The sequence below is a fragment of the Macaca thibetana genome, chromosome 10 (assembly GCF_024542745.1).
Source record: "Macaca thibetana thibetana isolate TM-01 chromosome 10, ASM2454274v1, whole genome shotgun sequence".
In the NCBI taxonomy this organism is placed as follows: domain Eukaryota; kingdom Metazoa; phylum Chordata; class Mammalia; order Primates; family Cercopithecidae; genus Macaca; species Macaca thibetana.
The window spans coordinates 15,600,391-15,672,479 of NC_065587.1; the positions used below are offsets into that span (position 1 = coordinate 15,600,391).

Sequence of the window (72,089 nt, forward strand, 5' to 3'; positions counted from 1 at the left end):
AGTGTTTCAATTTACTTTTTCAAGAGTTTTAGTAATATTAGTATCATGCCTTACTGAGGGTTAAAATGTTCAAATTTCTTAAGACTGACAGTCTGCATAAATGTAATCTATTAAATCCTTTAAGCGCTTACAGACAAAAATCAAGATACTTTGCCTTCAAAATTTAAAGACAATAGTATGACAAGAGTGAAAGCCAGCTAGATAGCTGAACAATGCAAAGATCTCAGATGGCATTCCTACAATCACATTTGCTCGGGACTTGAGATAATGGAAAGCCTTCTGATGAATTATATGCACGATTTAAATCTGAAAGTAGCTTGGGGTAGAAAAGAGCCTAGGGTTTGAGGTCACCTGTTCCACTGTTCTTATTCTGCCTTTGCCATTTACTAGCAGTATAAACCTTCCTGGGAAAAGTACATTTTCGCATCTATAAAGGGAGATAATGTTCATAAGGCTTTGTGGGGGGATGAGTGAGACCAGGTATGCAAATCACTCTCTCCAACAGTCAGTCAGTGATACAGTGGTCTCTTCCTTGCTGCCTTTCCGTAAGACATTAGCCTTTTAATTAATCATATTATTTCACTATTTATGACTTTTAACACCTTGTGTTTGCACTGAAATTTTTACCTTGAAAGGTCTTATCTCCATATATCCAATGTTCATATTATTAAAACATTCATGTCAGGCTGGCTGGCTGCAGGTCTAGAGACAGGGAAGTGACTTTAACACTGTTCTATAGATGGGACTTTGGAAGCCTATCAAGATTAAGTAACTTATCAATAGCATTACTGACTAAGCCAGGACAGTACTGAAACATATCATTTAGCACATGATTCAGATGCAACCCTTATATAAGATGAACGAACATTTTCTTGATTTAGGCCAACACCATAATGCACATAGTTTTGTTTGCCAATAAATGAAGGTGCCGTTATCAGATTCACTACATTTGCAGTTTGCAAAAGAGAAAATGAGAGCCTCTACAATGTTAAAATTAATAGAAACAGAGTAAGGAGTATATTAGGAAAATGGCTAAGATTAGAAATTTAATCTCCATTGTGGGTTTTCTTCTTAAGAAAATAATGGTAGAATAAAGTGAAAAACAGGTTTCATAATTTCATAGCAACTATGATTATCATGATTAGGGAAAAGACAGCTGAGACTGGACTACAAATATTAAAAATGTGATTTTTAATAATATAAGTACAAAATTTTATTTCTTTATACAACTGTAATGGGATTTGGATCAAACCACTAGAATTTATTTAAAAAACAAAATAAAACAATGATATAAAAACTGCAAGAAGGTCTGAATCCAAAGTTTTTCCTCTAATAGTACCAAATACCACAAGGTACAGATTATTATACAAATGTGTACAAATTTTAAATACAAATACAATAGGGCTGGGTTTCAAAGGAAAACAAACAAAAAGCAGGTCCTCATCAGGATTTCATTAATGTATATAAATGACAATGCTAGGATTAATGTCTTCCTGTACTATCCATGTCTTCTCCGCCCCTCCTAGATACCCTGTGTCAAACAGGAAACTTCCAGATGGAGAAGAGGCATGGTACAATGTTTTTTTTTTTTTTTTTTTTTTTGAGACGGAGTCTCACTGTGTCGTCCAGGCTGGAGTGCAGTGGCTGGATCTCAGCTCACTGCAAGCTCCGCCTCCCGGGTTCACGCCATTCTCCTGCCTCAGCCTCCTGAGTAGCTGGGACTACAGGCGCCCGCCACCACTCCCGGCTAGTTTTTTTTTTTGTATTTTTTAGTAGAGATGGGGTTTCACCGTGTTAGCCAGGATGGTCTCGATCTCCTGACCTCGTGATCCACCCGTCTCGGCCTCCCAAAGTGCTGGGATTACAGGCTTGAGCCACCGCGCCCGGCCCAATGTTCTAATACATGAAATCAAGTTAAGATTTCTGTTCCTCTTGATTTTGGTTCCCAAACAATCCTGTTTCTTTCTCTGTATTCCCAATTAAATCTCAAAACTGCTCTGAGCTGAGAAAGGGATTCAGCAGCCAGAATACCTTTAAGCAACATAGCCCTGTGACAACACTGGTGGGGAGAAGGGAAGAAATTAAATAGGATGCAGACGGGCTACACTGTCCCCGAAGATCTACTTTGATGCTGTAGTGCTGTCTAGGCCAGGAGAAGAAAGCACAGTTAGCTCAGAGCTTGGTGTTGGCAGAGAATCTCACAACAGATTTAAAAACCATCCTGAAGTGCTCAACTGTCTTCTTTCCAACTGGGAAGCAAAAGTCTGGTTCTCTGGAAATGAGGGCAGCTGGGGATGGTAACATTCCTCTTTATTTTACTTTCTAGACATTATTGAAGCCCATGAAGTTCTTTGTAAAGAATTAGAATCCTAACACAATGATTCATTTTTGAGGTAAAATACCTTAATATGTAGATGATTCAGAGTTTTTGGAACAGATCAGGAGGAAGGAAGGAAAGAGGGAAGGAAGGAAGGAAAGAAAGAATGAAAGAAGGAAGGAAGGGAGGGAAGGAAGGAGAAATGACAAATATGTATCTTCCACATGCTGTTGCTGGTGGAGGCTTTTGTTATTAAATTATATATACAGAAATTTACAGGATAAATTAAAATCTAAGAGATTTTAAAGAGTTAAATACACATAATTAAAATACACATTCACACACACATAAATAAACCTACAAGAGAGTGAGTTTTGTTCTGTTTTTGCAATTCACTTACATGTGGAATGCAGAACACTGTGTATCTGCCCACCAGGGGAACCGATAAGATGAATCCAAAAATCATGCTGGGCAAAGTTTATCCATAACCACCAAGTCACTAAGCAGCACGGCTTGTGAGGACTTGGTAGTTAACTTCATGCCACCAGTGAAAGACACTAGCTCTTAGTTCTGCAGACTAAATATTCTGGGTTAGCTCAGAATGTATGGAGGTCCAACTGAAAGACACTAGCTCTTAGTTCTGCAGACTAAATATTCTGGGTTAGCTCAGAATGTATGGAGGTCCAACTGATGGCACTGACAGCTTCACCCTCCAAGGTGTTTTATGCTGCCAGGGCTCACAGAACTCCTTGGCCTCTGTTGAGGCCGCCAATGGTACCAATGATTACAATAAATTTTGAGACATGGACACCTATACAGTAGGAATTGGAATGAACCCCCTACTCAATTCACCTAAGCCACCTTCCTAACTATAATGGGAACAAATTTTATCACCTCCCACCTAGGTCACTTCAAATTGAAAGGCTTTGAATTTTCAGTCAACTGGCATCTTCCCGTTATCTTTTCTATTACATATTTCAGACTAAGACAGGTAAGGCAAATGGTCAGTGATGGGTCTGGAGGTCCAACTGAGTTTGGAAAATAATCACATTTTAGCTGTCCATAAAGAGATGCGCTTGGCACCCAGAACAAGCCCCCAGCCCCCAAGTTACATTGATTTTTAAGGCAGATTTATCCACCGCAGGAGAAAAAAGAATCCCAAGCCTGTATTCATGCCAAAATTTCCTCTTGGCTAAACCTTTGCCATTTCATAAAATTATTAAAAGCAAAGTAGTTACAGTCCTATGTATATACTGTACATTATATATATATGTATATATGTATGTATAGATATAAAAATTTAAAACCTACACCCAGAGGCCAGTGAAGGAATCTGGAACAGTCATATATACACAAACCAGCAATGGTGTAGGATAAGGTTTCTGTCCCAGGATTCTTTGCTGTCACAGTCCAGGCATGATGTAAGCAATGTTGTCTAGTGTGTTTGACTGCAAAACAAAGAAAAATGTTCAACTGAAGAGTACTTTACCTTGGTTTCCTGACATGTTTCTTTGTTCAAGGAGAGAGAGAAAAAAAATCAAATGGAGTTAGAAAAACAGGTGAGAATGAAGATGGCATCCCGTTGTTTGTTATGCTAGGAACTTTTCTGCTGACTTCTCCCATTAATCCTAGTAAAAAAAGAGGGAGACAATTCCTGTACCGTCCTTGGGTGTAGAATAGCAAACAGGAAACACAGGAATCGCAGTACCTCGAAGGCTAGAATGCTTCTTTCTTAAGCACTATTTTGGTAAATGCCTTGTTTTCTAGTTTCAGTGAAAGCACAGCATGCATTTGATAATATAGCATCATGTTCCATGAGCTAACAGATAAAGGAAGCACTATGTGTCACAAAGCCTTATGAGCCTGTGTCTGACAGTGTTCATTAACGCAGGGCATCTCTGATGCCCAATGGGTCTGACCCTAAAAATCCAGGGAAAACTCACCAAGACTTGTTTGGGACAGCCATTCAATTCAGGTAGTTGTGTGGTGAGACATGCCAAGGGGCCAAGGGCACAGATAATGGAATCCAGAAGCACTGACAAACTGCCAGACACAGCCACCATACCCTGAAAAGGAGAGGAGGTTGTTGCTTGAGTCACACTCCTGATGCTCTCTCTGTGTTTCGGCTGACTTCCTCACACAGTACTTTAAATCCTAGGCAGTTCTAATCTTACAATTCGAAACTTTATAGCAGAAATGGAAAGTTTACTCTGATAACTCTGTAAGTTGTTTAGAAAGAAAACTTTTACAACACATTCCCAGGTTTCCTTTCTATAATCCTAGCCCATCTTACCTTCTGTGTGACCTTGGGGAGGTGAAATACTTAACTTCTGTCTCTTTAACAGGAATAGTAAAAAATGCTTTACTTACTCTGGAGAGCTGTTGGTAAGATTTGTGATTCTGTATGCAAAGTGTATCTGTTATAAACTCCACAAATATAGCTCAGATGTGATTACTATGAGAATCCTACAACCCTACATGTATGTAGCTTTTGATAGCTGATGATAGAATTTTTCTAGGTTGAGTTGTTCACTCTCAAAGAGAGGTGAATTTGGTTCAAATTTTAACATTTTATGTAATTCATAGTTATATATTTGTGATTCAAAGAGATAAGAAAGACTGTTGCTACTGCCCAGTTCTTGTATAATCTGCTTTAACTAGAAACACTGTGAGGATACGTCATGTTGGGAAGCAGCACAGCAGAGTCCTTAAGAAAATGAGCTCTGGATTCAAGACTGCCCGGGTCCAGATCCTGGCTCCACTACTCACTGTTTTGTACCTGGGCAAGTTGCTTACTATGCTGTGCCTATAAAATACTAACAGCATCTGCAGCAGATGGGATTGAGATAATAGATATACTATACTTGGGATGGTGCTTAATACATGGTTAAGTACTCAAAAAATATCAGTAATTATGACTATTATTATCAACATCTTGATCTTCAAAATTGCATTTCTGGCTGTCTTTTGGGTCTCTCCTTTTGGATATTTCTCCATCTCAACATGCTGTAAGGAATAACCTTCCCATCCAAATCTAGCCCTCCTTTTAGCATCCACTTCTCTGCCCGAGTCACCACCATTCACATAACTGCCCAGTTTCAAGGCCTAGCCATCAATGACTCTTCCTTTCCCTCATCCTCCTTGTCAACATCTCCCCTCTATACTTTCTGAGGGCAGCAGTGCAGTAAGAGGTTAAGAATCCGGACCTTGAGGTCACATTCCAAATTCAAGTCTCTGCTTTACCACTTAGGGGCTGAAGTCTAGAGAAAGTGACTTCACCTCTTCAAGTCTGTTTATTCTTCTGTAAAATAGGGGGAACAAAAATTCTGTCTTACAAAGCTGCAGTGTGAATTAAATGATGTAATTCATATTAAGCACTCTGAACCAAAGTTGGGTAAGCATTCAATAAAATGTTAATATATAGGGAAGATAATATCTAAAACCCCAAAAATGTAAGTAATTAGCAATATTATTCCATTACCTTTGCCCTATAGTTATTTATAGCTAATTTATCTTTGTCACATCTAGACTTGGATTGTTGTTATAACTTCTTCCCAATTCTGGTCTCTTTTCACTTCCAATCTAAAATAAAAGATATTCTCAGAGAAAAGTAAATGAGAGCTCTGATTTCATCCCTTTCCACTCTAAAAACCCCTGTAGTTCCCCAACAGTAAAGTACACACACTTCAGAATGTCTATGAAGTCCCTCTGCAATTTGGGTTCTAGCCTTAACTTTCTTAAGAGAGAGAGATATATATATATGTATTTTTTAATTTTAATTTTTTTTTGAGACAGGGTCTCACTCTGTTGCCCAGGCTGGATGGTGGATGGAGTGCAGTGGTGTGATCTCGGCTCACTGCAACCTCCACCTCCCAGTTGAAGCAATTCTCCTGCCTCAGCCTCACAAGTAGCTAGGATTACAGGTGTGCACCATCACGACTGGTGAATTTTTGTATTTTTAGTAGAGACAGCGTTCTGCCATGTTGGCCAGGCGGGTCTCAAAACTGTTGGCCTCAAGTGATCCTCTCATTCTGGCTCCTAAAGTGCTGGGATTACAGGAATGAGCCAGAGTGCTCAGCCTCTAGCCTTAATTATCTAACTTATGCATTGTATGTTCTAGTTTTACTGCTAAAATGATGAACATTAATTTACTGTTGAACATATTATTTTGATAATTATATGTCCATTATGATGTACATTAAAAAAATAGAATATAACCCTTGAGATGTCATGAATGTCATATAAAAGCACAGACAAGTTTATTTAAATAAAACTGTAAAGTAAATAATAGTGTAAGTGGTATGTGGAAATTGTAAAATTACGGGGATCTCTGCAAATGATTAAATTCAGGCCAAAAGTGGATTAGAGGGAGAATGGGGAAAAATTGCTAATGGGTACAGGGTTTCTTTTAGGGGTAGTAATATGTTTTGGAATGAAATAGTAGTGATTCACAATTCTGTGAATATACTAAAAATCACTAAATTCTGCACTTTAAAGGGGTGAACTTTGTGCTTACTAAACTGAATAGAAATATCTGGGAAAATTCAGAATATGCTTAAAATAAACCGTTTTTACTTCTTATGAAATTAAGAATGATTAAATATGAAAAATAAGTAAGGTCACAGAATATTTCTTCTGGAAATACCTACATCCATTCAGATATCAAGACTATGTGAAAGTGCTGAAGTTCTTTTGACTCTTGCTAAGTTTTTTAGAAACTAGCCAAAGAATTTAGATACAGCTTCAGCTCTTGTGGCCTTTGGCATTTTATTTGTTGAATAATTCAATTTCCACACTGAAGCAAGTGATTAGTTTTACATTCCTACACTAATTTCTTAGCTTAAAAATGGCTTTAGTAGCTTAGACTGGCTTCTTTGCTGAAATGTCTTACTATAACTTGGTAGAAAGCAGAACTACTGTACTACTGAGTTAGCTAAGGGGACAGTATAGTTAGAAATTGAATATGGTGATAGAAGCAAAACACGACAGCTGTGCAGGTTAAGTGATTTTGAAATCGAAACTTAAAAGGACAAAAATCTCCCTAGGGCACATAGCACTGTATAATTTAAGTGCAGAGTACTGGAGAGCTGGGTACTTAACTTCTCCATTTGCTACCTATTTTCAAAATAGAAGAACTCTTAATCTCCTATACAATTGAATCTATTCAAGACTTTGCTGGAAATGCACAGAAAAATGCAAAGTCTCTTAGAAGTAGATAGAAGTAATCAAAACTGCTATGGAATTTGTACTCATCGTTTTTCTTGCCTTTTTGTTTTTGTTTTTTTAAAAGAGATAGGGTCTTGCTCTGTCACTCAAGCTGGAATGCAGTGCAGCAATAATAGCTTACAGCCTTTGAGCTCCTGGGCTGAAGCAATCCATCTGCCTTAGCCTTCCGAGTAGCTGGGTCTACAGGTGTGCACCATTATACCTGGCTAATTTTTAAATTTTTTGTAGAAATGGGGTCTCGTTATGTTGCCCAGGCTGCTCTCCAACTCCTGGCCTCAAGCAATCCTCCTGCCTCAGTCTCCCAAATTGCTAGGATTACATACATGGGCCACTGTGCCCAGCCGCCACTGCATTTCTTCTTCTTTTTTTTTTTTTCTTTGTGATGGAGTCTCACTCTGTCGCCCAGGCTGGAATACAGTAGTGCGATCTCGACTCACTGCAACCTCCGCCTCCCAGGTTCAAGCGATTCTCCTGCCTCAGCCTCCCGAGTAGCTGGGACCACAGGTGCACACCACCATGCCTGGCTAATTTTTGTACTTTTAGTAGAGACAGGGTTTCACCATATTGGCCAAGCTGGTCTCGAACTCCTGACCTTGTGATCCGCCAGCCTCGGCCTCCCAAGGTGCTGGGATTACAGGCATGAGCCACCACGCCCGGCCCCATTTTTATTTCTTTTAAATTTTTTGAATATATGTATTTTTTGAGATGGAGTCTCACTATGCTTGCCAGCCTGGTCTCGAACTCCTGGGCCTTAAGCGATTCTCCCAGCTAGGCCTCCCAAATTAGGATTACAGGCGTGAGCCACTGCGCCCAGTCTCCACTGCATTTTAAAAAAATAAAAATAAGTTACAGGGTATTCCAATTTCTTTTTGTGCCATTGTTTCAATAGGATATCATTAGTGAAACTTTGAGAGCTAATAGGTAGATTGAATATCTCTATAGATATTTCTGTTATCATTATATCTTCTATATCACTGTATCCTGAGTATCTGGCATAATTTAGCATAAAGTAGATGCTCAATACATGTATGTAAAATGAGTGAATGAATCCAAATTATATGGGAAACTGTAGTCACACTGCTGATAGTTGTATTCACCTCAGTTTCCTGCAGACGGTGTCCAATGAGGCTTAGGGACTCTCCCAACAGCTGAAGATGAGCAGCAACATCAATGGGCTCTGTCTCAGGGGCTTTGGCTGGTGAGGCTGGTAAGAGCATGGTGGTGGGTGGGGATTTCTTCTGGGGTGACAGTACTCCTACAGAAGAGGCTGAGAACAGAGCAATGAGGCAGACAGGTAAAACTTGCCTACAGCCTTGAACAACACAAAATTGTTCTTCCTGATTTTCCCTTTTTATGAACTATACCAGGCATTAGCAAAATTGCGGCCTGTGGGCTAAATTCAGTCCTTGGTCTCCTTTTTGTTTTTACGGCCTGTGAGCTAAGAATAGTTTTACATTCTTAAAGGGTTATAGAAAAACAAAGAATATGTGACAGAGAATGTGAGAATGCATACAGCACACAAGGCCTATAATATTTACTCTCTGGACCTATTTTTTTTTGAGATGAAGTTTTGCTCTTGTTGCCCAGGCTGGAGTGCAATGGCACGATCTCAGCTCACCACAACCTCCACCTCCCGGGTTCAAGCAATTCCCCTGCTTTGGCCTCCCTGGTAGCTGGGATTACAGGTATGCGCCACCATACCTGGCTAATTTTGTATTTTCAGTAGAGACAGGGCTTTTCCATGTTGGTTAGGCTGGTCTCGAACTCCCAACCTTAGGTGATCCACCCACCTTGGCCTCCCAAAGTGCTGGGATTACAGGCATGAGCCACCGCGCCTGGTCTACTCTCTGGACCTTTAAAGCAAAAGTTTGCTGACTTCTGATTTACATTTTCAAAATTTGAACATCTCTTTTTGGTAGCCTGTAACATTCAGTAATAATACCTGGGAATCAAGGTCCACTTCTAATATTGCAAGCTTTTTTCCCAGTTTCTTAGCAAGGAAGCAAAATTCACATGCTTTAGAGAAAAGCAGGATGGGGATGTGGTCAATACCTTTGACTTTCATGGAACCTTCTGAGCTGGATGCTTTCCTTTTCACAGTTGTGGCTTCTGCTTTGTTCTGTTTGTGCTGCAGATACTGAGCTTTTTGCTTCCAAATCTGCAATCACATCAGTGAATATTAAATTAAAATAAATTTAAAAGGACAAAAAAGTAAAAGGAAAAGCAGTTATGAAAGAACAAAACGGAGAAAAGAAAGGCAATAGTAGGAGGCAGGCAGACAGAGGGTTAATGCTAACTTTTAAGCTGGGGGTCACTGAACTGACTTCAGACAGCTGACTACATTAATATCTTTTTTTTTTTTTTTGAGACGGAGTCTCGCTCTGTTGCCCGGGCTGGAGTGCAGTGGCTGGATCTCAGCTCACTGCAAGCTCCGCCTCCCGGGTTTACGCCATTCTCCTGCCTCAGCCTCCCGAGTAGCTGGGACTACAGGCGCCCGCCACCTCGCCCGGCTAGTTTTTGTTTTTGTATTTTTTAGTAGAGACGGGGTTTCACTGGGTTAGCCAGGATGGTCTCAATCTCCTGACCTTGTGATCCACCCGTCTCGGCCTCCCAAAGTGCTGGGATTACAGGCTTAAGCCACCGCGCCCGGCCTACATTAACATCTTAGTAGAGGACTATAAACATTCCTCAATGCTAATGGTCGAATCTTGGCACTGATTTTTAGATCACTGTAAGTTGAAATGTAAAATCACAGATTAAACATCTGGTTCAATATACTGTCTCTGTGGTTCTTCTAATCTGCTGGTTGGCAATACCAACACAACAGCAGGATAACAATAACATGGAAAACAAAAACTAAGGATAATCTATCTGGGTGAAAAATAGTTGTTCATCTAGATGACATATTGCTCCTATATGACCTTCATATCATAAGTCTCAGTGATTCAGATATGACTGATTTTTGTTTTTTTTTGAGATGGAGTTTTGTTCTTGTTGCCCAAGCTGGAGTACAATGGCGAGATCTTGGCTCACTGCAACCTCTGCCTCCGGGGTTCAAGCGATTCTCCTGCCTCAGCCTCGCAAGTAGCTGGAATTACAGGCATGCACCAGCAAGCCTGGCTAATTTTTTGTATTTTTAGTAGAAATGGGGTTTCGCCATGTTGGCCAGGCTAGTCTCGAACTCCTGACCTCAGGTGATCCACCTGCCTCAGGCTCCCAAAGTGCTGGAATTACAGGCGTGAGCCACCATGCCCAGTCCAGATATGACTGTTTATCAGTGTCTTACTAGCTTCTTGACAGTAGGGTACATTATTTGGTAATGGTTGATGAGGATAATGACCTTGAACCTGGTTACCTAGTAAGCACATTCTCATGTTTTTATTGTCTGCAGTGACTGCTAAGTGGATAACTTTCCTCAGTTCTCAGACCATGACTGATTACTAGGTGTTTTCAGTAAAGGGCTCTGATTTTATAATTTAACACTTTAGTTATGCCTCAACTTAGAACATCTTTTGGCTCAAATGTAACACTGTTGGAAAAAACTAGACCAGGTTAGAAAAGACAGCCTTGCTATAGCTAAATCCTCACGTACAGTGAACTGGCACTAACAGTGTTATGTCCTCTGCTAAACCATTTTCTATTGATTTGTAATTTTCTTCACGATTTTCAGTGCTGTCTGGCTGGCTGGTCTATGGAAGAATTAGGTATTTTGGAAGGCAAGAAGCACTGAAAAATACACTTGTAAGAAAGTGTACTTACCAGTTTGTCTTTTTCTGGCAATTGCTTCCACACTTCAGCCAGTTTTTTACTAAGTTCCCCAAAATCTGGCATAAAAGAGTAAAACACTCAATACAGTAAAGGGTTAGCCATTAACAAAACAGAAGATTGGTGAGAGCGAAAACTGTGAAAAGGGTTTTGAAGGTCAGATTTAAATACTGCAAGATTCTTTGAGAAAACCAACCCCAATCCCATGGCTTTTCTTTGATTTTTTTCTATAGGGAAGGGGATGTTTTGATGGTCACAAGACAGTCTCAACTCCTAACCCATCTATTCCCTAGGGATTTATTCCTTAAGCATCTTTCTAGTGTCTTTTTTTGAGACTGAGTCTGGCTCTGTTGCTCAGGTTGGAGGGCAGTGGTGTGATAATAGCTCACAGCAGCCTCAACCACCTGGGCTCAAACCACCCTCTCACCTCTACCCCCCCACGTAGCTGGGACTACAGGCACGGGCTACCTACCATACCTAGCTAATTTAAAAAAAAAATTTTTTTTTTTTTTTTTTTTTGAGATGGAGTCTCGCTGTGTCGCCCAGGCTGGAGTGAAATGGAGTGATCTTGACTCACTGCAACTTCTGCCTCCTGGGTTCAAGTGATTCTCCTGCCTCAGCCTCCGGAGTAGCTGGGATTACAGGTGTGCACCAAAATGCTAGGCTAATTTTTGTATTTTTAGTAGAGACAGGGTTTCACCATGTTGGCCAGGCTGGTCTTGAACTCCTGACCTCGTGTAATCCACCCACCTCGGCCTCCCAAAGTGTTGGGATTACAGGCATGAGTCACTGTGACTGGCTATTTTTTTAAATTATTATTTGTAGAGATGAGGTCTCATTATGTTGCCCAAGTTGGTCTCAAACTCCTGGGCTCCAGCAATTCTCCTACTTCAGCCTCCCGAAGTGCTGAGATTATAGGCATGAGCCACTGCATCCTCCCTCTGGTGTCTTTAATTTGATCCCACAATACAAGGCCTATCAACTTAGGTTAAAAAATATGTGTAGAATTTGAAAAAAGGTGTTAGGCTTTTACCAAATTTCTGAACAATTAGAACCAAAGAAGGATTTCCCTAGAGCAGCTCAGAAGCAATCCTCTAGATGTGTAATCTTACCCTTCCACTGTATAACAGTTTTATGCTTTATAAAGCATATTCATGTGTGCCTCACTGCGGCCTTTTGGAGTTGGTAGGGCAGCGATTTTACACATTAGGCAAAGGAAATCTGTAGCGGTTAAGTGACATGTGTCTCACCTCATTAACTTCTAATACAGAGACAAATACAGACAGTCCCTGACTTATGATGGTTTGACTTTTGATTTTTCAATATGTACTCAGTAAAAACTGTACTTCTAGTACCCATACAACCATTCTGTTTTTCACTTTCAGTACAGTATTCAATACATTACACAAGATATTCAACACTTTATTATAAAACAGGCTTTGTGTTAAATGACCTTGCTCAAGTGTAGGCAAATGTTAAGTGTCCTGAGCACATTTAAGGCCCACCTTAAATGTGTTCTGTAGGCTAGGTGTATTAAATGCATTTTTGACTTACAGTATTTTCAACTTTCAATGGGTTTATCGGGATGTAACACTATCGTAACTTGAAGAGCATCTTTACAACAATATAATACAAGACATCTCATTATAACTTTATATTCAAGGGCAGTTTAAGGAAAAGGCCAATTGTAGAATCTTGGAAATAAACAATTGTATATTTTTGTGCATTTTTTTTTTTTTGAGACGGAGTCTCGCTCTGTCGCCCAGGCTGGAGTGTAGTGGCCGGATCTCAGCTCACTGCAAGCTCCGCCTCCCGGGTTCGGGCCATTCTCCTGTCTCAGCCTCCTGAGTAGCTGGGACTACAGGCGCCCGCCACCTCGCCCGGCTAGTTTTTTGTATTTTTTAGTAGAGACGGGGTTTCACCGTGTTAGCCAGGATGGTCTCGATCTCCTGACCTAGTGATCCACCCGTCTCGGCCTCCCAAAGTGCTGGGATTACAGGCTTGAGCCACCGCGCCCGGCCTATTTTTGTGCATTTATGTATGTGCTTTATAACATTTATTTTTACGTAGTTTCCCACCTTATCAGTTTAAGAGATATGTATAGAAAGTTCATCTCTTTTACAGATGAGGTAAACTAAGGCAAAATCTAAAGTGATTTGCAGAGCTGAGGAAAGAAACAAGATTATCTATGCTCTAATGCTACAGGAAGAAGAAATTAACTGCACTGCTTCAAGATATAAATGGAAAGCAAAAGCGCTACAGATCAGCAAAGTTCTTACCTATACCTGGATGGTCAGCCACAATGGTCACGCGATACTCTTTACAGAACACCTGGTAGGCCGACATGTTCTTCTTTTTTGGCTAGTGCCACATAGAAGATACAACAGGGTAAGACTTGATTAGAACCCAAGTTTAGTAACCCTGAAACCACAGTAATAAAATAGAAGGATACCTAAACTTTTTCATCAAGGGAAGAGTTCCAAACTACTAACCAGCTTTCCTAAACAGAATAATAATTTTTTTTTTTTTGAGATGGAGTCTTGCTCTGTCGCCCAGGCTGGAGTGCAGTGGCGCAATCTTGGTTCACTGTAACCTCCCCTCCTGGGTTCAAGCGATTCTTCTGCCTCAGCCTTCCAAGTAGCTGAGATTACAGGTGCCCACCACCATGCCCGGCTAATTTTTGTATTTTTACTAGAGATGGGGTTTCACCATGTTGGCCAGGCTGTTCTCGAACTCCTGACCTCAGGTGATGCGCCCACCTCGGCCTCCCAAAGAGCTGGGATTATAGGCGTGAGCCACCGTGCCTGGCCAGGAAAATACATTTTTAATCCATGTTACTTACCACTCAGAGATGAACATCAGTTTTAATTTTAGTAGGTAAAAACCACATGCTAAATTATTTGTAAAGACCTTCCTTCTCCCTGTATACAATCCCATGTTACATATTTCTTTCAGAATTCAGTGTGAAGAAAATCTTTATCACTCCTGGGGTATCTATTTTTCTCACCTTTGAAAATCTGAACCATATAATTTCCTTTTAAACTCTGGAGCCAGAAATGCAAGAGCCAAATCTATGTTCTTTTTGCTTCTCTGGTTTTGATTTCTAATCTTGTAATTTCCATCATCCTGCTTTTATTGTCATTTGTAGCTTCTCATTATTGGACTATTCACATTCTTTGGGTTCAAGGTAAGAAGCGAATAAATAACTGAAGACAATTCTTTGGTAGTCACTGTCAGATGAAATGTCTTCACTTCAACAAACTGCTCTGTACTACCTGAGGCATGTTTGTTCTTCACTATATTCTGACCCAATGGAAAAGGAATATATGATTTTTGAGAAACAAAATCAAATTATTTTTAAAGTCAGTTCAATAAGAGACATATAAAACAGATGATTATATTTTTATGCATTCCATTTTACAATTATACATGGTCTAAGGGGAAAAAGTTAAGTTTTTTCTATCAAGAAAGAGACATGCAATTAGATTCATCTATCCAAATTTCTCATTGTGAGGATGGGAAAAAATAAAGTCAGAGAAATTGTAACTTGCTGAGGGTACCATCACTAAGCTAGTAGTAACACTAGACCCTGGCAGTTATAACCACAACCCAGGTAGCCCTGACTTTCAGGGTTATGGGCCCAAGAAAGAATATATGTTGCTCCCTTACAGAAAAAGTTAGCTATTTAACATAAAGAAAGGGTTATCACTTAATAATTTTAATCTAACAAACAAATATTTTCAGTATGGCTTTCCGCAAAAACTTATCTGGAAGCATCAAAATGTGATTCTCAGTCTTTCATCTATTCCTAGTCCTTTCTGGCCCTACAGTTATTAAAATGACATGAATGTGGCCAGGCGCAGTGGTTCATGCCTGTAATCCCAACATTCTGGGAGGCCGAGGCGGGTGGATCACGAGGTCAGGAGATCAAGAGCATCCTGGCTAACATGGTGAAACCTCGTCTCTACTAAAAATACAAAAAATTGGCCAGCGTGGTGGTAGGCGCCTGTAGTCCCAGCTACTCGGGAGGCTGAGGCAGGAGAATGGTGTGAACCCAGCAGGTAGAGCTTGCAGTGAGCCAAGATTGTGCCACTGCACGCCAGCCTGGGCGACAGAGTGAGACTCTGCCTGAAAAAAAAAAAAAAAAAAAGACATGAGTGTTTGGTGCTTTCAACGCCCTTGGGAGCTTTTGTTTGCCTTAAGAGTGAGATTTTGGGACGAAAACTAAACCAGTCACACAGTCCTGTCTCATAACTTCAGAGTTGTATCTTGCTTTAAACAAAGCTCGATCGTGCACTCTGCCTAGCTGCCCTAGTTCTTCATGTTGTTCCCACAAAATAACGACCCTCAAAGGACAAAGACTGACTGAGGCTGATGGCAGTAAAAAGCTCATGTGATGACTCTGACTTTAATTCCAAAAGCTATTCTGAAATCATTTGATGAATGGAAATATTCCTAGAACACTTTCCAAGGTAACTGCTTTGAATGAGATTACACTTATTTGAGATAAAATTTGTGGTATGTTTGTTAAATTTCATACTAATCTTTTAATCATGGCTTATCTATATGCCTGAAATTTACTAGAATACATGATGAAAGAATAATTTGTGGAAGTCTATACGCTGCCAAATCTTTCCCAACTGTACAATCAATCTCACTTCTAAATACTGAGAACATTAGAAAATATATATGCTTGAGAGATTTCATAGCTTGTTTGGCCATATTATAAAACTTACAAGGAAGGCATTTAACAACGTTTTCTCAAACACAATATAATACTGTAAAAGGTTAATGTTCCTATTCTATAAGGCTATCCATAGCTGTCACACTAATCACAATTCTTGGCTAATATACTATAGATTCAAATTCACATATTGAAGAAAAAGGTTTCCTTCATAACTCTTACACAGGATTTTATTCAATTATGTAGAAAACAGATTAGCGTTTATTGAGTACCTGTGCTGGGTGGTGGTATAGCAAGTAGTTAGGAGGATAAGCTTTTGAAGACTAGATCTAATTATAAGGAAGTTAAGCTGCATAAAATAGTGGAAAGCACATGAAATTTACAGTTTAAAGACCCATAATCTTGTCTCAGCTTCCCCATATACTAATTATTTGATCCTGAATAAAACACATGGGAAGTGGACAGCTTTTCTAATAAGTGATATTAAAAGTATTTCAATGGCAATTAAGGAAAAGCAGAGACTAAGATTTCAAAGGAAGCAGAAAAAAAAGTAACCCATTAAAGTATTCTACTATTCATGTATTAATAATATTTACTGAGTATCCATATGTGCCAGACACTGGGAATACAGATAAGGATCAGATGTAGAATCTAACAAATGAGGCAGTTAAATATGTCATTGTAATAAAACACAGTGCTATTATAGGGAAAGCATTTGGTGCTATGGGAACATGTAGTAGGAGTGCGTTCCCAAGTTAGGGAGTCAAAGAAAGCCTTCTGGAGGAAGTGACATTTAATCTAAACCAGAGAGATGGGTAGAAGTAGGCAGATGAAGGGTGGTTAAGAGTGTTCTAGGCAGAGGAAACAACATGGGGGCACATTTATCAAAGAAGAGAGAGGTAAGAGATGATGTTAGAGAAGCAGGCAGAGTCCATAAACTGAGGCCATGTAACCCATATTAAAATGTATGGATTCTGTCTGGAAGAAGCCATACAAGTATTTTAAGCAGGAAGTTATATAGTCAGGGTTACACTTAAGGACTATGGAGAACAAACTGGAGAAGAACAAGAGCAAAGGCAGGAAGACCAATCAGGAGGCTGCTGCAGGAGTGCGGGGAAGGGATGAATGATGATGACCCACAATCAAGACAGTGGGTTGGGAGAAAAGCAAATAAACTGGGAAGGAGGAAGATGTGACAGGATTTGTTAGAGATAGTGTGGCAAAAATGGCTTTGAAGACCAGCAAATCTGCGTTAGAATCCTGACCATGCTATTTACTAGTTACGTGAATTGCTTCATTTGCCTGACATTTCGTTTCCCTACAAGTAAAACTTGGATAACACCATTTAACTCAAAGGTGGGAATTACTCCACTGGTGTGTGGCACTTCAGCAGGTACTCAATGTTATTTCTGTGGCAAGCAGAATTATAAGATGGCCCCCAAGACCCCTTCTCCTGGGTTTGCATTCCCGTAAGGGTGGGCAAGACATGGTCATGTCATGTTATATGGCTAGGGGATTGTGCAGATGCACTTAAGGTCTCTAGTGAGTTGACTCTGAGTTAGTCAAAAGGGAGATTATCCTGACTGGGCCTGACCGTAGCAGGTGAGCACATAAAAGAGACAAGAAGCCCAGTGAGCTGTTTTGAAGACATCAACTGATTCTAAAGTTTATATGAAGAGGCCACAGACCCAGAATGGACAACACAGTATTGAAGAAGAACAAAGTCGGAGGACTGACACTACCCTACTTCAATATTACTATGAAGCTACAATAACCAAGACAGTGTGGCACTGGCGAAAGAATACACAAATACATCAATGGAACAGAATAGAGGGCCTAGAAACAAGCTACCTAAATAAAGTCAACGAATCTTTGACAAAGGAACAAGGACAATACAATGAAGAAAAGAATGTATTTCAACAAAAGATGCTGGGACAATTAGATATTCACATGCCAAAAAAAAAGAAAAAAAAAAAAAAAAAAGGAATCTAGACACAGACCTTATCCCCTTCACAAATTAACTCAAAATAAGTCTCAGACCTAAATGTGAAGTACAAAACTATAAAACTCCCAGATGGTAACACAGGAGATGATCTTGAGCTTGGCAATTACCTTCCAGAAACAGAAACCAAAGACATAATCCATGAAAGAAGGTACTGATAAACTGGGGTTCATTAAAATTAAAAACTTCTGCCAGGTGCAGTGGCTCACGCCTGTAATCCCAGCACTTTGGGAGGCCGAGGCGGGCGGATCATGAGGTCAGGAGATTGAGACCATCCTGGCGAACACAGTGAAACTCCGTCTCTACTAAAAATACAATAAATTAGCTGGGCGAGGTGGTGGCGCCTGTAGTCCCAGTAACTCAGGAGGCTGAGGCAGGAGAATGGCGGGAACCCGGGAGGCGGAGCTTGCAGTGAGCGGAGATCACACCACTGCACTCCAGCCTGGGCGACAGAGCGAGACTCCGTCTCAAAAAAAAAAAAAAAAAAAAAAAAACAAAAAAAAAAAAACAAAAAAAAAAAAAAAAAAAAAAAAAAAAAAACTAGCCGGGCGAGGTGGCGGGCGCCTGTAGTCCCAGCTACTGGGGAGGCTGAGGCAGGAGAATGGCGGGAACCCGGGGGGCGGAGCTTGCAGTGAGCTGAGATCCGGCCACTGCACTCCAGCCTGGGCGGCAGAGCGAGACTCCGTCTCAAAAAAAAAAAAAAAAAAAAAAAAAGAAAATGAAAAGACAATCCACAGACTGTGAGAAAATATTTACAAGGGGCATAGCTGATAAAGAACTATTATCCAAAAATCTCTTTTTTTTAAGACAAGCTCTCACTCTGTCATGCAGGCTGGAGTGCAGTGGTGTGATCATAGTCCCCGGCTTCAGCCTCCTGAGTAGTTAAGACTACGAGTACATGCCACCATGCCTGACTTTTTTTTTGTTTTTTTGTAGAAATGCAGTCTTGCTGTGTTGCCACAGTGAGACTCCAACTCTACAAAAAATTTAAAAATTAGCTGGGTGTGGTGGTATGTGCTTGTAGCCCCAGCTACTCAGGAGGCCGAGGTGGGATAATCGATTGAGCTCAGGAGCTCGAGGCTGCAGTGAGCTAGGATTGTACCTCTGCACTCCAGCCTGGGTGACAGAGTGAGACCCCATCTTAAAAAAAATAATAACATTAAAAAAAATACATAAAATTTAAAAGCCCCAGACCCCAGGTGGTGGTTTGGAAGGGGCTTAATGACATTTCTTGGGTAGACTTTTCAGTCACTCATTCTTTGAGGCAAGAAATATTGAAGGTATTGGGGACTCAATGGCAAATGAGACAGACCAAGATCTTTGTCCGAATGGGGCTGAGATCCCATGGTACAGCCACTTTGGAAAACAGTTTGGTGGTTCTCAGAAAACTAAATGTTCTTAACATATAATCCATCAGCTGTGCTCCTTGGTATTCACCCAAAGGAGGTGAAAACTGATGTCCACACAAAAACCTGCACTTGGAAGTTTATAGCAGCTTCATTCATAACTGCCAAAACTTGACGGCAACCAAGACGTCCTACAATCAGTGAATGAATAAACTGTAGTACTATATCTAGACAATGGAATATTATTCAGTGCTAAAAGGAAACAAAGAAAGGTGTTGAGCCATGGAAAGACATGGAGGGAATTTAAGTACATATTAGTAAGTGCAAGAAGCCAATCTGAAAAGGCCAGATACTGTATGATTCCAACTATGTGGCATTCTGGAAAAGGCAAAACTATGGAGACAGTACAAAGTTCAGTGGCTGCCAGGGAGGCAATGAATAGGTGGACTACAGGATTTTTAGAGCAGTGAAAATACTCTGCCTGAGACTGTAATGGCAGATACATGTCATCATACATTTGTCCAAACCCATAGAATGGACAACACCAGGAGGGAGCCCCAGTGTAAACTATGGACTCTGGGTGATAATAATGTGTCAGTGTAGGTTCATCAGTTGTAACAAATGTACTAGTCTGGTGGGGGATGTTGATAGTGTGGAAGGCTGTGCACCTGTGGGATGGGGGATATATGGGTTACCTCTGTACTTTTCTCTCAATTTTGTTGTTAACCTAAAGCTGCTGCTGCTGCAAAAAATTAAAATCTTAAAAGAGTTTCCTGAACAAATTTCACATGAATAGAAACCACACTGGCTGGGCGTGGTGGCTCACACCTGTAATCCCAGCACTTTGGGAGGCCAAGGCGGGTGGATCACCTGAGGTCAGCAGTTCAAGACCAGCCTGGCCAACATGGTGAAACCCCATCTCTTCTAAAAACAGAAAACTTAGCCAGGCATGGTGGCATGTGCCTGTAGTCTCAGCTACTCGGGAGGCTGAGGCACGAGAATCACTTGAACCTGGGAGGCGGAGGTTGCAGTGAGCTGAGATGGTGCCATTGCACTCCAATCTGGGCAACCTGAGTAAAAGTGTCTCAAAACAAAAACAAAAACAAAACAAAACAAAAAACCCCACATCAAACCAACATTAAGAAACACAGAAACAAAATGAGAGAAGGCGGCACGACAGTCTCTGACTGGTCTCGAATTTTTAGAAAACAAATTGCCATGAGTCCTACAACTATAAGGGACTGAAAGTGGCCAACAACTTGAATGAGCTTGAACCTTGGATGAGAACCCAGCTCTAGTGGACACCTTGACTTCAGTCTTGTGAGACCCTGAGCAGAGAACCCAGTTGAGTCCTCCAGGAGGACTTTGAGCTACACAACGGTGAGATAGTAAATGGATATTGTTTTAAACTGCTAAGCTTGTGATAATTTGTTATGCCACAAGAGAAAACTAGTATGAATTCTTTTCTATTCCCTATGCATTTTCCAAAATAGCAGTTGTGGCACCCAAAAAGCCAACACAAGCTTTTGAAAAAATAAAAATTGTGGTGAAGGAGGATAGGGTGAAATCATTTGACCTTTATCAGACAAATAGTATCAAGCCATTTTAATTTTTCACTGAAATAGCAAACCAAACTAAAAATACTAAATTTTAGTATTCTTCTGGTGAAGCCAGTTCTGTTTAGAGATGATAAAGCAGTATATTGTGGGTGCTGGATTTCATTTATTAATTCAGTATCAGCTTTTTATTTCCCAACATCTTAAGTGTTTTAAAGATCCCCTCTTTCAAATCCTCCTTTATTGGGCCTAAGATACAATGGAGAGGCACCACATGCACACCCAAACACATACACACGCTCGCACAAGAGTTCATGTAAGGGGTACTCGTGGCCATTTGGCGAGGTATGGGTTAATTAGTCTGGGTGTTCCACCTGCCACTCATTCCACTCTAAGAACCTATACCTGGAATGAGTGGGACAGGAGATATAAATCTATTCTCCCCAGATAGTTTCTGTGTCTCTCTCAGTGTGGGCAACTCACTACCCAAGTGTGATTCTGATGTTTGTAGCTAAGGTAGTTTAAAAAATGAAATAAAATCGTGGTTCCTGAACAAGGCCAATGACTTCATCTGGTGGTGGAGAGAAAAATCTAGCTGCGCTGGAATCACATTCTGTTGAACTGAGACTCTGTCAGTCTTCAATGTAGAGCCTTCCTAAAGGACTTTCTTTTTTTTTTTTTTTTTTTTTTTTTTGAGACGGAGTCTCGCTCTGTCGCCCAGGCTGGAGTGCAGTGGCCGGATCTCAGCTCACTGCAAGCTCCGCCTCCCGGGTTCACGCCATTCTCCGGCCTCAGCCTCCCGAGTAGCTGGGACTACAGGCGCCCGCAACCTTGCCCGGCTAGTTTTTTGTATTTCTTAATAGAGACGGGGTTTCACCGTGTTAGCCAGGATGGTTTCGATCTCCTGACCTCGTGATCCGCCCGTCTCGGCCTCCCAAAGTGCTGGGATTATAGGCTTGAGCCACCGCACCCGGCCATGGACTTTCAAGGGAAACTCTGACTACTTACACTGTTCGCTTTACAAGCTGACTTAAAACCTAACCGTTATGTAAGATGCAACTCTAGTTTGTGGACCTAAAGTTCAGATTTCAAACTTAAGGGTTAAAAATTTTCCATGGCACATTTTTATACATTAAAAATATACAAATAAAGGATGATCTCTACCAATACAAAACATTTCCATGAGATTCCAAATGCAAGGTCAATAATTCCACTCTAAATTTTCTCATGAAAGAAAACATACAGGATGGAAGTAGATTACAGCTGGGATACACAGAAGCTTCTTTCATGAATAAAATGTTAGTATTCTAAAAACTTGGATACTTTATTATTAGTAGCAAATTACTTGCAACAAGTCCACTTAACTACATGTGACTCATGAGATGACCGTTTTTTACTGCCAGGATCACCTTTTAAATATTTGATGAGGTATGTCACAGTATCAAGAATATTCAAAAAGCAACTTCTTTTTAAGCAACAGGGTCTCGCTATGTCACCCAGGATGGAGTGCAGTGGCTCATTATGGCTCACTGCAACCCTGAATGGGTTTAAGTGATCTTCCTGCCTTGGCCTCCCAAAACTCTGCAATTACAGGTGTGTGCCACTGCTCCTGGCCCAAAATGCAACTTCTTAATGCTCTTTATAAAGTGTCCTGCTTAACTCTTTTGGGTCATAGAACTCCAAGAACCTGTTGAAAAATCTCTCCTCATAACTCCAGTTTAAGATCCTGTTTTAAAGAATACAATATTTTGGCCTGGCGTGGTGGCTCAAGCCTGTAATCCCAGCACTTTGGGAGGCCGAGGCGGGCGGATCACCTGAGGTTAGGAGTTCAAGACCAGCCTGGCCAAGGTGTTGAAACCGTTTCCACTAAAAAGACAAAAATTAGCTGGGTGTGGTGGCCAGCACCTGTAATTCCAGCTACCTGGGAGTGTGAGGCAGGAGAATCACTTAAACCCGGGAGGCGGAGGTTGTAGTGAGCTGAGATCGTACCACTGCACTACAGCCTGGGTGACAAGAACAAAACTCTGTCTCTCAAAAAAAAAAAAAAAAAAAAAAGAAAGAAAAGAAAGAAAGAAAAGAAAAGAAAAGAAAAGAAAAGAAAAGAAAGAAAGAAAAAAAAATTTGGTGATGTTAATATTACATAGGAGCCACTATTATAAGACATTTACCCACAGAAATTCCCTTAAACATCATAACAACCCTATGAAGTAAGTTCCATCATTCCTGCCAGTGTAAAAATGAAGAAACTGAGATCCAGACTCACAACTCCATGGAGTGGCAGGGCAACTAAACACAGACAGCCTGGCTTCGGAGCCTGGACTTGTAACCATTTTACCACCTGATGCTCTTCTGAACTAACTTGACTGACATACCCAAATCTGATCTGGCTAAAAGGAAAAATAGCAGATAAGTAAGGTTTCCATGCCAAAGTTTTTATTTTAACTACATTGAATGAAAATCTTTCCACATGTACTCTATACTTCCGCTCTCTCTCATACCACATCAATGAATATAATTTAACCACTTTCTGTATATTGAAATGAGCATGGTTCTTGTAGTCAGAAAAACCTGGGTTCTAATTCCTGTTCTGCCAGTAACAGGTATGTCCTGGGGCATGCTATTTCATTTATTTAAGCTTATTTCTGTGAAACTGAGATGACAATACCTACACCTCATTGGGTTCTTGTGAAAATTCAGTGATAGGCCAGGAGTGGTGGCTCAAGCCTGTAATCCCAGCACTTTGGGAGGCCGAGACGGGTGGATCACGAGGTCAGGAGATCGAGACCATCCTGGCTAACACGGTGAAACCCCGTCTCTACTAAAAAAAAAAATACAAAAAACTACAGCCGGGCGCAGTGGCGGGCGCCTGTAGTCCCAGCTACTCGGGAGGCTGAGGCAGGAGAATGGCGTAAACCCGGGAGGTGGAGCTTGCAGTGAGCTGAGATCCGGCCACTGCACTCCAGCCTGGGCGGTCTCGAAAAAAAAAAAAAGAAAATTCAGTGATATACAGTAGATAAAAAAACTAGTGCAGTGCCTAGAACATACGAGGAACTCTACATGTACAGCTGTTAGGATTGTGCTTTGCCAATTCCTACTCAGTTCTCCTGCCCCTTCCTAGAAGGCCAGTCTGGCAACAATTCTTCCTGCCTTCTACATACCTTTTGCTGGCTTTGCTTCAGTCATATCAAATTCCTGGGTTTCTCTGAATGTCCTGTGCCCTCTGGTGTCTCAGGGCCTTCACAAATATTTTCCATTCCATAACTGAGGTGCCTACTCCTATTTTCCACCTGATAATTCCTACTTGGCCTTAAGATTTGGTTCCTATGACAGCTCTCCCAGGAAGCCAGCCATTCCGGGCTTTCCTTGCACTCTCTCAGTACTCCGCCCATGCCTCTGTTGAGGTTTAACACACCAAGTCCTTTCCAACCTCTTTTACTAGACTGAAAGCTCTTTGAGGGCAGACACTGTATCCTCATCTTTGTGTCCTTACTGCCTGGCAGGATGTAAGAGCAGAGTAAATATGTACTATTGAATAGCAAAGTCTCAGAACTGTGCGTGAAGAGGCCAAGTGTGTATTCATGTGTAGCACCTCATCTGATTTCCACAACATCCTTGTAAGTGAAGTAGGCTGGGTGCTAGCTCCCCATTTTAAGCATAAAGGAACAGAGGCACAGAGGTCACATGACTCACCTCACTGGTCCTTCTCCAGTGACGATGAAGCTCTCCAATGAGCTGTAGGTTTTATAACATCTGCTTTTGCCCCTTAGAGGCCCTGTTTTCTTTCTGGTTCTTAACTATTTTCCAAATATGTGACATAACCACAGAGTTTGGTTCCTAAAGGTGGGAGGTTATATTAAGGTAGGGTATTATATGCATAAAACATAGTCTCTTTGCTTAGTCTAATATGTGAAATGAGTGGCTGAAATATTTTCAAATATATTTTGTGCTTTTGAAGAACTTAAGATGTAAGCGAAAGTAACTGTAACAGCTGACATTTACTAAGCCATGCCCTGTGCTAAGCATGTTACATGTACCACCTAATTTAATCTAACCCCAATTTACAAATGAGCAGAAGTGAGAAAGCAATCTCAGGAGAACAGACCTAGTAAGTAGCAGACCAGAGTAAGAATCCAAGTCTGCTGAATTTGAGTCAAAGATGTATCATGGCACCAAGTAACCATGTCTTAAAGTTGTGGAAAGGCATGTGGCATAGTGGAGAGATTACAGCTTCTTCCTCTGTCAGTGGGGCAAATGATACTACTTATTAATCAAGAGTGGTAACATTCAGAAAATGCCTAGGAGAGCCTGGCACCTAGTGGCCACCCAGTAAATGGTAGTGACTACTTTCTACCATTTATTGTTGCTGTTATTTAGCCTCAGGTTTGCCAGAGAGAGAACTAATGTAATAGCATCACAAGTCTAGTTATGTTTCAAACTTTTGTTTATTAGTAGATCAACAGTGTCTGGGTGTGTCAGACATTAGGCTACCTGGCCCAGCTGTAGGTTTAGAGAAAATGTGCATATTTTGGAAACATACAGATAACTAAAGGCAAGTCTCTGAAATGGCAACATTATGGGATTTTAATTAATTAATTTATTAATTTATTTTGAGACAGAGTCTCGCTCTGTCACCCAGGCTGGAGTACAGTGGCATGATCTCAGCTCACTGCAACCTCCGCCTCCTGGGTTCAAGCGATTCTCCTGCCTCAGACTCCTGAGTAGCTGGGATTACAGGCGCGTGCCACCACGCTTGGCTAATTTTTGTATTTTTGGTAGAGACGGGGTTTCACCATGTTGGTCAGGCTAGTCTTGAACTCCTGACATCATGATCCACCTACCTCGGCCTTCCAAAGTGCTGGAGTATAGGTGTCAACCACTGCACCTGGCTATTAAGTGACAAAAAATGGGCTTTTATTTGGGGTAAAACCAAAAGTAAGGTATATTTAAAATGTAACTGTATCCTGCTCCTCCTATTTATTTTTTATTTTTTTTTGAGACGGAGTCTCGCTCTGTCGCCTAGGCTGGAGTGCAGTGGCCGGATCTCGGCTCACTGCAAGCTCCGCCTCCCAGGTTCACGCCATTCTCCTGCCTCAGCCTCCTGAGTAGCTGGGACTACAGGCGCCCGCCACCTCACCCGGCTAGCTTTTTTGTATTTTTTAGTAGAGACGGGGGTCTCACCATGTTAGCCAGGATGGTCTCGATCTCCTGACCTCGTGATCTGCCCGTCTCAGCTTCCCAAAGTGCTGGGATTACAGGCTTGCTTGCTGTTCCAACAAAAAGCTTCCAATTCAATGAGATGATTTTTAGTGGGAAATCATCAAGATATTACCACATGATTTCTCTACTCTTCCTTAGAAAGCAGGACTCAAAACCAATAAAACCAACCAACCAACCAAACAACAAAAACCACCTCCGAAACAACGGAAAGGCTACTTTTAACCCAGGAAATAGTGCAATTTCCCTTCTTTGTGTTGGTCAAAATCCTCGAGTAAGAGCCCACCGCTGCTACGTTCACTTCCACACCGCTCACTCTTTCCTCAACCCCCGATCCAGTTCCATTCCTACCTACCGCACTTGAACTCCTTGGCCTCTCTGGCATGAGATCAGTCTACTCTTGAAGCTGTCTTTCTCCTCCCTTCTGTGTTTCTCCTCCAACATAGCTGTTCTATAAAATTCTGCTCTGAGCTCAATTTCCTCTTATCCATTTACTTATTTCATTTATCACACACGAACACCCAATTTCTCACCCAAGTTCCAGCCAAATTCTAGGTCTTGAACTTCCATTGCCACTGAGATGATTATAGTATTTACTGAAGGCTCACTAATGTGCTGAGCATTGTGCAAAGACAAAGTTCTCCAATGTTCTTGGTTCACAGTGCTTATGTGGGTTTTCAATGTGGTAGTTGCTTTTTACCTCTAGAGCACACACATTTGGCTTTGAAAAGATAGGGCACTACTGAAAAGAATGTAACATACCTCGTTGAAACTGGGAATTACTTTGAACTAGTAGTTCATAAGGTATCTGAGAGATGTCAAGTATTGCTGTGTGTCTCAAAATGTATTTAAAATATCAAGCATTATCCTGGTGAGTTTGATGTGGCATCCCAGAGCACCTTGGCACACCCAGGTCCTAAACATTTTTGCATGTATTGCCTCATTTAATCCTCACAACCCTAGGAGGTAAGTCTGTTATTATCCTCAACTTAGAGTTGTTCTGTAACTTATCCAACATCACATTGTTCTAAGTGGTCAAATAGAGCCAGGAACTGGACTCAGGTGGGCTCCACGCCTATGCTCTCAACCACTTAGCTATGCTGAATCTCCTGATCTAAATGTAACTTATCTTCTCCCAAAACCAGCTATTCTTCTCACCTTCTCTATTTTTATTCGAGTCCTCGTCCTAGAATTGAAGGCAGAAGGGGCCCACAGAGGCCTGTGGCATTTCTAACAGTTGTCTCTCCAGTGTCTGCTCGCTGTAGGCTGAAGACACTGCTCCTAAATCATTCTTTTCTATCTCTGGGTGAACTTCGTCCCTGACTTTTTATTTATTTTTTTGAGACAGAGTCTTGTCATATTGCCCAGCTAGCTGTGAACTCCTGGGTTCAAGTAATCCTCCTGCCTCCCCCTCCTAAGTAGCTGAAACTCAGGTGTTTGCCACCGTGCCTGGTTAATTTAAAAAAAAAAAAAAAATTAAGAGCTAGAGTCTTGCTGTATCACCTAGGTTGGTCTCAAATTCTTGGGCTCAGGTGATCCTCCCACCTCAGCCTCCCAAGTAGCTGGGATTACAGGTGCATGCCATTGTGCCTGCCTGTCCCTGACTTTTATATAGTTCTTTTCTACACTGAAACACAACCCAGGAAAATATATTTTTAAAAAGGTTTACAGGAATTTTTATGCATAAATCAGGTTTAAAAACCGCAGTGTATACACTACAAATATTTGTTGGACAAATAAATGATTAAATTCAGATTACGACTACTTCAGATTTTTTGGACAGCCACAATCAAATATTAACTCTTAATAAGGTTTTTGCTATAAACTAAAATTCATTTTTCACTAGCAACTGCTAGCCACATGGGCAAATTATAGATAAGTAAGTCCTTAACTTTGAAGAGCTTATTATTTTTCCAACGTATCTAGGTTCAAAGCTGAAGAGATATTTCTTAGACTCATTTATATTTCTGGCTTCCCAGATACAAGCCCACTAGGTCAGCAGTCTCCAGCCTTTTTGGCACCAGGGCCCGGTTTCATGGAAAACAATTTTTCCATGGACCTGGGGCAGGGGCAGGGGCAGGGGTGGAGTTTAGGATGATTCAAGTGCATTACATTATGCACTTTATTTCTATTATTATTACATTGTAACATACAATGAAATAATTATACAACTTACCATCACGTAGAATCAGTGGGAGCCCTGAGCTTGTTTTCCTCCAAATAGATGGTCCCATCTGGGGGTGATGGGAGACAGTGACAGATCATCAGGCATTAGATTCTCATAAGGAGCCTTTTGGGGTTTGCGACAGGGTAGAGCATGACAGGGTTTGTGCTCCTATGAGAATCGAATGCTCCTGCTGATCTGACAGGAGGTGGAGTTCAGGCAGTAATGTGAGCGACGGGAGTGGCTGTAAATACAGATGAAGCTTCTATGGCTTGTCCGCCGCTCACCTCCTGCTACGTGGCCTGGTTCCTAACAGGCTATGTATGGCTACTGGTCTGTGGTCTGGGGATTGGGGACCCCTGCTCTAGGTAGATCTTGTCAATTTTTCCTTCAGAGCCTCTCCTGAATCGATCTCTTCAATTTTATTTCTCTCAAGCTTTTTTTAAAAAATTCTTTTTTAAAGAGACAGGGTCTTGCTCTGTCAACCAGGTTAGAGTGCAGTGGCACAATCAAAACTCACAGAAGCTTGGAACTTCTGGGTTCAAGTGATCCTCCCACTTCCACCTCAGGAGTAGCTGGGACTCCAGTCACACACCACACCTGGATCTTGCTTGATTGCCCAGGCCAGTCTTGAACTCTTGGACTCAAGCGATCCTCCTGTCTCTTAGGTTTTTATTACTAACCTTCTGGACTATAATAACTCTCTTGGTTATTAGTCTCTCCCTAGTCTAATCTACCTTGTACAATTCTATCATTTTATTCTTATCATTTAGATCATAACTAAATCTTGCTTATAAACCCTACACTGCCCGCTGCCAAGTCCTTTATTTTGGCATTTAAGATTCTCTACAATTTGCTCCTGACCTACCTTTTCAGTACTATGTTTTCATCTACATATTCACTCATTTGACATATACTTACAAAGTGCTTACTAAGGACATTGAGGAGTTGAAGATACTATAAGGTGGTAAAGGAGCTTATGTTCTGCCCCAAGCAGACAGCGCTGAGAAGTTAAAGAAATTGGGTGTAGCCCCTTCTATGAATTCTATTTTGTTTGAGATGGAATCTCACTCCGTCGCCCAGGCTGGAGTACAGTGGCACAATCTTGGCTCACTGCAGCCTCCGCCTCCCAAGTTCAAGCAATTCTCCTGCCTCTGCCTCCAGAGCAGCTGAAATTACAGGCGCATGCCACCACACCCAGCTAATTTTTGTATTTTTAGTAGAAATGGGGTTTCACCATGTTGGCCAGGCTGGTCTTGAACTCCTGACCTCAAGTGATCTACCTGCCTCCGCTTCCCAAACTGCTGGGATTACAGGTGTGAGCCACTGCACCAGCTCCTTCTATGAATTCTAAGAACCAGTCTTCCCTTATAGTCTTTAGTAAGGGAAAGAGAATATGTATAAAGATAATGCCAATCAATACAAGAAAGAAAATAAGTGCAATAAGACAGCAAGGTAATATGGGAGTTTAGATGTTAACTCTAATGGGGGGTGTTCAGGATGTCTTAGAAGAGGTGGCATTTGATTAGGTCTTGCAAAGAGGGCAGAGCTTCAATATGTAAGAAGAGGAAGGTCACTGTAAAAAATGAGCAAAGGAATAGAGATAAGAATGTATGGGAAACAAGTCTGATTTCCACACAGTGTATGTACAATAGACTAATAAAAGGTAAAGCTGAAAAGGGAGGATTAGGCTAAATCCAGACACTTAATGAATGCTTGGCCAACGTTTGAACTTACCTGATATTTACTCCTTTGACAAGTATTTACCGACTGTCTACAATAGGCCAGATGGCAGGTTAAACGCTAGGGATACCAAGACAGACGTGGTCCTGGTCCTCTTGGAGCTTAGAGTCTACCATAAAAGCAGTAAGAATTCACTGAAGATGCAGAACACAGGACTGCCATCATCAAGGTGCTACTTAAGATTAAGATTACTCTGGCATCAATGTGTGAGATTAACTGCACGGTAGAAGAATAAAAAAACAAAACAAGGCCACTTATTACAGTAAGTTTAGAAAGGAATGAGGCCTAAGACAGTGGCAGTGGTAATGGAGGAGCTAAAGGCTTGAAAGATATTAAGAAGGAAGACCATCAAGCTTAATATTTGTGCAGAAATAGTTGGAAGGGAGCAGGGAAGGGGGAAATGTAAAAGTGAACCATGAGACTGGAAAAAATCCAAACAGTTGTCAGCTCTGGGATTGGGGATGGATTGGAGAGGGGTATGAGAGAGTTCTCTGGGATGATGGTTATGTCTGTATCTTGATAGAGGCTTCACCACACAGGTGAGTACATCTATCAAAACTCATTATATACTCAATGTCTATGCATTTCACCATATGTAAATTTTATCTTTATGTTTTTGAGACCAAGTCTCGCGCTGTCGCCCAGGCTGGAGTGCAGTGGCGTGATCTTGGCTCACTGCAGCACCTGCCTCCCGGGTTCAAGCTATTCTCCTGCCTCAGCCTCCCTATATGTAAATTTCATATTTATAAATTCCTGAAAACAAATATTAAACTCAGGTTAATGATATGTAAGCTGAAGTGTTTAGGGGTGAAGTGTATGTTACCTGCAATTCACTTTGAAATACATTAAGAAAGATAACATGGACTGGTGGATGAAAAGATGGGCAGATATATGATAAAGCAAAAAGAAAATATTAACTGTAAACTCCTGGTGGAGAATATGCAGTTTTCATTATACAATTCTTTCAATCCTTTTTGTTTGAAAAATTTCATAATAAAATGTTGAGAAAAGCGATAAGCATTCAGTTTTGAGTTTGGGTTGACTGGCGGGATACTGGCAATACAGAAGATGTAGGTAGGTTATGTCCATTAGTGACATAAGTAAGGGTTTGAGGTACCCAAGGCATTCGAGTAGAAATATTTACCAGGCAGCTGGAATTGCATAGGTAGAGTTATTTTACTCTGCTGCTTCCTGAACATCTCTCTGCCTCCATGTGTCCACTTCCACTGAAACCTTTTCCTTCTTCAAGCTTTCCCTGACTACCCTGTGCTCCGACATTCAGCATTGGATGATTAGTTCATGGCATTATCACGTCACTAGACTGGAAATTCTTAGGATAAACAGAATCTTATAAAGAACACATAGTGTTTATTTCATAAAGCAATTTTCAAATAAACAACTGAGTAACACCTGACTTAGTATTGGAATATCCAGGTCTTTATGTTCACACTGATTCCTGGCTCAGTGGTAGAGTCCTGTTTTTTTTGAGACAGATATAAACAGATACGTGTATATATATATATGTATATACATACCAATAGATATAAACAGATATAGATCTATAGAGAGACATAAACAGATAGATATAAACAGACTTTCTTAAAAGGCAACCTTTACAGCAGAGAATTCCCATTCCCAGATTCTTTTTTTTGAGACAGGGAGTCTCACTCTGTTGTCCAGGCTGGAGTTGCAGTGGCAAGATTATAGCTCACTGTAGCCTCCACCTCTCGGGCTTAAACAATCCTCTCACCTCAATCTCCTGAGTAGCTGGGACTATACATGTGCACCCCCACACCAGGCTAATTTTTGTATTTTTTTTTTTGTAGAGACTGGGTTTCGCTATGTTGCCCAGGCTGGTCCCGAACTCTTGGGCTCAAGTGATCCACCTGCCTCAGCCTCTCAAAGTGCTCAAAGTGCTGGGATTACAGGCGTGAGCCACCACATCCAGCCCCAGATTCTTAATACATTTGATTTTCTCATTCTTAGTAGCTTTTCTTCCAGATTTTATTTCACATTGCATTTTGCAGAACTATAAATAAAAAAAGAAACCTTTAATGACATAGTTACGAGACCCTAAAGTTCACTGCTAGAAATTGTTGAATTGTGAGGAAAGAAATCAAACCAAGGTGACTGATTTATCATTCCTATCTCTCTAATCAGCAGTGAGCTCCCTAAAGTCAACTATGTCCTGCTTGTTTTTTTACTTCCTGGTACTATCTACAGCATTGAGCTTGGCATACAGTAAGCACTCAGACAGTAAAAGAACATACATTCGACACTGAAAAGAATACCAGAAAGTAGCCAACACCAGCTGGTGGAAAGTCATTAGCTATTCTGTTAACTTGATTGCTCAGTGTTCTACCAATTTTGATAGTCTATTTTTCTTTTCTTTTCTTTTTTTTTTTTTTTGAGACAGAGTCTTGCTCTGTCGCCCAGGCTGGGGTGCAGCGGCCGGATCTCAGCTCACTGCAAGCTCCGCCTCCCGGGTTTAGACCATTCTCCTGCCTCAGCCTCCCGAGTAGCTGGGACTACAGGCGCCCGCCACCTCGCCCGGCTAGTTTTTTGTATTTTTTAGTAGAGACGGGGTTTCACCGTGTTAGCCAGGATGGTCTCGATCTCCTGACCTCGTGATCTGCCTGTCTCGGCCTCCCAAAGTGCTGGGATTACAGGCTTGAGCCACCGCGTCCGGCCGATAGTCTATTTTTCAAAATGAACTCAAAGAACACCTTTTGACATCTCCCAACTGCCCTAAGCAGACAGTGATGCTAAGTGAAAGAAACTGGGTTTAGCTCCTTCTATGAATTCTAAGAACTAGTTGGAATAAGCCACAGTGTAACTAAACCTATTCCTGGCACAATGGGAGAGCAACTCTATTAAGAAACCCTAGGCCGGGCATGGTGGCTCATGCCTGTAATCCTAGCACTTTGGGAGGTGGAGGTGGGTGGATCACTTGAGGTCAGGAGTTTGAGACCAGCCTGGCCAACATGGTGAAACCTCGTCTCTACTAAAAATATGAAAAAAAAAAAAAAAATTAGTCGGGTGTGGTGGTGGGTGCCTGTAATTTCAGCCACTTGGGAGGGTGAGGCGTGAACCTGGGAGGAGGAGGTTGCAGTGAGCCCAGATTGCACCACTGCACTCCAGCCTGGGCGACAGAGCAAGATTCCATCTCAAAAAAAATAAATAAATAAAAGAAAAAGAAGATTGCTCCTATTTTTGTATCAGACGGACTGGGCCACTGGTAATATTTTATACTTTATATCATTCCAACATATCCCCCAAATGTGCTTAATTCCCAATGGTTTACCTCAACTACTTAACTTAAAAGTCCATTGACTATCCAGGAAGAACCTGCTTCATCTCTTATCCCCACCACACTTAAAAGATGCTTTACCTTTTCTCCTCTCTCTCTCTCTCTGTCCTTCTCTTCTTTTTTCTTTTTTTTCTCACTATGCCCATCTGTGTGGAGGCCAGGAAGTGGCGGGGGAGGTGCTGCTGCTCCAGCGTAAGGGATGCTGGGAGGAGGGCCAGATGTCACTGTGACCTCTCCCACTGGCAGAGCAGAAAGTCCTGAACTTCTCTTGGATTTGGAGTGTCGCTTCTCTTTATGCTTCTCCTTGTCTTTCTTCTTTTTGCTCTTCTTTGACTTCTTTTTCTTCTTGATTTCCCGGTAAGAATCATCTATCACTAACTCCCCAGCCTCTAGTTCCCCACCAGAGGATGAGTCTGATTCTACCAGAATAGGTTCAAGCCCTGAAAGATCAAGGTTACCACTGTGGGACTCTGGGAACTGGGAGGCATCAGACCCACAGCCTTCAGGGCCAGGAGATGAATGTGGGTCTGAGGATGACTTGTGCTTTTTCCGGGCTGTTTTCAGAAAGCTCTGTAACTCATGTCCTAGGAGTAAAGCACCCTGCTCATCCCGAGCTGATTTCTTTGAGGATTTTTTCACAGTTGCTTGTTGAGAGGGATACTGAAAAGACTCCTCATCAACAGAGCTGCTTCCCTTCTCCTTTGGTGAGAGAATAAGTTTCATTTTCAAACCATCAGGCTCCCGAAGGGTCAGTGTCTCTGTGTTCACATACAGAGGTTTCATTTTTTTGGATTTGTGGGAGGCACCATCCTCCAGGGGTAGTTCCCCACTGCTTCCACTGACTTTCTTCCTGTGGTGCTCCTTTTTACTCTCCGAATGGCTTGAAGAGCCAGAGGATTTCTCCCCCATCTTTTTGGAGGGCTTGGAGCCTGCTGCCAGTGGGGAAGTGATAGCTTTCAACAGGTCCATAGCTGTATCGGTAGACTGTGGGCTGGACTTTTTCTTTTTCTTCTGTGACGATTCCAAAGACGAAATGTCTAGAAATAATCAGGAGAAGTACTGTCAATATGGTGGGAAGCAACTTCTAACAAGCTTCCTCTCTCATCAAAAGCACCTAGCTAACATGAGAAAGAGGCTAACAGGAATGATCTGAAGGGAGACCCTTTAACTGATTCCTAACATTAAGAAATGATGCCCTCGTGCTTCTTGGCTTGGTGGATTCTGCCTCTGACCCTGGATATAGTTCTTGCCACTAAAGTTGTTTCTCTTCATTGAGTCTTCAGAAGCAACCAAAGAGCACATACCCAGAAGAATTGACTATAGTTGTGGGATTGTGGGAAGTTAACAATTCAGAGTGCAGACAGAGTATCATTTGTTTCTGTGTTCAGGACAAACCCATTCTGGGAAAAGTTGAGTCTCGTCAGCTACGTGCATAACACAGCTAAGAAAACTGGTTCTGTGAGTGGATATACACTTGTTGAGAAGTGACCCACAGGTGCAGGCCAGAGGACTACATATGGCAAAAGGGATGCTAGATAACAATGGGCACAAGATAAGTGGATGATTGGGGGGAGAAGGAACCTGGTACCTGGTGTATCACAAATGCAGACTGTTCTTCTATGCTGAATCCTCCAAAATACCAGCCCTCCACCTCTCTCCTCCTTCACACTGGTTTATCGGCACTCAGAACAAGAACCACTGTCCTGTTAAATAGGCCACTGAGTCAGCAACATCTGGATCCCTTTCCCCTACCCCGACTCCAAGAACCAGCGATGTGTTTATCCCACCTGTTGCCCATTCCCATCCTCACCTCCATAGTAGTAATCATCAGAGGAGTGCTTCCTCTTCTTCTTGTGTGTGTCCGTCCCCAAGAAGTAAAGTTCGCTATCCTATAATTAAAGAAGAAGAATTGACCAATAATAAGATGATGAGGCAAATGCAGTTTGGAACCACTCTTGTCTTTGATGATTTCTGACTTTGGGAAACAAAGCACAAGAAATAATAAAAACAGATGTGCACATTTTATTTTTCTTTTCTAAAGTTATTAAAAAACACTTCCTTCTTCAAATATTAGGAAATATGGTAAGAAGTAGTTTAAGACTTTCCTGGTGCAGTGGCTCAGGCCTGTAATCCTAGCACTTTGGGAGGCTGAGGCAGGTGGATCATTTGAGGTCAGGAGTTTGAGACCTGCCTGGCCAACATGGTGAAACCCTGTCTCTAATAAAATACAAAAATTGGCCGGGCTTGGTGGCAGGAACCTGTTAATCCCAGCGACTCGGGAGGCTGAGGCAAGAGAATCGCTTGAACCCGGAAGGTGGAGGTTGCAGTGAGCAGAGATCACGCCACTGCACTCCAGCCTGGGCCACAAGAGCAAAAAAAACCTCTGCATCAGAAAAAAAAAAAAAAAAAAAAGTAGTTTAAGACTTTCCTAATTTAAATTTTTAGGACTTACCTTCAACTTCTTCTTGGAAGAATTCCTGACCTGAGCAGCAATTTCTTCCTCTTCCCTTAAAAAATCTTTGTAAGAACGTTTTTTCTCTCGTTGGCTCCGGCCAGCTGCAAGTCCTATGTCCTCAAAGGTATGATCACCATCAAAACAATCTGAGAAGCACAGGTTTATTTGGGAAAGGAAATGAGAAAGTCAAGTAAGTAACGACCAAATCACCATGCAGGTAATGCAACAGTTCCTCTATTTCCAAATTAAAACAATGTTTCAATCAAGTCCACTGAAATACAGGGCTAGACCCAGGGGAACAGAATATTTCTTGATGACCTGGCTGCAAATACAAGAATCAAACCTGAAGAAACAATGTTTCCACGCTATGCAAAGGCCCCATGTGCGACCTCAGATATGATTTCTTAGTTGTGATTTGGTAGGTGGACACAGACTTGCAGACGAAAGGCTGAAAAGAATAAGGATTCATGATTCATGTGCTGTGCTGCTCTCTGTGGGAGTCCAGGATGTGATTCCTATCCCCAGACTCCTGCACACTGGAGCTGGCAAGGACCAAGAGTGCTGCAGGGGATCACCCCAATAAACTAAGAGACTCATATTTCAGACTCTCGTGTTGGAACCCCTGTCCTGGTTTTCGTTTCCATGGGCCCAGTCTGGGGATGGCGTGGAGGCTGAGTGTCATAACAGTGCTCTAGACCATCACTTGGGAGTCCAGGCTGTGGTGCCCAGTCCTGGTCTCTATATCCATGGGCTGCAAGGATTGAAGAGGATACCCCCTTTGGAATGCTTCTCAGATTATGGGGTCATACCTTCTTTCTTCACGGAGTCATCATAAGCCATGGTGGTCCTGCAGGGCCTTTGAGAATGTGTCACTGTGTCCAGGCTCCTTCCCGTCTACAGGACCAGGTCTGAGAAACAAAGAAGGAAAACCCTCCTGTAATGCGAAATCAGAGGAGAAGCAACCTTCCAGATGGAAATGTGTAGTGATCCAAGGGCCGACTGGAAGGGCAGCAAGAAATAAAGGAGTGTCTTGTCACCTCCTCATTCTCTTTGTAAATATAGTGGGGTTGATACTGCAGGAAGTACACTAGGCTTAATTAGATTTCAGTCATGAATTAAAGTTGTCATTTGGGGAAGTATATAAAATACCTCCAATACAAAAAATATTTTCAAAATTAATGAGAATTTCTGAAATGCCAACAGGACTGACAACACTGAGACAGGGTAGAAACCAACATTAAGTTAGAGGGATAGGTTCAATCATGGTTATAAAATACACAGGTAAAGCAAGACGCAGAGAAGACAGATCACACCAAACATTTGAAGACCATAAAATCCTACCAACTGGATTGGTGAACTGGTAACATCTATTGCATTGTAATTTAAACAGAAATGATTAACTGTATAGGAATATTAAGTATCTTTAGAGCATAATTTCTTTTGCATTTTGGGGGGGGTTACATGAATTTGTTAAATTTATGTAATTGTAAAAGCAGGTACACTCCTTACATCAGTTGACCATGTGACAGCTGTCACCACCACCAAGGCTTTCTTAAAGGCTAGGTGAAAATAGGGAGATATTTATCATTTGTCCACTGGTCATAAAACTTTTATGATTAATAAGATCTTCACTAATAAGAATTGCTATAATTTAAATGTTCTAGATATTGTATTGAGTTTTATTGAATTTTTACAATCTTTTTTTGGCATTTGAGTTTATATGTCCATTTTGACTTTGACGATAACAATGCTATAAAATGCACTGTAAGTTTTTTTTTTTTTTTTTTCTTTTTTTTTGAGACAGTCTTGCTCTGTTGCCCAGGCTGGAGTGCAGTGGCAGTTTCGGCACACTGCAACTTCTGCCTCCCAGGTTCAAGTGATTCTCCTGCCTCAGCCTCCCCAGTAGCTGGGATTACAAGCACCTGCCACCACGCCCAGCTAATTTATGTATTTTTAGTAGAGATGGGGGTTTCACCATCTTGGCCAGGCTGGTCTTGAACTCTTGACCTCATGATCCACCCGCCTCAGCCTCCCAAAGTGCTGGGATTACAGGTGTGAGCCATCGTGCCCAGCCAAGGTAAAGTTCTTTAAAAGTTTTAAGAACAAGTAATGTCACAAGTCCTTCAGGAAATTTAAAATTACATATTAAATATTTTGGCAATGTTCTCATCCAATTAAGTCAGATGCTTACAAAGTTAATCTAATTGATCATTTATTTAAATTTAATTTGACCTTCATTATTATAAGGGGATTTAGAAATACTGAAGGACACTTAAATGACACATTACTAATTCCTTCAGGCAACTGTGGACAATACTGAAGCATGGAACTTTTGTGAAAGAAAAGATGAATTTGATTAACAAGGGAAGCTTTCATAAGTTACATTAAAAAGACTTATTTGCACAAATCAGATAAAATACAATGTACAGGTAGGCCTGAATAGGAAAATGAAGCATTACGAAGAATGATTTATAAGAAAAGAAACATAAAGCATTTCTTCACTTCTCTGAGAAGTGAAATAAAGAATGGATTTGGTCAAAGTAACAGAAGCTAGAGTAATGAAACTACATTAACTGGATTGTTTTAAAGATAAACTGGAGAACTGCCTGTTCGAAGGGCCTTTTCACAGGAAACGAAGGGGACATAAGGTCAGGCCTCAGATAAAAATGTGAGGAGGCAAGATACATAATGTAGCCAGTTTTTCATGTTCCAGCATTTAAGGATGAAAGTTTCTCAGTGGAAACTACTGTCCTCCCCTTTCCACCCAAGTGGTGCTGACTCCAAAAGGGGCGCAGGTAGGACAAGGGAAATATAGGGAATTATATCCATTTATTTGAAAACAGCATACCCTCTCAAAGGCACTAAAATACTGAGTGTATAAGAAAAATATACAGATTATATTGGTTTTCATAGGCTGATAACGCCAAGAACCACTGGAGACCTCAAATTAAACACTTTCTGTGCATGAATTTTCATGCATGAATTTTGGCAAAGAATATTTAAGAAATAATGGCAAAAAACTTAAATATTCCATGTCATACATACAGTCATCAATGTTTTGTCAACAACAAAATGCACTTGTAAATATAAGCAGAGGCTGGTCCTGAGACTTACAAACAGGCCTTCCCTTTGGTAACATCAAAATCAACATAAAACAGAGTTGGGCAACTGAACAGAACAGAAATAAGTACCTCTGAAAACAGAAAAAAAGAAGATGACTGTATCGTGGTCTTGTTACTGGCTGCTTTAAAAAACTTGTGGATTAAAAAGTTGTGTGAAAGGGAATAGAAAATTAGGAACTGCTTCTCAGAGGCACAGGCCAACACAGAAAATGTGTTAGCATTACATACTAGATTAGGTCTGCCACTGTTTACATTTTCTTTAAAACACCGAAGAGCACTTTATAATTTACTGGATTAAATAACCTGAAGAAAAAAAAGGAATGAGGCCTGAAGACAAGTCCAATTCACTAAAGAACTGGGGCAGCCAAGAGGTTGGAAAACTAAAATTAAACACAACGGACTGTTATCACTCACAGCTTGGGCAGATCATGGGCCTTGAATTTCTACATTCTTTAAAATCAGGATATTATTGCAGCTCAGGGTTTAGTTTTGGTTGCTGACTCATAGAAGAAAGATACCAGATAAATCTCAAGCAACAGTGTGAAAGAAAGGCAGAGTTCAGGCAACATTTATATAAGATCAGACGAACCCCTGGTATTCCTTCCAGGTCTTGAATACGATCTGTGAAAATTCAGAGTCCAGGGGTAGAGAGTAGATTGTGAGGATTAAAGAAAATGAAAAATACTAGGTTTGATTTTCACATTAGAAAAGGGAGGTCATAATTACATTACATGTTGGCAAATGTGAAACAGGTGTTAACCCATTCTCAAGTCAATAATTTGGGAGTTTATAAAATTCAATGTTGTCAACTCCCAAGAGGCAGGAGTAATTTTGTTTGTCTCAGTGTGCCAAGATATGACAACGTAAGTTCATTATTTCATACTGCTGATACAAGTAAAAAACTGGTACCATAAAAATGTATACTTATGAAATGCACAAATTGTTAAATAGCTCTTCGGGGACTTTTCTTTAGGATATGAAAAGGAGGCGGCAGAGTTGCTCTTTCTCTTGTAGACAAGTATACAAGTTATGTTCAGGCATAGGCCTTTGGGATGACCAAAGTATTTAGGAGGGAAAAAATCCTCACATATAGTACTTTGTTATTTCGCAACTTCAAATTATACTAAAAAAAAGGTTTCAGATGTTTGTTTTTTTGAGGTAACTTGAGCTCCCGCAATCAACAAGCTTCTTCACCCCATAATGTAAATGAGCATTGAAAAAAAGGAAACAAAGTGAGTCCCGCAAACCGGCAGTAAGAGAAATTCTGAAATCCAGGTCTGTTCCAGGATGAGAGCCAGGTCCAAGATTCTGCGTTCTCTTCTTCCAACACTCCTTTCAATAACTCAAAATGCCAGTCAGTGCAGGGAAAGGAAGAGGCACATCCGCCGGTTGGCAATTTCGGAAATTTTCTTGTTACTTCTAGGATACAGGCAAGTGATGCCTTCTCATCTTCGTCCAGGTTTCCTCCAATCTCCGAACACAGTGACTACGAATCCTCTTGCCACTCCCTTCTCCAGGGACCTACCTAGGCAGCACTCCCAGCCCCTGCCAGCTCTGGAAGCTGCAGAGATCCCGACAGTCTGGGATGGGGATGGAATCCTCTCATTGCAGTGCAATTAAGCGGAACCACGACCACCGCACAGATTGGCTGACAACACACATTCCCTAAGATCAGCGATAGAAATTTTGACAAGCCTTGTCCAATCAACAGGCTTTATTTGGGATTCAGTTTTTTTAATTTGTTCTATTAGGAGGAAATATAATCAGCCACCAGCTTAGCCCTCAGCAAGAGGGGACAGAGATGTTTCTCCGCTTTTGCACGCTATAAAGTGAATCTACAAGTAGTAGTTGGTGGAGGGAAAATGGGCCTGCACGGAGAAGGCTCCCACCACGAAGGCATGGCCAAGCCGGGTTGCACGCAAAGAATACACACAATACCCGGTGCTTTACACAAACAGCCCCCAGGACCACCATTTTTGTGGTCCCCACGGCAAACGAGTGGGATTCTCCCGGCAGTTCTGCAGCAACAGCTAGTTCAACAAAGCTCTATGAAAAGGAAAAGAAGAAAACTCCTCGTACCTTCTCCTGCCAGCCGCGGCCCCAGCCCTCCTGTGGCCACGGCCACGAGCGCCTATCCCCTGACAGCCCGAGGGACCCCCGCATCGCGGGTTCCGAGCCGCACAGCTCGACCTGGACCCGGGTTCCCGCGTCCCCGGCGGCCTTACGGCGCCCCCGAGGGCTGAGACGGCCCGGGCAGGGGGAGGGGCGGCCCGGGTCCGCAGGCCCCCGGGGCGGCCGCACGCCCCCTCCCGGCCCCGCAGCTTTCCCGCCTTCCCCGTTTGAACAGCTCCCGCCCGCCCTCCTCCTTCTGCCCGCTCCAGCCCCTTCCTGGGGGCGGCTGCGGCCGCTACTCCAGTCCCCGGCTCGGCCCCTGGGGTAGGCCGCGACGGGCCTGGGGCACCCCAGAGGTGGTGTCGCGGGCCCAGGGCGGCAGGTGGCGGCGGGGCGGGGCTGCTGCCCCCTCAGGGTGGGGGTCCAGCCCGGTCTCCTGGGGTCTCCGCTCGCCGCTACCTTCACTCGGCTCGCCCGGATCCCGCCTCAGCGCCGCCGATCGCCGCCATCTTGGAGAAGGAGAGAAAAGCGCGAGCGGCCAGGGAGCCTCAGTCGAGCCCAGAGCGCAGACTCGGGCTCCGGAGGGGGAATCCCGCTCGACCAAGAGCGCCGAGCGCATCGAATAAAACTCGGAGCTTGCTGAGCGCGGGAGCTGGCATTTATTTATTGAGAATTTGCTACGTTCCCAGCCTTGCGCTAGAAGCTTACAAACATTATTTCACTTGATCCTCACTGCATTCCTGTCGCATTTTGCAGAAGAGAACCAGGCTGGGAGAAGTGACGTGCCCAAGGATACACAGGTAGTTGGAATATGAGACCGAGTATTACTCCAAGTCTTCTGATTCTGAATGCAGTGCTTTCCCCAAAATACTATGCTGTTTTCTTTCAAGATATTTTTATACAGCAGTTCTCCTCTTTGCAAAACCTAGATCTATGCAGATTAATAGCAGCGTGCTTATTTAGACTTCAGCATCTACATTTGAGCATTTGGCATATTAGGGGTGAGGTGGAAGAACTTATCTTTGTGACAATGTACAGTAAAATAATTTTCATGGCGAATCATCTACACTTTTTAGTTAGAAACAGTCTTCAGAGAGAGAGGAAGAGATGTCATTTACAGGCGAGAAACAAGTTTTCTGATTTGCCGTGGAGAACTTGGACCAATGAGTAGAAATTACAGTGTATAGAACTTGGTTTAATATGAAGAAGAACGCCAGGGGCGGTGGCTCACGCCTGTAATCCCAGCACTTTGGGAGGCTGAGGTGGGTGGATCACCTGAGGTCAGGAGTTCGAGACCAGCCTGGCCAATATGGTGAAACCCTGTCTGTACTAAAAATACAAAAAATTAGCCCAGCATGGTGGTGCATGGCACATGTCTGTAATCCCAGCTACTCGGGAGGCTGAGGCAGGAGAATCACGTGAACCCGGCAGGCGGAGGTTGCAGTGAGCCAAGATCGCACCACTGCACTCCAGCCTGGGGGACACAGCGAGACTCCATCTCAAAAAAAAAAAAAAAAAAAAAAAAAAAAAAAAAAAAATATATATATATATATATATATATATATGAAGAACTTATTTTTCTTGTACAGTTCAATAGTACAATGGGCTTCCTTGTGAGAAGTGAGCTCCCTCTCACTGGAGCAGCGCTCAAGCAAAAGCTGGTGTTACTGTAAAGCAGAGAGGTTAGAGATGTAGACTGGCTTCTAGAGTTGTCAACCCCATGCAACGTAAAATCATGTGCGCAATGTGTGTTTTCCTGGGACTCAGGCCCCATCAAAAATTAAGAACCCCTGTCCTAGCAGATTTTCCATTGCAGAGTTGGGTGAGTGCTTGAAGACGAGGTAGTCATGAGACCAACAGAAGCAAGGTGATTTGTCTAAGACCACACTGCTCATCAGTGATCAGATGAAGATGAAAAGCCAGATTGTTGGACTCTTGGTTCAGTGCTCTTTTTGCTCTATCATGCTCTCTCCCCCTGTGCACTGAGTACAAGATTGATTCTGTTCCTTACAACTGTGAGGTGCTGCGATGTTAAAACACCTGAGAGAAAGTTGCTGAAATCATTTGCAAAATGTAACCGCACATACTTAATAAAAGTAGAATGGCCTTTTTCTCCGCAGCTCCTATCCTACTCACCAAAAAGACAGGCAATGAATTTCACCAAAAGGTGTTAGATTGCATTGCTGGGACACCTTGCCTGATGTTAGGCTTTCCTCTGAGGCATTTAAGAGCCCTAATGATGTATTTCCTTTTTGTTCTTCAGAGCCCTAAATCCATTGGTCAGGATGATTTCAGTTGTGACAGAAAGCCATTTCCATGTGGTTCCCCAGAAGAAAATGTATTGGCTCACATGATTGAAATTTCCAGTATCTGCAGACAGGGTTACATCCAGGGAGATAACTCAGGCTGGTCCCTTGACATCTCTGTGGTGCTCTCCTCTGAGTTAGCTTTATTCTCAGATTCAGGTGATGACTCCAGCAGCTCCAAGCTTCATCATCTTTCCTGCTAGCAGTGTCCCTGTGGAGGGAGGTTTTGTTTGTTTGTTTGTTTTGAGACAGGGTCTTGCCCTGTCACCCAGGCTGGAGTGCAGTGGCACGATCACAGCTCACTGCAGCCTCGACCTCCTGGGTTCAAGCAATCCTCCCACCTCAGCCCCCGCAAGTAGCTGGGACCACAGGTGCATGCCACCATGCCCAGGTAATTTTTGTATTTTTTGTAGAGATGTTTTTTTTTTTTTTTTTTTTTTTTTTTTTTTTACCATATTGCCCAGGCTGGTCTCAAGCTCCTGGACTCAAGCAATCCACCTGCCTTGGCCTCCCAGAGTGCTGGGATTACAGGTGTGAGCCACCATGCCTGGCCCTGGAAGGGGTTTCGTTTTCCCTTTTGTTTTGGCAAAAGCAATGGGATTGATTCTTCTTGCCTGAATTGGATCATGTGCCCAGACAAAAAGCAATCACTGTGAGCAAAGGTGTGGGGTCTGCTGATTGGCCAAATGAGGTCACCTGCTTACCTCCAAAAGTAGGTCGGGGTAGACACCAGGAAAATCAGGGGTTGCTGTCAGAAGAGTAAGTGCATGTTAAGTAGGCAAACATAGTAGCTGTCCACGCAATGTACCACTAGCTTGGACTTAAAAGTGTAATGAGCCCTATTGGTCCCATTTCTTCTTTTAGTCCACCTGAAGATGGAGCATATCAAGTTCTTGCTCATTTTAAGCTCCTGGAGACCTGAAGTCAGATCTCTCCTCAGCCTACTCTCTCAATCACAAAATGCTATTAACTTGTTCCCAGTCTTGGATCATTGCACGTCCATTTATTAAACAGATATTTGTCAAAAACACAGCATGTGGTGGGTGCTGTCTTAGGTGTTGGGAACAGAACAGTGAAGAGAATTGAGAGCCCCTGTTCCCCGGGAGCTTACATTCCGGTTGGGTTGGGGCACACAAAATTAAGATATGAATACTATATTCAGTGATAATCAGAGGTGGAGAAAATAATGCCAGGTTGGCTAAGAGAGTACCAGCAGGGGATGAAGGTAGGAACAGCTTATTCTTTAAAATAGTAATCAGGGAGGCTTCTCTGTTAAGGTGCACACCGGAGCTAGCTCAGCTAGAAGTGGGTTGGTGGTGGGAGCCAGGAGGTCATAGTTACTTGAATGGATTCAAGTGCTTCCTCTGTACCTTGATGGAAAAGTATTCCTTGTTGAATATCTTTTCACAGTTCTCTTGCATGTTTGAAACTTGGAAAGAGAGAAAGGAGGACTCCCTGGGCAGGCCTAGTCATGGTGGGGTTTGTGAGTAAGAATGCCTTTTCCCATGGCAAGTGAGGATGGCATCTAGGATATGTGAAGAGGGGGCACTCCCTAAGGGTGGGGCTGTTCTCTGGTCCACCTGACCTAAGGAAAACTGCCCGGTGCATGGCAGCAACAGGTGGGGCCTATCAAATTGTGCTTCGTTTGGGCATCTCCCTCAGACTGTTTTTCTGTGCTCTTTTCTTTCCAGATGTATTTTGAGCAGCTTCTTTGTATTAGGTCTGATGGGAGGATGCCATCCTGGGTACATACATTAGGCCAGGGCCTTTTGCCAGAAGTGACAGGACCTAATTAAAACTACCTTAAGAGACAGGGAGAGGGACATACCACAGATACTCAGTCTGTGTGTGTGCCCTAAATTGCAAAATAAAAAAATAAAGAGACCAGTAGAAAATATGTAACTCATGTAAAAACCAAAACAAAGCAAAACAAAACAAAAACCCACTCAGAGCCAGAGAGAAGCAGGCCCTCTGGACAGCTGGGTCCGGGGATTCAAATCCTTCCCTCTTCCCTCTGTTCTCTCAGGCTGGCAGTTCTTAGGGGTCTGGAATCATGGCCACAGGTAGCTCAGGCTTACATCTTTATAGTCTCCTGACCAGAGAGGAAAGAACATGATCCCACATCAGCAACACACACACACACACATACATACATGTGCACGCACTAAATCCAAGAGAAGAACTCCAATTGGCTGGGATGGGGTCATGTGATCATTCAGTATTGTGATAGACAGTTCCTGGCACACTGCAAAGTTGCAATAGGGCATTAGTCCTTCCACAAAGGAAAGGGGATCTATTCTGGGAAGACAAATAATAAATGTCCCCTATGGTGAAGCAATGATACTTGTTTTCCTGCTTTTGAACAACTTACTATCTTCTGTGTATGTGTTTTGTGGGCAATGTAAAACAAGTCCAAGTCCATAATTACCATGGTACAAATGTAAAAGCAGGATGTGCCCCAGTAGATGGGCGATCTCTCATTGGGCTATTACAATAGCTTCCTAACTGATTTTTATCTTCAGGGCCCCCTCCCCACTTCCAAGTCCATCTGCCATTGCCATCAGGATAAAGCACTGCTAACATGAGCTTATACTCCAGTTAATGACTTTTTTCTTTCTCTTTTTTTTTTTTTTTTTTTTTGAGACGGAGTTTTGCTCTTGTCACCCAGGCAGGAGTGCAGTGGCGTGATCTCAGCTCACTGCAACCTCCGCCTCTTGGATTCAAGCGATTCTCCTGCCTCAGCCTCCCGAGTAGCTGGGATCACAGGTATGTGCCACCACACCCAACTAATTTTTGTGTTTTTAGTAGAGACGGGGTTTCACCATGTTGGCCAGCTGGTCTCGAACTCCTGGCCTCAGGTGATCTGCCTGCTTCAGCCTCCCAAGCTGGGATTACAGGTGAGTGCCACCATGCCAGCCAATTTTTGTATTTTTAGTAGAGACGGGGTTTCTCCATGTTGGTCAGGCTGGTCTCGAACTCTTGACCTCATGATCCACCTGCCTCGGCCTCCCAAAGTGCTGGGATTACAGGCGTGAGCCACCATGCCTGGCCACATTTTCTTGTCTCTAATGGTTCCCCCACACTCCACCACTTTTGCCAGCTCATGCATCTAGCTAGCACCATGCACCTAGAAAGCGCCTATTTATTCTTCAAGATCTAACTTGATACTGACAGATAAATAGACAAATGTGCCATATACATACAGTAGGATATTACTCAGTCTTAAAAAGAGGGAAATCCTGCCATCTGTGACAACATGGAAGGACATTATTCGAAGTCAAACAAGCCCATCACAGAAGGACAAATACTGCATGATCCTACTTCTATGAGGTCTCTGTAATAGTCAAGCTCATAGAAACAGAGAATTCAATAGTTGCCAGGAGCTGGAGCATGGGGGAAATGGAAAGTTGTCCAGTGGGTATAAGGTTTCGGTTATGCAAGATGCCTACGTTCTAGAGACCAGCTATACAACATAGTGTGCACAGTTAGCAATATAGCTTGTGAACTTCAAAATATAAGACGGTAGGTCTCATGTTAAGTGTTTTTTGTTTGTTTGTTTGTTTTTGAGGCAGAGTCTCTCTCGGCTGCCTAGGTTGGAGTGCAGTGACACGATCTCGGCTTACTGCAGCCTCCACCTCCTGGGCTCAAGTGATTGTCCTGCCTTAGCCTCCCAAGTAGCTGGGATTACAGGCATGCACCACCATGCCCGGCTATTTTTTTGTATTTTTAATAGAGTTGGGGTTTCACCATGTTGGCCAGGCTGGTCTCTAACTCCTGACCTCAGGTGATCCACCCTCCTTGGCTTACTGAAGTGCTGGGATTACAGGAATGAGCCACTGCACCTGGCCAAAACTACCATGTTAAGTGTTTTTTTAACCACCAAAACCAAGCCAAACCAAAACACCAAAAACAAAAACAAAGGGACCCAGGGAAACTTTGGGAGGTGGTGGACATGTCTATTACCTTGATTTTGATGATGGTATCATGGGTGTCTGCATATGTCCCAGTCATCAAATTTTACACATTAAATATGTGTACTTCTTTGCATATCAATTATACCTCAATAAAACTGTTTAAAAAAGATTAGATAAAGCCACAAAAAGAATCTAATTTGAATGCCCCCTCTCCAAGTCATCTTATTTTCCCACACACCTAGTAACATGCATCTATTACTGCACTTCCCATATTGCATTGCAACAATCCTTTTACACACCTTGTTCCCCTGTTCCTCAAGGACATGGCCTGTTTCTAAGTCATCTTTGTCCCTCTGGGCACATGGTAAGCACAGTATTCAATGAATCCTTTTGATTAGATGTCACTGAATGAAGAGTGGGACAAAAAACTTTTCTTGGGACCCAGAGGAGAGAGAAGAGAATTGTTTTGGGAAGTTACAGGAGTTGTAGGCCGGGCGCGGTGGCTCATGCCTTTAATCCCAGCACTTTGGGAGGCCGAGGCGGGCGGATCACGAGGTCAGGAGATCGAGACCATCTGGCTAACACGGCGACACCCTCTCTCTACTAAAAATACAAAAATTTAGCTGGATGTGGTGGCAGGTGCCTGTAGTCCCAGCTACCCGGGAGGTTGAGGCAGGAGAATGGCATGAACCCAGGAGGCGGAGCTTGCAGTGAGCCGAGATTGCACCACTGCACTCTAACCTGGGTGACAGAGCGAGACTCTGTCTCAAGGAAAAAAAAAAAAAAAAAAAGAAAGTGATAGGAGTTGTATTGGCAATTGGTTTGGTTTGCCCAGTCCATCCCCCATTGTCTGTAGCAGAAAAGGCCGCTGCCCAGGCTACAGGAGTGAGCAGATAACTCCAGCCAAGGGAATCACAATACATCCACTTGAGCTTTCCTGCAGGTGTTTGAAAACTTCGGAAGGAGGCAAAAGGCCCTTTGTAGCTCTCATCAAGTGGTGAGGATTATAAGGAAATTGAGGCTGCCCCAAGCCATGTGGGGAGAGACTGTGAAAATAAGAAAGACACAGAGAGAGGCTCAGAGATGCTCAGTGCCTGTCTCAAGTCATCCCTGAGGTCCCTGCCCCTGCCCCTTCCATGTTATGTCACGTGAGCCAAGCATCTCCTCCCTCTCCCCTTTGTGTAAGCTGGCTGGTTTGCTCCTCTGTCATTTGGAACCAAGAGGACCTCCCATTTGATAAGGTGATATGGTTTGAATGTCTTGTTCCCTCCAAATATCATGTTGAAATGTGACCTTCGAGGTTGGAGGTGGGCCTAATGGGAAGTGTTTGGGTCATGGGGGCAGATCCCTCATGAATGGCTTGGTGGTGTGCTCGTGTAATGAGTGAGTTCTCACTCTAAATATGCATAATGAATGAGTTCTTGTTCTATGAGTTCATGTAAGATCTGCTTGTTTAAAAGAGCCCGGAACTCCCTCCTCTCTCTTGCTCCTGCTCTCTCCATGTGACACGCTGACTCCCCTTCTGCCATGATTATAAGTTTCCTAGGCCATCACCAGAAGCAGATGCCGACACTGTGCTTCGTGTACAGCCTGCAGAACTGTGAGCCAAATAAACCCCTCTTAATTGTAAATTACCCAGTCTCAAGTATTCCTTTATAGCAATGCAAATGAACTAGGACATGCAGCTTCAGGGAAGAGGAGACCTTTGAGCTGGTCCTTGTCTGTGGGTTGGAGTGTGGTGGGGTAGGATGGGAGGACACTCCTGATGGGAGAAACTGGGTGGAAGGAGGGAAGGAGGGTCAGTACTGCCTTGTGTCTTTGGAATGAAAAGCCGTGGCATTTTCTGGTCTGTGGTGTCAGTTCCTGAGAGTTCTTAGGGAAGGTTGGGACAATGCTGAGGGTTTATACTTAACCTAGAAGGACCTGGACCAGCCCCTACCTTCTCCTCTAGAACTGCTGCCTCTCCCTCCCATGGGTACATTTGGATCTCATGGTGACTCTCTCCATTAAAATAATTTTTTCTTTTCTTTTTCTTGGACTCCATCTCCAAAAAAAAAAAAGTCTGGGACCTCCCCTGCCCATTGCTCCTGCTCTCGCCATGTGACATGTTGGCTTCCCATTGCCTTCTGCCTTGATTGACTGTTCACTTCCTGAGGCCTCACCAGAAGCAGATGCCAGCGCCATGCTTCCTGTAAAGCCTGCAGAACCATGAGCCAATTAAACCTCCTTTCTTTACACATTACCCAACCTCAGGTATTTCTTTGTAGCAATGAAAGAACTGGCTAACACAGTGCCTTATACAGGTGTACCATTTTGCAACCTTTTATACTGTGTTTTTATTGTGCCTTTTCTGTGTCTAGATACTTTTAGATACAATGGTATTCGTGTTACAAATACCATTATGTTACAATTGCCTAAGTACTCAGGGCAGTTACATGCTATAGACATTTGTAGCTTAGGAGCAATAGGCTATACCATGTAGCCTGGTGTGTGATAGGCTATCCCATCTAGGTTTGTGTAAGTGCACTCTCTGGTGATTGCACAACAATAAAATCACCTAATGATGCATTTCTCAGACTGTGTCCCTGTTGTTAAGTGACACGTGATTTTGTTAACAACTTGTTTTTCTCACTTAAAATGATGTCTTTGGGAGACTTGGCTTCTAGCTAAGTTGGAGTAACAGGGACCAGATTTCCCCTGCTGCCTGAGATAATAATAACAATAAAAAAAAGCCAGCCAAAAAAAGTCTAAAAGTGGTTTTCAGACATTATGTATTGGGCAGCACAAGGGAGTGACCTCTGAGACAGGGAGACAAACAAGGTGAGCTCTACGGCTGCCTTGGCTTACTGCCTAGAGGGTTTCCAGAACAGTTTATTAAGGAGTGACCTCTTTGGAGCCCCATGGTGTCTCTGAGTTGAGGAGATGGAGTGGGGAGTTTGGGGAGGCCACAGTGGCTGGCATTCACACGCAGAACATGCAAGAGGAGAGCGCTAACTGGAGAGAGACAGTTCCAGCTCTTGTGAGAGTCCCTCTTGCATCTTCAGCAAATACTGATCAGCGAATGCATGCAAAGATAGCACTCAAGGCTGGAGAAGGCCACCTCAAGGACTGGAGGGAACGATCTCCATAGCTTGTGGCGTGCTGGAATCATTTGGGTTCCCATCAGCCAGGACGGACATCTGGTGGTGCACTTGGGAGTAGGGGAAACTAGCCCTAGAGTAAAGGCCTCTCTGATCCAGCCAACAAGGCTTAAAAACAAACCTTGAAGGATCAAACTGTCTTTAAGTATCTTCACTGCGTCACAGAACAAAGCTCAAGATAGTCTCTAGGAATACAAATATCCAGTGCCCAAACAAGGTAAAATTCACAATACCTGGCATTCAATAAGAAAATCTCCACGCAATGAAGAAAAGCAGGAAAATGTGACCCACAATGGGGAGGAAAATCAATCCTTATAGACAGACCCAGAAAAGACACAGATGACAGAATTAGAAGACAAGGACAATAAACGCAGTCATTATAACTATATTCCATATGTTCAAGAAGGGGGAGGGAAGATTAAGTGTGCCGAGCAGGGACACAGAAGATGTAAATGGGACTCAAGAAGTCATCTAGTTCCAGGAAGATGACGTGGGTGTGCTTCTTCCTATCCTTGCTAAGTATAACTAAACACCTTGAACCTTATATACAAAACAAATGCAAGACGATACTTCAAGGTGGGGAGAAGGCAGAACAACTGGGGACCTCAGGACCTGAAGAAGTTCCTTGGGGTTTCTTTTTGCCTGATATATACCAGATGGGGTGCTGGAGGAGTGGGCAACGTATAAGAGCCAACAGGGGCACACAAGGCCCAACAGAAGCGCGCTCTTTCTAGCCAGCCACCAGAAAAGTGGCAGCCTAGCAAGACAGAGAACTTTGAGAAAATAATTGCTCCACTCCAGTCAAACACCACAGAATAGGTGGTGGACCCACACCACCTGTGCCAGCAAAGGCTGAGTGGGGAGCCCAGACTTCCACCCTCTTTGAGCACCTCAACCCTGCCCTCCTGCACCCCCTTGCCATCCCAGGTGGTGTCAGGGAAGGTTAGGAGGAAGCTGGCTGGGGTAGTGTCAGAGGCGGCCAAGGAGAGAGTCAGGACTGCCACCACTGCCTGGCAGTAATGAGGTCACCCTGGACCTGGTGTCAGTGGGACCCTGTGGGAATCAATAACAAGGCGCTCCTGCCCCTCCCACCCAGGAGAGAGCAGCAGAAGCCTAGCAGAGGGCCGAAGCTCCTACTCTTGGGCAGCAGTAATGAGGAACCCCCCTCTGGTGTCAATGGTGGCAACCTGGACTTCTACCCCCAGCTAGCAGTAATGAGGCAGCAGCCCTCTCTTCCCCCTGCTGGAGTGGTATCAGGAAAAGGTAACTAAACTGAAGGGTTAAGTAAGATCCAGAGTCTCCTAACATAATACCCCAAATGTGCAGATTTCCATCAAAAAGCACTCATCCTACCAAGAACCAGGAAGATCTCCAGCAGAATGAAAGAAGACAATTGATAGATACCAACAGCGAGATGACAGAGACGTTACATTTAACTGTTAAAGATGTTAAAGCAGCCATCATAAAGATACTTCAGTGGGCAATTATGAACATGAGTTAAAAAAAGAAAAAAATTCTCAAGAGGGCTGTAGGCAGTAAAATAAAAAACTAGGATATAAATACAAAATATTAAAAAGAGAAAAAAGATAGTCTCAGCAAAAAAAAAGAGAAAGTTTCATAAAATAAAAGATGAAAAGAAATAAAGATATATAGAAGAGCTAACAAAAAACCTAATAGATGAGCTCAACAGCAGAATGGAGGCTGAGCAGAGGAAGTAGAGGGACAAGTGAACTCAAAGACAGAATATTATAAAATAACCAATATGGGCCGGACGTGGTGGCTCACACCTGTAGTCCCAGCACTTTGGGAGGCCAAGGTGGGTGGATCATGAGGTCAGAAGTTTGAGACCAGCCTGGCCCACATGGTGAAACCCCGTCTCTACTAAAAATAGAAAAAGTTAGCTGGGCGTGGTGGCAGGCGCCTGTAATCCCAGCTACTCAGGAGGCTGAGGCAGGATAATCGCTTTGTTTGAAATGTTTCTTCCCCGGTGCTGTAAAGAAATAGTACTTGAACATAAATTTAATGTTCTCAGTAAGGTCATTTTTATACTTTTTGTAGAAAGGGTACAGTTGCCACCAGTTTTGTTACGAGAGTACACTGAACAAAGGAGGCAGGGTCATTTATAATCTGACGCCTGACGTGTTTACCCTTCTGCTGTGTCCGGTTTCCATTGGCTGGAACAGTACCTCGTATTTTGTATTTGTCCCGATTGGCTAGCAACTTAGAACTTTTTAAAAGAGGCAAAGGCAGAGGAGAACAAAGGAAGGAGGGGGTAACTTGTGGAATGCTGAGAAAGGTAAAAACACCTTTAAGTAAGGAAGAGCAACAGGCTATGACCTAATAAGTATGCCAGGGCAAATATTTAGGCTAAATTGTGGGAGTTAAGAACATAAAGTACATTGATTTCTTTATTACGGCTAGTAGATATTTAAGAATGTTATTAGCACAGGTCTTTGAATACATTTTGTTTTTAAGAGAAGTTACTATTTATTCTTAATTAGATGGGGAGGACAGTTTTTGAAGAGGAACCTCTATGTTACTTTTTACAGCTTGAACCCAGGAGGCAGAGGTTGCAGGAGGCAGAGGTTGCAGTAAGCCAAGATCGCGCCATTGTACTTCCAGCCTGGGTGACAGAGCAAGACGTTGTCAAAAAAAGAAAAAAAGAAATAAACCAATATGAACAATAGAAAAAAAAATAGACTGAAAATAAAATGAGCAGGGTCTCAGGAATTCATGGGACTACAACAAAAGATCTAACATTCCTATCATGGGTCTTAGAGAGAGGAAATAAAAGGGCAGGACTGGAAGAGTATATGAAGAAATAATGGCTGAAAATTCCCAAATTTGGCAAAAGACATAAGCCTAAATATTCAAGAAGGTGAACACATCCCAAAATAGATAAACCCAAAGAAATTCATTCCAAGACGCATCATAACTAAACTTTTGAAAACTAAATACAAAAAAAAAAAAAAAAAAAAAAAACCTTGAAAGCAGCCAGGGAAAAATGTTTTCCTTATACAAGAGAAACAACCTGAATGAGAAAAAAGTTTCTCATCAGAAATCATGGAGGCCAGAAGGAAGTGGAGCAATATTTTTCAGGTGCATTAAGGAAATAACTGTTGGCTAGGCACGGTGGCTCACACCTGTAATCCCAGCACTTTGGGAGGCCAAGCTGGGTGGTTCACTTGAGGCCAGGACTTTGAGACCAGCCTGGACAATATGGTGAAACCCTGTCTCTACTAAAAATACAAAAATTAGCCAGGTGTGGTGGCACATGCCTGGAATCCCAGCAACTTGAGAGACTGAGCCACAAGAATTGCTTGAACCCTGGAGACGGAGGTTGCAGTGAGCTGAGATCACACTACTGCACTCCAGCCTGGGTGGAGTGAGACAGAGTGAGACCCTGTGTCATCAACAACAACAACAAAAACAACAACAACTGTTAAATATCTGTGACAGTTCATTTACTTATCGACTTGACTGAGTTAAGGGATGCCCAGATAGCTGGTAAAGTGTTATTTCTGGGTGTGTCTGTGAATGTGTTTCTGGAGAAGATCAGCGTTTCTTTTTTATTTTCTTTTAGATGGAGTTTCGCTCTCGTCACACAGGCTGGAGTGCAATGGCGTGATCTCGGCTCACTGCAACCTCCACCCCTTAGGTTCAAGCAATTCTCCTACCTCAGCATCCCAAGTAGTTGGGATTACTGGTGTGAGCCAACACACCTGGCTAATTTTGTATTTTTAGTAGAGATGGGGTTTCACCATTTTGGCCATGCTGGTCTCGAACTTCTGACCTCAGGTGATCCACCCGCCTTGGCCTCCTAAAGTGCTGGAATTATAGGAGTGAGTCACCACGCCCGGCCCTATACATTCTTTTTAGGTGCCAACAGAATATATGCCAAGATGGACTACATTCTGGGCCATAAAACAAATCTCAACAAATTTAAAAGAAATCATACAGGGACAATTTTGTTCACAGACAAAAATGGAATCAAACTAGAAATTAATAATAGAAAGATAATAGTAAAATCTCCATACGCTTGAAAACTAAGCAAGACACTTCTATAGAGTCCTTGAGGCAAAGAGGGAGTCTGAAAAGGATGAACAAGTACCTTAAACTGAATGAAAATGAAAACACAACTTATCAAAATTTATGGGACACAACTAAAGGTGGGCTGAGAGGGACATATATAGCACTAAATGAATATATTAGAAAAGAGGTCTAAATCAGTAATTGAAGCTCCCATCTCAAGAACCTGGATAAAGAAGAGAAAACTAAATCCAAGGCAGAAGAAGACAAATTATACAAATAAGAGGCAAAATCAGTGAAATTGGAAACAGGAAAACAATGGAGAAAATCAGTGAAACAAAGGGCTAGTTCCTTGATAAGACCAGAGAGAGAGCGAGAGAGCGAGAGAGAGAGAGAGAGAGAACGCATGAGAGAGAAGATTACTATTATCAGTAATGAAACAGGAGATAGCACTACAGAACCTGCAGACACCAAAAGAATAATAAGGGAGTATTTTGAACAACTCTACACACATAAATTTGACAACCTAGATGAAATAAATCAATTCTTCAAAAAAACACGAACATTTATTACCACAAATAGATCTTTTTACTAGCCCTATAACTATTAAGAAATCGAAATTATAAATTTAACAACCTAGATGAAATGGATCCATTCTTCAAAAAACACACACTATTACAAATAGATATTTTTACTAGCCCTACAAACTATTAAGGAAACCAAAAATTTTAATTTGAAATTTCTCAAAAATTAAATCTCCATGCCCAGATGATTTTGCTAGAGAATTCTCCTAAATGTTTGAAGAAGAATTTTAAAAATCTATAAAATATATTCCAGAAAACAGAAGAGAACACTTTCAAGTCTCTTTTATGAAGCTAGTATTACCCTGAGAGCAAAACCAGAGGAGACAGTATAAAAAAGGAATCTACAGATTAATATCCCTTGTGAATATAGGCACAAACATCCTTAGTAAAATATTAGCAAGACAAGGGATCATGGCGGACAGGAGGCAGGACTAGATTGCAGCTCTGGATAGAGCAGCATGCGGAGGCTTGCATTGTGAATTTTAGCCCCAGATCGACTGCAAGAACAAACCAGCAATCCTGAGAGGACCCACAAACCCTCTGAAGGAAGTGGACTGCTCCTGCAGGACCTGGGAGACACCCCAAATACTGTGAGTGCCCCAATTGCAGAAGTGGGAAAGGGAGACCCCCCTCTTGTGAACACACACCCCCAAGGGAGAAAATGAAGGTCTGTTTGAGGAAGTTCTTGACTTTACCTGGAGCTGAGTCAAGTTAGAGAGCTGAACCGAGCGAAATACAGGGGTAGAGGAAGCAGCAGGGAGGCCCTGGGAGCTCAATGGATCCCCAAGCAGCCCATTCCTGCCTGGCACCACCGGGATCCATCAGGAGGGTGGCCAGAAGAGTAGGGAGTGAAACTCCACAGGGGCAAGGACTTTTCTAGCTGAACTTTGTAACAATTTGAACGGGGCAAGAAGCCTCCCGGCCAGAACTCGGGGGAGGGCACAAGTCTGGCTTGCAGACTTCACAGGCAGGGGAAGAACTAAAGCCCTTTTCTTTCCCCATTGGGAGGCAGAAAGCCTTGGGCAAGTTTTCAAGTTCAACTTACCCTCCGCCTGGAAACAGATTTGGGGCTGTTGCAGGGGGCACGGTGGGAGTGAGACTGGCCCTTGGGTTTGCATGGGAGCTGGATAAGCCCTGTGACTGGCTTTTCCACTCTTCCCTGACAACCTGCATGACTCAGCAGAGGCAGCCATAATCCTCCCAGGTACACGACTCCAGTGACCTGGAATCTCACCCCCATCTCCCATAGCAGCCACAGCAAGACTTGCCCAAGGGGAGTCTGAGCTCATACATGCCTAGCCTTGCCCCCACCTGATGGTCCTTCCCTACCCAACCTGGTAGCTATAGACAAAGTGTGTCCAGAATTCATCCCTTCCAGTGGGTTCTTGGCCTTGCTGACTTCAAGAATGAAGCCGCGCACCCTCGTGGTGAGTGTTACAGTTCTTAAAGATGGTGTGTCTGGAGTTTGTTCCTTCAGATATTCAGATGTGTCCAGAGTTTCTTCCTTTGGGTGGGTTTGGTGGTCTTGCTGACTTCAGGAGTGAAGCCACAGACCTTCGCAGTGAGTGTTACAGCTCATAAAGGTAGTGCAGACCCAAAGAGTGGGCAGCAGCAAGATTTATTTTTTTTTTTTTTTTAATTTTTTTTTTTTTTTGCTGTTGTCCCAGATTTATTGAAAATAATATAGCACTGCAGAAAAAATTCAAACAGGTCCCCGAGGCGTTTTGAAATTCATCCCAACTGTAGGCTGAGTGACCTGCAGGTTGGACAGACTGCCGAAGTCCAAAAGCTTCAGCATTTCCTTAGTGTCAGGATCTACTTCAATTATCTCCTGATCCAGGGCTGAGACCTCGGGAACGTAATTGTCTCTCCTTTCTCTCTCCTCCTCCTGCAGCTTGATGGAGATACCTCTTACAGGGCCTCTCTGAATCCGCTTCATCAGATGGGTGACATAGCCTGCTATCTTGTTGCGGAGCTTCTTGCTGGGGATAATGGCGATCTCCTCGCACACGCGCTTGTTCGTGTGGAAGTCGTTGCCCAGGCGCGTGTAATACTTCTCTATGATAACCCGGGCCGCCTTCTTCACGGTTTTGGTGCGAACGCGGCCCATGTTGGCGGGTCCTTGGTAAAGAGGAAACCGCAAGATTTATTTTGAAGAGTGAAAGAACAAAGCTTCCACAGCGTGGAAGGGCACCCGAGTGGGTTGCCTCTGCTGGCTGGGGTGGCCAGCTTTTAATCCCTTATTTGGCACCGCCCATGTCCTGCTGATTGGTCCATTTTACAGAGCAGTGATTGGTCTATTTTACAGAGTGCTGATTGGTCCGTTTTTACAGAGTGCTGATTGGTGCGTTTACAAACCTTTAGCTAGACACAGAGCGCTGATTGGTGCATTTACAATTCTTTAGCTAGGCTGGGCGCGGTGGCTCATGCCTGTAATCCCAGTGCTTTGGGAGGCCGAGGCGGGCGGATCACAAGGTCAGGAGATCGAGACCACGGTGAAACCCCGTCTCTACTAAAAATACAAAAAATTAGCCGGGCGCGGTTGTGGGCGCCTGTAGTCCCAGCTACTCGGGAGGCTGAGGCAGGAGAATGGCGTGAACCCGGGAGGCGGAGCTTGCAGTGAGCCGAGATCGCGCCACTGCACTCCAGCCTGGGCGACAGAGCGAGACTCCGTCTCAAAAAAAAAAAAAAAAATCAATTCTTTAGCTAGAGAGAAAAGTTCTCCAAGTCCCCACCCAATCCAGAAGCCCAGTTGGCTTCACCTGTCAATCCCCCCTCTAAACAGGACACCCCAACTGCTGTTGGGAATTGGGTGATGACTGCTCTAGCTACTTCCTGCTCAATAGGGGCAAAGAAGGGGCCCTACAGTTGTAGTGTCCTCCAGAGGGGAACTCTTTAGGCCAGTGAAAGGGCCAGCGGGTCGGTTCAGGGGTCCTCGGTAGAAGTTGTTAGTTGAGCTAACTAACATTTGGGGTTCCATTTGTAACGCCATCTGTAGCTTGATGGCCCTGATTCTAGAGGAAACAAATTTGACAAGGAGGTTAAAAATACAGGGACCGAAGGCAAGTAATAGCAAGATGGCTGCCACAGGACCCAGAAAGAAGAGAAGCCATGTTGCCCAACTCCAGAGGTTGGTATAAGAGTTTGAAAGGCATTGTCTGATTTCAGAAGCCTTTTCCTATAAAGGCCAGGTGGCATCTCGTACTATCCCTGACTGGTTAGTGTAAAAACCACACTCTTCTCCTAAGGTGCAGAGTCCTCCTTTCTCAGCAGTGAGGAGGTCTAGGCCTCGGTGGTTTTGGAGAGTCACTGCTGCCAAGAGTCTATTTGGGATTGTAGAGTAAGGATATATTTCATTATTTCTTGCATACCGTCTGAGAAATCCTTTGAGAGTGTGTGATACTGGGATAATGAAATAGATAAACTGGCTATTCTGGTTCCTGTAGCAGTAGCCATTCCTAACCCTATTATGTAGGAGTATGAGCTGTATGGCTGTGTGCTGAAAGACTTGAGCTTTGAGGGGTACTGATAGGGTCTGATTTCCTGGGGCAATGTTAATGTTGGGACTTAGAAAGACTAAGGTGCAGGTGCCTGTCCAGTTAGTGGGGAGGCAAATATAAGTTGACATTCCACATAAGAAGAATATACCTTGGCTGGGTAGATAGAACTGGTTGTGTATGTTAAAAAGGTGTGTGAGTTTGTTGTTTTCATTTTCCCATACTCCTAGAGTACTTGCCAAGGTAGCTTCGGTGAGTGACTGGAAAGGGGTGTTGGGAGCAAACTGAATGGCTCCCTGTGTTCTATTTTCCCATTGGAGAAAAAACCATTGTGTATCTACTAGGAACCATTCGAGAGAGTTGGAAGAGTGATGCCTTTTGTCCTCACTTGTATGAATAGGAAGGATACAATTTCTGAGGCTCCCCATATCCTAGCTTCAGGAATAGCTTTTGTTAGGCCTGCTTGCCTGAGGAGGGATCCTAAACTTCCAGATAGTCCCCTCTACGATGGGGCTTTGGGCAAAAATTATGTCTTTCTGATTGGTGAGCCTGGGTGCCTAAAGAAGGTAACAGAGTCCTGAAGTTTATACTAGAAATCTTTCTTATAGGAGAAACTAGAAAAGCACCAGAGACAGGGAGTGGTTTTTAGAAGTGGGACTAGAATCGGAGAAGAGAGGTGAGAGGAAGTTTGTCTGGCAGGCATTAGGATCCAGGAGGCAAGGGTCAGGATAGATAGGACAGATGGGCAAGTCTCTCTTGGACGACATGACTTTGAGAGTTCTGCTCATGGCTGCTGCAGGGTCAACCAACTTGTTGTAAGGACCCCAGAGCTGAATGGCTTTCCTTTCTGTCGACCCTCAGCTCAGCCCAGAAGTACAGGAAAAGTGGAAGCTGGTTCCAGGAAAACCAACACTCCCAACTCTGGAGAGTCGGGGGTTGTTAGAGAGCCCTTTCCCAGAAAGCCTGACACCCATGTCTTTAGTCCGGTGGCTGCGCTATTCACTTTTAACTGGCCGACAAATGCCCGGTATTTAGCCCCTGAATTCTAAGGAAAAATAGGACAGAATAGCAAGCAAAAGGGGTCTGGTGGTACTCACCGCTTGGTGATAGCCCCACATTGGGCGCCAAAATGTGTCCAGAATTGGTTCCTTCTGGTGGGTTCTTGGTCTAGCTGACTTCAAGAATGAAGCCGCAGACCCTCGTGGTGAATGTTACAGTTCTTGAAGATGGTGTGTCTGGAGTTTCTTTCTTCTGGCGGGTTCGTGGTCTCACTGACTTCAGGAGTGAAGCCGCAGTGAGTGTTACAACTCTTAAAGGTGGCACATCTGGAGTTGTTTGTTCCTCCTGGTGGGTTCATGGTCTCGTTGACTTCAGGAGTGAAGTTGCAGACCTTTGCAGTGAGTGTTACAGCTCATAAAGCTAGTGCGGAACCAAAGAGTGAATAGCAGCAAGATTTATTGTGAAGAGCAGAAGAATAAAGCTTCCACAGCCTGGAAGGGCACCCAAGTGGGTTGCTGCTGCTGGCTTGGGTGGCCAGCTTTTATTTCTCTTATTTGGCCCCGCCCACATCCTGCTGATTGGTCCATTTTACAGAGCGCTGATTGGTCCATTTTACAGAGTGCTGATTGGTCCGTTTTTACAGAGTGCTGATTGGTGTGTTTACAAACCTTTAGCTAGACACAGAACACTGATTGGTGCATTTTTACAGAGCGCTGATTGGTGCATTTACAATCCTTTAGCTAGACAGAAAAGTTCTCCAAGTCCCCACCTGACCCAGAAGCCCAGCCAGCTTCACCTCTCAAAAGGACATATAATCTCGGGAATTCTAGGGCCCTGCCCACTGCCGGTTCCTCTCCACACTACTTTAGCTGATGCTTTCTGGAAAGTACCACCTCCTGGCAGGAGGCCAACCAGCACAAAAATAGAGCATTAAACCACCAAAGCTAAGGACCCCCACAGAGTCCACTGCACCCTCCGCCAACTCCACTGGAACAGGCGCTGGTATCCATGGCTGAGAGACCCATAGACGGTTCACATCACAGGACTCTGTGCAGACAGCCCCCAGTACCAGCCCAGAGCTGGGTAGACTCACTAGGTGGCTAGACCCAGAAGAGAGACAACAATCACTGCAATTGGCTCACAGGAAGACACATCCACAGGAAAAGTGGGAGAGTGCTACTTTAGGGGAACACCCCATGGGACAAAAAAATCTGAACAACAGCTTTCAGTCCTAGACCTTCCCTCTGACAGAGCCTACCCAAATGAGAAGGAACCAGAAAACCAAGCCCTGGTAAGATGACAAAACAAGGCGCATCAACACCCCCCACTAAAATCACACTAGTTCACCAGCAATGGATCCAAACCAAGAAGAAATCCCTGATTTATCTGAAAAAGAATTCAGGAAGTTAGCTATTAAGTTAAACAGGGAGGGACCAGAGAAAGGCAAAGCCCAATGCAAGGAAATCCAAAAAATGATACAAGAAGTGAAGGGAGAAATATTAAAGGAAATAGGTAGCCTAAAGAAAAAACAGTAAAAAAGTCAGGAAATTTTGGACACACTTTTAGAAATGTGAAATGCTGTAGAAAGTCTCAGCAATAGAACTGAAAAAGTAGAAGAAAGAAATTCAGAACTTGAAGACAAGGTCTTCAAATTAACCCAATCCAACAAAGACAAAGAAAAAAGAATAAGAAAATATGAACAAAGCCTCCAAGAAGTCTGGGATTGTATTAAATGACCAAACCTAAGAATAATCAGTGTGCCTGAGGAAGAAGACAATTCTAAAGGCTTGGAAAACATATTTGGGGGAATAATCAAGGAAAACTTCCCTGGCCTTGCTAGAGACCTAGACATGCAAATACAAGAAGCACAAAGAACACCTGGGAAATTCATCACAAAAAGATCTTTGCCTAGGCACATTGTCATCAGGTTATCCCAAGTTAAGACAAAGGAAAGAATCTTAAGAGCTGTGAGACAGAAGCACCAGGTAACCTATAAAGGAAAACCTATCAGATAAACAGCAGCTTTCTCAGCAGAAACCCTACAAGGTAGAAGGGATTGGGGTCCTATCTTCAGCCTTCTCAAACAAAACAGTTATCAGCCAAGAATTTTGTATCCAGTGAAACATCCATCATATATGAAGGAAAGATACAGTCATTTTCAGACAAACAAATGCTGACAGAATTCACCATAACCAAACTACCACTACAAGAACTGCTAAAAGGAGCTCTAAATCTTGAAACAAATCCTGAAAACACATCAAAACAGAACCTCTTTAAAGCATAAATCGCACAGGACCTATAAAACAAAAATACAAGTTTAAAAAGCAAAACCAAAAAACAAACCCAAAGTATGCAGGCAACAAAGAGCATGATGAATGCAATGGTACCTCATATTTCAATGCTAACATTGAATGTAAATGGCCTAAATACTCCACTTAAAAGATACAGAACCACAGAATGGATAAGAGCTCACCAACTAATTATCTGCTGCCTTCAGGAGACTCACTTAACACAAAAGGACTCACGTAAACTTAAAGTAAAGGGGTGGAAAAAGACATTTCATGCGAATGGACACCAAAAGCAAGCCAGGGTAGCTATTCTTGTATCAGACAAAACCAAACTTTAAAGCAACAGTGTTTAAAAGAGACACAGAGGACATTATATAATGGTAAAAGGCCTTGTCCAACAGGAAAATATCACATTCCTATACATATATGCAACTAACACCAGAGCTCCCAAATTTATAAAACAATTACTAATAGACCCAAGAAATGAGATAGACAACAACACAATAAAAGTGGGGAACTTCAGTACTCCACTGACAGCACTAGATAGGTCATCAAGATAGAAAGTTAACAAAGAAACAATGGATTTAAACTATACATTGGAACAAATGGATGTAACAGATATATACAGAACATTTCATCCAACAACTGCAGAATACACATTCTATTCAACAGCGCATGGAACTTTCTTTAAGATAGGCCATATGATAGGTCATAAAATGAGCCTCAATAAATTTAAGAAAATTGAAATTATATCAAGCACTCACTCAGACCACAGTGGAATAAAACTGTAAATCAACTCCAAAAGGAACCTTCAAAACCACACAAATACCTGGAAATTAAATAACCTGCTCCTGAATGAGCATTGGATCAAAAACAATATCAAGATGGAAATTAAAAACTTATTTGAAGTGAATAACAATGATGACACAACCTATCAAAACCTCTGGGATACAGCTAAGGCAGTGCTAAGAGGAAAGTTCATAGCCCTAAACGCCTACATCAGAAAGTCCAAAAGAGCACAAAGAGACAATCTAAGGTCACACCTCAAGGAACTAGAGAAACAAGAAAAAACCAAACCCAGACACAGCAGAAGAAAGGAAATAACCAAGATCAGAGCAGAATGAAATGAAATTGAAACAAACAAAAAATATAAAAGATAAATGAATAAAAAAGCTGATTCTTTGAAAAGATAAATAAAATTGATAGACCATTAGCAAGATTACCTAAGAGAAGAAGAGAGAAAATCTAAATAACCTCACTGAGAAACGAAACAGGAGATATTACAACTGACAGCATAGAAATACAAAAGATCATTCAAGGCTACTATCAACACCTTTACGTGCATAAACTAGAAAATCTAGAAGGGATGGATAAATTCCTGGAAAAATACAACCCTCTTAGCTTAAATCAGGAAGAATTAGATACCCTGAACAGACCAATAACAAGCAGCAAGATTGAAATGATAATTGAAAAATTACCAACAAAAAAAGTCCAGGACCAGGTGAATTCACAGCAGAATTCTACCAGACATTCAAAGAAGAATTGATGCCAGTCCTTTTGACACTATTTCACAAGACAGAGAAAGAAGGAACCCTCCCTAATTCATTCTATGAAGCCAGCATCACCCTAATACCAAAATCAAGAAAAGACACAACCAAAAAAGAAAACTACAGACCGACGTCCTTGATTAAGATAGATGCTAAAATCCTTAACAAAATACTAGCTAATTGAATCCAACAATATATCAAAAAGATAATCCACTGTGATAAGTGGGTTTCATACCAGGGATGCAGGGGTTTAACATGTGCAAGTCAATAAATGTGATACACCACATAAATAGAATTAAAAACAAAAATCACATGATCATCTCAATAGATGCAGAAAAAGCATTCAACAAAATCCAGCATCCCTTTATGATTAAAACCCTCAGCAAAATCGGCATGCAAGGGCTTAATGTAGTAAAAGCCATCTACGACAAACCCACAGCCAACATAATACTGAAAAGGGAAAAGTTGAAAGCGTTCCCTCTGAGAACGGGAACAAGACAAGGATGACTGCCTTCACCACTCCTCTTCAACATAGTACTGGAAGTCCTGGCCAGAGCAATCAGACAAGAGAAAGAAATAAAGGGCATCCAAATCGGTAAAGAGGAAGTCAAATTGTCACTGTTTGCTAACAATATGATCATTTACCTTGAAATTCCTAGGGGATCCTCCAGAAAGCTCCTAGAACTGATAAAAGAATTTAGCAAAGTTTCCAATACAAGATTAACGTACACAAATCAGTAGCTCTTCTATACACCAATAGTGACCAAGCAGAGAATCAAATCAGGAATCAACCCCTTTTACGATAGCTGAAAAAAAAAGAAATAAAATACTTAGGAATGAAAGACCTCTACAAGGAAAACTACAAAACACTGCTGAAATAAATTATAGATGACACAAACAAATGGAAACACATCCCATGCTCATGGATGGGTAGAATCAATATTGTGAAAATGATCATACTGCCAAAAGCAATCTAAAAATTCAACACAATCCCCATCAAAATACCACCATCATTCTTCACAGAATTAGAAAAAAAATTCTAAAATTCACATGGAACCAAAAAGAGCCCAGATAGCCAAAGCAAGACTAAGCAAAAAGAACAATTCTGGAGGCATCACACTACCTGATTTCAAACTATACTGTAAGGCCATAGTCACCAAAACAGTGTGGTACTTGTGCAAAAATAGGCACATAGACCAATGGAACAGAATAGAGAACCCAGAAATAAACCCAAATACTTACAGCCAACTGATCTTCGACAAAGCAAACAGAAATATAAAGTGGGAAAAGGACAGACTTTTCAACAACTAGCACTGGGATCATTGGCAAGCCACATGTAGGAGAGTGAAACTGGATACTCATCTCTCACCTTATACAAAAATCATCTCAAGATGGAGTAAGGACTTAAGCCTAAGACCTGAAACTATAAAAATTCTGGAAGATAACATTGGAAAAACCCTTGTAGACATTGGCTTAGGCAAGGATTTCATGACAAAAAACTCAAAAGCAAATGCAATAAAAACAAAGATAAATAGCTGGGACCTAACTAAACTAAAGAGCTTTTGCACAGCAAAAGGAACAGTCAACAGAGTAAACAGATAACCTATGGAGTGGGAGAAAATCTTCATAATCTATACATCTGACAAAGGACTAATATCCAGAATCTCCAACAAACTCCAACAAATCAGTAAGAAAAAAACAAACGGCCAGGCGCGGTGGCTCAAGCCTGTAATCCCAGCACTTTGGGAGGCCGAGACGGGCGGATCACGAGGTCAGGAGATCGAGACCATCCTGGCTAACACAATGAAACCCCGTCTCCACTAAAAATACAAAAAAAAAAAATTAGCCGGGCGTGGTGGCGGCGCCTGTAGTCCCAGCTACTCGGGAGGCTGAGGCAGGAGAATGGCGGGAACCCGGGAGGCGGAGCTTGCAGTGAGCCGAGATCGCGCCACTGCACTCCAGCCTGGGCGACAGAGCAAGACTCCGCCTCAAAAAAAAAAAAAAAAAAAAAAAAAAAAAAAAAGAAAAAAACAAACAATCCCATCGAAAAATGGGCTAAGGACATGAATAGACAATTCTCAAAAAAGATATACAAATGGCCAGCAAACATGAAATAATGTTCAACATCACTAAGGATCAGGGAAATGCAAATCAAAACCACAATGCAATACCACCTTACTCCTGCAAGAATGGCCATAATAAAAAAACAGTAGATGTTGGTATGGATGCAGTGATCAGGGAACACTTCTACACTGCTGGTGGGAATGTAAACTAGTACAGCCACTATGGAAAACAGTGTGGAGATTCCTTAAGGAACTAAAGGTAGACCTACCATTTGATCCAGCAATCCCACTACTGGATATCTACCTAGAGGAAAAGAAGTCATTATTCAAAAAAAGTACTTGCACATGCATGTTTATGGCGGCACAATTCACAATTGCAAAATCATGGAACCAACCCGAATGCTCATCAATCAACGAATGGACAAAGAAACTGTGGTGTGTGTATATATGTGAGCCGAGATGCTGCCACTGTGCTCCAGCCTACACAGTGGGAGAAAATATTAACAAAGCACATATCTGAAAAAGGACTAGAATATAGAATACATAAAGAACTCTCAACACTATATGATTTGCAAATATTTTCTCCCATCTGTAGGCTACATTTTGATTTCGTTGATTGTCTCCTTTGTTGTGCAGAAGCATTTTAGCTTGCTGTAATTCCACTCAATTATTTTTGCTTTGGTTGCCTGAACTTTTGTTGTGATATTCAAAAAATCATTGCCACGGCCAGTATCAAGGAGCTTTCCCCCTGTTTTCTTCTGGGAGTTTTACAGTTTCAGGTCTTATGTTTAGGTCTTTAATATATTTTGAGTTAATTTTTGTATATGGTAAAAGATAAGAGTCCAGTGTTATTCTTTTGCATGTGGATCCTGTTTCCCCAGCATCATTTATTGAAGAGACTCTCCTTTTGTGTCTTCTTATTGTCAAAAATTAGTTGACTGTGCATGCTTGGGTTCATTTCTGGGCTTTCTATTCTTGTTCCATTGGTCTATGTGTTTGTTTATGCCAGTACCATATGTTTTGATAACTATAGCTTAATATAATTTGAAATCAGGAAGTGTGAAGCCTCCAATTTTGTTTTTCTTTCTCCACATTGCATGAGGGGTTAATATCCAAAATATATAAGGAACTCACACAACTTAATAGCAAATAAACAACCCAAGTAACCTGATTAAAATATGGGCAAAGAACCTAAATAGATATTTTTCCAATATAAAAATGGTGAACAGATATACAAAAAGGTGCACAGCATCACTACTCATTAAGATAAATGCAAATCCAAACTACAAGTAGTTATCACCTCAAACCTATTAGAATGGCCATTATCAAAAACAGAAGAGCTAACACATGTTGGTGAGGATGTGGAGAAAAGGGGACCCTCTTATACTGTTGGTGGGAATGTAAATCGGTACAACCATTATGGAAAACAGTGTGGAGGCTCTTCAAAAATTAAGAATAGAATAAAAGGTTAGAAGTTGTCAGGGATTAAAGAGGGAAGGGTGTCAGGAGGGAAGTCGGTATGGCTATAAAGGGACAAAATGAGGGATCTTTGTGAAGATGGAAATATTCTGAATCCTGTCTGTATCAATGTCAATATTCTGGTTATTATATTGTACTCTCATTTTGCAAGAGGATACCAATGGAAGAAACTGGGTAAAGAGTGCATGGAGCTCTCTATATTACGTCTTACAACCACACGTGAATCTACAATAATCTCAAGATAAAAAGTTTAATTAAAAAGTCTATCCATTGCTATAAGGGACATGATGGTAATAATTGGCAAAATCGGCACGTGGTCTATAGATTTAGTAACAGTGTCGGTATTATTTTTCCTGAATTTGATAACTGCACCGTGATTATGTAAGGGAATGTCCTTGTTTCCAGAAAAGAAATACTGAACTATTTTGGGGTAAAGGGACATGATGTATGTATTTTACTCTCAAATGGTTCAGAAAAATGAATATATATGGAGAAAGAAATGGAGATAACAGCAAATATGGCAAAATGGTAAGGAAAGAAAAACCTTTTGGGTGTGATTAAATATGTCTATTATCTTGATTGTGATCATTATTTTATTGATGTTTACAAATCCATCAAATATCACACTTTAAATATACGTCAAATATACTTCAATAAAGGTGTCAAAATGTCAAAAAAGGGACTCAAATTAAATTTCCAGAGATGAAAGCTACAATGCCTGACATGAAAAATGCACTAAATGGAATTAATAGCTATTTAGACACTGAAGAAGAAAAGTATTTTTTTAAGATACAGTAATAGAAACCATCCAAAATCAAACATAGAAGAAAGACCCCTAAATGAAGAATTTTAGTGAGCTGTGGGACAATTTTAAGTTTAATGTAAGTGTTATTTGAGTACCTGAATGAGGAGAGAGACTTGAGTGTATAGTTGCTTCATGGTGTCAATGGTGTACTTAAGTGTGCTTTTGTGGTGGCTGGTAATAGTTTCTCATTTCCATATTTAGCACTTCCTAAGGATCTCTTGTAAGGCAGGTCTGATGGTAACCTAGGAAATACCATTCTAGACATAAGCCCTGGCAAAGATTCCATGACAAAGACACCTAAAACAATCGCAATAAAACCAAAACTGGACAAATGGAACCTAATTAAACTAAAGAGCTTCTGCATAACCTACAGAATGGGAGAAAATATTTGCAAACTATGCATCCAACAAAGGTCTAATAACCAGAATCTATAAGGAACTTAAACAAATTAACAAGCAAAAAACAACCCCATTAGAAAATGGGCAAAGGACATGAACAGACGCTTTTCAAAAGAAGACGTAGCACACGGCCAACAAGCACATGAAAAAATGCTCAATATCACTAATCATTACATAAATGCAAATCAAAACCACAGTGAGATACTATATCACACCAGTCAGAATGACTAATACTAAAAAGTCAAAAAATAACAGATGCTGGCGAGGTTGCAGAGAAACGGGAATGCTTATACACTGCTGGTGGGAACGTAAATTAGTTCAACCACTGTGGAAAGCAATTTGGAGATTTCTCAAAGAACTTAAAACAGAACTACCACCATTTGATGCAGCAATCTCATTAATGGGTATATACCCGTAGGAGTATAAATCATTCTACCATAAAGGTACATGTATGTATATGTTCATTACAGCATTATTCACAATAGCAAAGACATGGAATCAACCTAGGTGCCCATCAATGGTAAATGGGATAAAGAAAATATGGTACATTTACACCATGGAATACTACACAGCCACAAAAATAACAAAATCATGTTAATCATGTTTGTTTGTTTGTTTGTTTTTTCCACAGCATGGATGGAGCAAGAGGTCATTATCCTGAGAAAATCAACGCAGGAACAGAAAACCAAATGCCACATGTTCTCCCTTACAAGTGGGAGCTAAACAATGAGTACACATGGACTCAAAGAAGGGAACAGTAGACACTGGGGCCTATTTGAAGGTGTAGGGTGGGGGGAGGGTGAGGATCAAATAACTACCTAGTGGGTACTATGCTTATTACCTGGGTGATGAAGTAATCTGTACACCAAACCCCTGTGATACACAATTTTCCCATGTAACAATCACGCACATGTACCCCAAACCTAAAATAAAAGTTGGAAGAAAAAATAGAGAATGAATACTAAAAAAAATTTGCAGAAATAATGGGTCAAAAATTTCCAAACCTACAAACGTAAAGAAAACTGCATTAAGGTATATCATAATCTAATTGCTTAAAACCAATGATGAAGAGAAAATCTCAAAAAACAGCCAGAGTAAAAAGATCTATATGTAGAAAAAAGTGAAGACTGCTGTCCTTAGAAAAGGCTACTTGTAGGTTTGGTCCTCGGCTGGTGTCTGGGAACTCGGATTCCGAGACACAAATTTTGTTTCCCCCTTTCCTTCTGTCTGAAGGCTGGTAACTCTATTGCAATGACCAGGGATTCAGGGAATGTACCTGAAGTTCTCCATTCCCTGGACCCAAGCACAGTCTCCTACAGAAGCCTGTTCAAATGGCAATAGCTCTGAGCCCTCACTTAATTTACTCAGAAGGGGTCCAGCTTTCTCTAGTTCCCCAAATTTTCCCAGGTGTCTAGAGGTTCTTGCGCAGTCTCAGGATTTGGCTTTCAATCTGCCTCTATTTGCCCGAAGCACCCTTCCCTGATGACCTTGTGATCTTCAGAACATCTGCACTGATATGGCTCCAACAGAGCTGCCCACCTCCTGTGAGCGCAGCTTCACCTTCCTCAGCTCTTTGCTTTTGCTTAGTTAGGGGGGTCACCTGGCAAGCACATGATCACACGACAAACATGGTCCCCAAGTGTCCCAGGAGCTCTTCAGTGATGAGCTCCTTGAGGAGGATGGACGCCATATCTTCTTTCCAAGGCATGACCACAGTGCCAGGGGGCTGGACGGACCATGAATAGGTTATGATGGATCAGAATTCTCTGAGGACAGAATTCTCAGGGTTGATTCCTGGTTACTTGTCCAGGCTCCTATCATCACGCCCCTTAATTCCCAGCTATCCATTCCAGGGCAAACTTCCTCCCAGGGTTTGTCCTGTCCTTTCCAGCAATTGGGCTCCAGTTGAGGCTACCCCAGACCATAAGGTGTATTTTAATGATTTTAAACTTCAGAGGGGAGAGATCAGAGTTCTCTTCCCTCTTCTCTTTGGAGGAACTTATCATATGTAAAACTATGGTTGCAAATAAATAAGTAAAAAGCAAATGGTGTGATGAGGGAGGGTTGATATCCCATTACTTTTCTGCTGGTCTCTCAATTCTAGCTGCTTGCTTAGGGTCAGCTGTCTGTAAATGTTTGTTGAATGAATGAAATAAAGGAGGTTAAGATGATTAGGCTGTGTCCCCACCCAAATCTCATCTTCACCTGTACCCCCCAGGGGCTGAGGGAGGAATCTGGTCGGACTGAAAAGAGGTAATAGTGGAATGCAGTGCACGATCTTGGATTTTTCTTTTGGATAGATGACATTATTGGGATCCGTTGGTAAAATCTAAATAGGGTTTGTGGGGTAGATAATGGTATTGAATTTATGCCAAATTCCTGATTTTGATAATTGAATTGTGGTTATATAAGGGAATGTCCTTCTTTTTAGGAACTATGTACTGAAGATTTGGGGCAAAAGAGGACCACATTGCAACTAACTGGAGATGGTTCAGAAGATGATGCATACACACTCAAGCATATCGAGAGAGAAAGGGGCAGAGGACACAGAAGGTTCTGAGTTTAATGTGTATGTTTTGGGGGATTTGGAGGAAGAGCCCCTGAGAATTCATAATTTATTATTCTTGCAACTTTTTTCTAAATCTGAAATTATGTCAAAATATAAAGTTAGAAGAAAACATAAAGAGTACTCAGTATTCATTAATCTCACACCAACATTGTATCCTCTCCAGACATTCATCCGTGAAGTGACTTTTCCTGTGATGGACCATGAGCCAGGGATGTGCTGGGGGGAATGGGGAAATGAATAAACTCCCAACTCACTCTTTGGGGGTCTGTGGGTGATGGATGAGACAGACACACACTTTGTCTCTACCCTGCACTGTGTAAACTGGGCCTTGTGTGGTCCTTTGTGAGTGTGTAGTAAGGGTAATTTGTAGAAGTGGAGAAGAGTTCATGCAGAAGCAGAAAAATATGGCCAGGTGAATACATTTTCCTTGAAAAGTAACTTACATGGTGAAACCTCGTCTGTACTAAAAATACAAAAATTAGCCAGGCGTGGTGGTATGCACCTGTAGTCCCAGCTGCTCAGGAGGCGGAGGCAGGAGAATCGCTTGCACCTGGGAGACGGAGGTTGCAGTGAGCCCAGATCGCGCCACTGCACTCCACCCTGGGCAACAGAGCGAGGCTCCGTCTCAATAATAACAGTAATAATAAAAATAAAAAATAAAAAATAAAAAAAAAGACATATCAAAGTGCCCTTTGTATAAACCACTTAGAAGTGAGTCTTTTTAAAATTTATTTTAGAGACATCATGAAAGTGAGTCATCTAATTTAATTTTTACAACCATCCTCTGAAGTAGGGACTTATTTAATCTTATTAAGGCGCAACTTATTTGCAGGAGAGGAAAAAAGCGTGGAAGGGTAAAGTTACTTGCCCCAAATCAAGGAACTACAAGGAACTGTCCATCTGGACGCTGAGCTCTGAGCTTCTAATAGTAATTGCATACCTCTAGGGTTAGGAAGGGCAGGTCATGGGCTGATGAGAAAGTGTCTAGGAAGCCGATGGCCAAATTCACCTGCTTAGCTTTACGCTGCCTGCGTGGGTGTGTCCGAAGCTCGGAACTCCTTGAGGCCTTCCTCTGTGGATCCAGTAGAGGGCGCTGTTGGCCCAGTTCAGAAGTACGTTTTTGTGATTGAATTCAGATGTGGTCAGGGAAGGAATTGCTGTAAAAGCTAAACAAGCTTAAGCTTCAGGACTTCTCACCTGTACAGACCTCTTCTACTTTTGTACCCAACTTTGCATTTATAATTTTGTATAATTTCCCCATAAGAGAGCTTCCTGAATAAGTTGCAGGCTCCTCAAATCTGTAGTCCCCCCTGCTTATGTCAATACTTTGGTAACTCAGCCTGGAGGACTGGGACACTGACCGTCTTGAGCATCATGAAGTGTGGATTTCCAGGGCATCTGGCTGTCCCTCTTCCGGCTGTGGACTCCCGGAGAGCAGAGGCTCTGCCCTGTTTG

At 42.3% G+C, this 72,089-nt stretch overlaps 1 protein-coding gene across 3 annotated transcripts; it reads right to left on the reverse strand.

The window, feature by feature from the left end:
* Nucleotides 1-2,941: 2,941 nt before the first annotated feature.
* HMGXB4 (HMG-box containing 4) lies at nucleotides 2,942-55,839 on the reverse strand. Of its 3 annotated transcripts, none has more exons than XM_050745873.1 (11): nucleotides 55,685-55,839; nucleotides 36,592-36,690; nucleotides 35,780-35,928; nucleotides 35,138-35,216; nucleotides 33,409-34,364; nucleotides 13,588-13,669; nucleotides 11,303-11,367; nucleotides 9,596-9,701; nucleotides 8,641-8,810; nucleotides 4,261-4,383; nucleotides 2,942-3,765 (listed from the first exon to the last, which is right to left on the reverse strand). In XM_050745873.1, the coding sequence occupies exons 2-11, from the start codon at nucleotides 36,620-36,622 to the stop codon at nucleotides 3,721-3,723; spliced, it is 1,806 nt and encodes a 601-aa protein (XP_050601830.1). In that variant the 5' UTR covers nucleotides 36,623-36,690; nucleotides 55,685-55,839; the 3' UTR covers nucleotides 2,942-3,720. The 3 variants fall into 3 exon arrangements, with proteins under 3 accessions (XP_050601830.1, XP_050601829.1, XP_050601831.1); XM_050745872.1 differs by lacking the exon at nucleotides 55,685-55,839 and adding an exon at nucleotides 41,476-41,540; XM_050745874.1 differs by lacking the exons at nucleotides 35,138-35,216; nucleotides 35,780-35,928; nucleotides 36,592-36,690; nucleotides 55,685-55,839 and adding an exon at nucleotides 34,916-34,983.
* Nucleotides 55,840-72,089: the final 16,250 nt, after the last annotated feature.

Coding starts and splice junctions, on each gene's coding strand:
- HMGXB4 (XM_050745873.1), bottom strand. CDS start 36,622: ATGGCTTATGATGACTCCGTGAAGAAAGAAG. Junction 35,929..36,591: donor TGACTCCGTGAAGAAAGAAG/GTATGACCCCAT, acceptor TGTGCTTCTCAG/ATTGTTTTGATGGTGATCAT. Junction 8,811..9,595: donor AGGTTCCATGAAAGTCAAAG/GTATTGACCACA, acceptor CTCTGTTCTCAG/CCTCTTCTGTAGGAGTACTG.